Here is a 72,089-nt window from a genome sequence, read left to right as displayed (position 1 = left end):
ACCTGGCCTCAGGCCCTTGGTGCTCTCATGTGGCTAATTGATAACAAGGTGAAAAGCAAATCTTTAAAGAATGTAACAAAAAAAAACGGCACAAAGAAATCCATTACCGGTATATAGTTTTTTTTTGTTGTTGTTAAAAGCAGCTTTGTGCTTATTCTTTGTGTCAGATGAACTGGAGTTCGGTTAATCAGGAGCGGCTGGGCACTGACTTCTGTGATGGTGGTGACTATATCGAGGAAGGGGATGAGTTTAATAAGGTACTTTGACTTCTTTAAACAGCAACCATGAGCCATAAACACTCTACTACTAAACAATGCATTTGTTGATGTGGATGTACTGTACATTTGTTGCTGGAATCAAATTTAAGATATTCTTGTTGCATGGCTACTAACTGTTTTTTCTTTATAGTGATGCTGCATATTATAAAGTCATTCAGGTGATCTCTGTCTGTATTGTTAACCAGAGTCAGTGTCCTCAGCAGAATTGAACATGATTACGGTTCCTCTTATTTTGTAACATGTATGGACTGTTGGTTTATCTTCTTTTCACTAATATACTGTCTTTCACTTCTGTGTTCCTGTGCAGCTCTGCCTAGACTCCACAGGGGAGACATACTTCAAGTTCATGCAGGGTGATGACACATTTGATGATGAGGAGGAAGAATTTGACATTAAACTTAGTAAGCACACCATATTCCTGTCAAATGAGCTTTTTTTTAAATAAATCATTTTCTATGTGTATTCCAGAATAATCTTAATTCACGTGTTTCTCTATCACTCTCTCTTTCTCTCTACATATATATATATATATATATATATATATATATACAGCTCTGGAAAAAATAAGAGACCACTCCAAATGTTAAGTGTCTCTCATTTTACTATTTATAGACATGTTTTTGAGTAAAATGAACATTTTGGTTCTATAATATAAACTACTGACAACATATCTACCAAATTCTAATACATTTTTTGCCATTAAGAGCATTTTCAATAAGTTATGTAGAGGTGAAGATTTAAGAAAAATCCAGACTGGTCTCTTAATTTTTTCGGAAGCTGTATATATTATATATACATTTTGATATTGGAAAATAATTGAAGACGTGCATTTGTCTTCACAGAGACGCTTTACAAGGTTGACGAAGCCCTGCTGGCCTCCACGGAGGAGAAGCATAGAATGCTCAGTGACCAAGTCCAACAACTGGAGAAGGAAAACCAGACGGTCAGAAGACTTTCATACTGACACTTGTACAAATTAGATAAATATATATATATTTTTAAACTTATCCGTTTTGCCATTCTTTTTAAGTAAAGTGAGTTCAAATGTACTGCATGTATTCTAAGTTGAAATGGTGAATACCTGAAAATGATCAAACAAACAATTTGTCTGAAAATGAAACAGAGATATGTTTGACTAAGGCGTGCAAAGGTGTTTTTAAGATTTAGCTGAAATATGTTGAGGCATTGGGCTCCAATATTGCACTCAATTTGAGTTGTGTCCGTATTAGGAAACATCTTAATTGTGTCATTTTCTGTGGATAGGACCGTCTTATGACCAAGAGAATGGAAAAGCTGCGCGTTCAGGCAGATCTGAAGAAACTCCAGACTTTTCGAAGCAGCCAGGACGTCTTTATAGCCAACCAGCAGGGCAAAGCGGCAGAACTGAACGATGAGCTGGAGACCACTGGTAAATATGGGCAATGAAGTGTAACCGCGGCAGTCATCACTGTGCACCATGTGACTGGAATTATTAATTAAGTTCTAAAAACATTTTAAATAAACATTACATTTTTAACATTTTCAGGTAAAAAGTAGCTCACCACGTTTGTTTAAATAAACTGTTATATCTTCAGGAAGATCATTAGGGCTTTTACGTCAGCTTTGAACATTTCTTATGAATCTGGAAAGAGGGTTGGATCTGATTTCACACACATCTTGGATTTTTTTTCTCATGTCTTTCTGCAGCCAGTCACCTGGAGACTCTTAAACATGAGCAAAGTGAACTGCAACTCCGCCTGCAGAACCAGAAGTATACCCCAGCTGACGTAGAGAAGATCAACAGAGAGAAGACGGAACTCCAGCAGACCATCTCCGGTCTAAGCAAGTCTCTGGGAGATGCTGAACAACTCAAGTGGAATGAGGAGATCGCTCTGGCCAAAATTAAAGAGAAGGTATGGTTTCTGCATCTAGTATGTATGAGGGGTGGGTGGTATACCGGTGTCGTCACCGGTGGGACGTCGCACCATGATATGGATTTCTCGATAGCGGCATGACGTCATAAACAGTCACGCATTTTGGTTAAGCGCAGCTCACTCATTTTGCACAGAGTAGGGGTGTGAACTTTTACAACATTTTTCATGTACACATTTAACCGTTTCATATGGGGGGGAGGGTGTCGTCTTTTTTTTTTTTTGCCGATGCTGTCAAAGTGACAGTGTGCAGTTGAGAGAGAAACAGAGAGAGGCAGAGATATCTTTATTTCATAATTTTGCTTTTTGACTTCGAAGTGATCATAACTCCTAGTGATGATCTGTTTGTAGTCCCGCTGACGGTTCAGCCTATCGGCTGTTTGACACGGAGATGAAAACTAAAGTGAAATTAAAAATCATGTAACCAAACACAATTAATGTTGTGTTAGTCATTTTCCAAACATGAGAAAAAAAGGTTTTCGTTTATTGATTTTTCCTAAACAGTTATGATTTACTAACCGTTTACCTGTGTACACGTGCACACCCCTAGCACAGAGTGTACGTCTGACAGTGAAGAGCTACAGAGACGCCTGTGCTGCTTCAGTGCAGCAGCTGAGGTTAATTTCTAACACACTAGCCTAACGCGCCCCACACACATCCTACCTCTACTGCGCGTCTACCTCGCGTCTGCGTCTGACTTTTGGTCACAGACTGTGAAATCAACGTAGAGCGAGCACACATCCAACCTCAGACGCACTGCTGAGGCGCGTCGGAGGCACGTCTGCAGCGACGCTCCCCTTCACCTCAGGAGGCTCGCCTATTTTTTTCTGAGAGCAGCGCGTCTCTGTGCTTTAACTGATAGAGAAATACTCTGCTGACAGTCATACCAGCAGCATTCACTCTAGTTACACGTTTACCCGGTGTGTTTATTTCAAAATAAAACATCCCTCAGTCGTATACGCAAATAATCCCTTTATTTCACGATTTAATTGTGCAATCAAAATCCGAGGGATTTAAAACCTAATTTTCAATTAGTTCTGGCATTTCATTTTTGGATAAATGACACATATAGAGATCCAATATAGTGAAGAAATAAAAAAGATCATGATGAGCGCAACAGTTTTCCGTTGCTCTATCTGTGTCTACGGCCTTCTTCTTCCCCGACCACACCCCCCTCTCTCTCTCCCGTATAAATCAGTAAAGTGATTTTTGAAATACTCTGCTGAGAGTCATATTGACTTCATACTGGCAGCTTTCGCTGTAGTTTCACCATTTCCTGGTGTGTCCCCTTCGAAATAAAACTTCCAACAAGCGAAAATATGGCTAAAAAAAATGGCAATGGGGCGCACGGATTACTGTCCAGACTCAATATAAATCATATGCATCATAGATGACATGAAAGAACTTCATTTTTAATGGGAATTATCTATGAAAACTCTATGTAGAAAGATAGGGCTTTTAGAAGCAGCGCTGCAGCAGCAGCTGCTGAGACGTTGCATGTGTGTCCGAGAAAAGTCAGAGAGAGGCAGCAGTAAGGTAACGCGACGCGCTCCAGAGGTAGACGCAGGATGTGTGTGGGGCGCGTAATGGTGTTAAATCTATTGGTAAGAGACTTGTCGGTGTTCGCTCACACGTAGACGAGTATCCCGGGGATCATTTCTATCTCCGAGCCGCAGCCTGTCCAGCTGTGTTCAGAATGTATGAAACTTCCATTTCTCTTTTGGAAAATTATACTGAGGCAATTTTATTACCAACATATAAAATGTATTTATATAACGAGATAGGCCAGGGAACTTACTCCCAAAATAGGCTAACATGCTACACAAAAAAAGTAATACCTTCACCGTTATATACATAAGAAATACTGTGATTAAAAAATATTTAGGTCATATCGACCAACCCTAGTATGAATGCAAAGAGGAGCAACAATATAACCATTTGGTTTGAACATTGTTTGTGTTTAAAAAGAAAAAAAAATGTTCACTAAGCATTTGCAGTAGGTGTAGATTGCTAATCATCTGTTGGAATACATTTTGACTTGTTTTCTCCTTTCCCCTCCTGTGTCTGTCCTGTTGTTTCCTTCCATCCCAGACGGAGTTGAGGCAAACCGAGTACCACAAGCTGGCACGTAAACTGAAGCTGATCCCACTGTCCGCAGAGAACGCCTGTGGTCACGATTTTGAGATCAGGCCGTTTGAATGTGGAGCTGGCAGCATGGTTCAGCATAAAACGCAGACACAGGTACCAGCTAATAATCCCGTTTACTCACAAACATTTGAATCTGTATAAGAGCGGACATTCATTTATTGAGTGTGGTGATAGATTTTGCTATCCTGTGTTCTTGTTCTGACCTATGCTTTGTGACGTAGATGCTCCTGAGAAAGCTGGTCGGTGATGTGGAGGAGGAGACCAGTCGATTAACCAACATGAAACTCAGTCTGGAGGAATCTTGTGAACAGGTGACACAATTGTTATTAATTTGCACTACTTACCCTTTTGCCTTGTACTGACAGACGCTATTACCAAAGTGCATCTGTGCAAAAAACATTTGTACATTGTTATTGTTCGAGAAGCTGCATGACCAAAATCTGTCACAGCTCAGATCTTGTGAACATCTAATGTTTAGAAGTTTTAGTTTTACATGTGAGTCTGGTTTCTAGTGTGACATTAGTAACGGTTGTGTGTGTTTTTTTTTTTGTCTTCGTCTTAGGTCAATTCTAACATCATGGACAAGTCCAATGACCTGAAGCAGATGAGAGAGCAGATTCGAAAGCTCGATGAACGGTTGGATTCTGACATGCAGGTATAGCCCATGTAGATCAGTTTGCTTGTGTGGGTTTTTACTACATGCACCAGATGGCATCTACCGAATGGCACAAATGGAGCAGACCTAACTGAATGCAGACTATATATATATATATATATGTATATATATATATATATATATTGGTAGTGTCAGTTAATTTCTGACCTATTTGTCTATTGAGCTGAAATCTCGAATAAGATCACATTTTAACCTGTTAGTGACATTGAGAAAATGCTTGATACAAGTACTAAAAATAGTTCCCTATGTGTTTGTGTCTGTACAGGAGCTGGCCCGTGAGGAAAAAGACTGGGAAGATGAGTTTGAGAATGTGGAGAACCATCGTAAGCTTCTCGAGAAGAAGGTTAATTATGGTTACGACGAGGCTGTGCAACAACTGACGGCTGCACAGCAGGAGTGAGGAACCATTATTATTTACTACCGTTTCAACTTAATAGCTCTGCCTTATTTATTCACATTTTTCGAAACAAAGTGCATGAGGTGACCTTTTACGTTCTCTCCAAACAATATAATAATGCTTAAAAAAGCCGTTGTATTTGTCTCTTCTTCAGATACCACCTTGTGCTGCAGGAGACCAATGAGGAGAGACGAACAGTAGCCAACAACCTGGCATCTGTATTTACCACAGCCACTAACCACTTGTCAGACACAGAGGTAACTTACTTTTTTACAAGTCTGAATATGTCCCTCCTAGTTTTAGGAAGAATCTATATTTTGGGCATTCTTCAGAGAAAGAAAAAGGGGAAAATTTACTCAGTCTAGGTATACACAGACTTCTCCTAACACAAAGTATGAATCTGTTGTAGCAATCAGAACAGTATTATGTATCAATGAAGTAGAAAAAGCAATTTTTTTCCCAAGCACAAACATGGCTTAAGCCATCATTGACTCAATTACTTGAGGTTTCCATGCAGAAAATATTTCATTGTTTAAAATACATGAAATAAACATGGCTAGGTTAATCCAAAGATATATAATGTATTTTAGTGCTTTTCTAAGCATGCATGGCCTGGTAGCAACATTATTATTATCACGGTATATCTAGCTGTATTTATATGATTCTAGTACATTGTGGGTAATATAACCTGTTTGCTTCTGTGGTTCTTCTACAACAGAAGTTTCAGGAGGACATGTATAACAGAGTTCACCGTATCCTCTCCAAGTCTGGAGAAGAGGAAGATGCTGCCGTACAGGAGCTGCAGGACATTTTGAAGAGCTTCAAGTCCAAAGCAAACCGCTCATAAAGAGGAACAAAGTATATTCACTCAAATCATTAGTGTTCTTAATCTGACCGTGATAAAATCCTCCTTTCTGTTAATCTAAGGTTATAATTCATACACTTTTTCAAAACTGTTTAATGTGCTTTTGCCCTCACAGATGCATTGTAAATAGCTTGGTGATGTTGGAGTTTTTTTGATGTCTGTCCTTTTGTGGTTTTTCCATATTTCCCTGTGCTTGTGTCTGTTTTGTGTAATTTAAAAAAAAAGAGTAAGTTTTGTTATTAATAAAGTTTTTCACCACTTTCACTTTCAACAATGAAATCCATTTTAGTCAGTCAATTCTTTCAAAATGTGTTTGTTGCACTTTGAGCTACACCAGTCCTTCCTCGCTGCAGTCACATTGTACCTTAATAGACAGCCTTGTTGTCCCAAAGCCACTAGAAGGCAGCATACACCACTGGTTGCTATAACTCTGTTCAGGTTGCTTGTTTGACGCTAGAAGCGTAACAATGACCTTTCTATTTAGGTTTTTGTCAAATTTAGCATTTCTTGTTCCTTAATGTAGGAAGGATTGACTAACAAATAACAGCATTAACAACCTCCATATTTAATTTTTTTGTGATCAACTTTTTATTTTGTACAATCAATGATCATTGTTAACAGTTCCCTGGTTTGTATGAGTATAATGTAACTTTCAAGAGCCTTAGACAAGGTACTTGCATTTGCAGCATTGGTGATAACTATTTCACAGCCAACACACCTAAAAGTAAAAGCCTTCTCTTAGAATTGATAGCATTCATTTAAGAGTCATTTAAAGGTAAAACATTGGGCAAATTAGGAATACTGGTTCCAATACCCTTTGATGGAACGTGAGACATTAGATAAAAAATGATTTGCATATTCTTGTCAGCTTTTGAATACATTTCAAATGAGCAGCCTTTTATTGATCTATTCCCACTATTGTTACTCTAAAATCCCAATAGGCTGTGAGTTACAGTATGTTTATAGCTCTGTTACATTTATGAATTTGACTTCAGTTTGATAATGGTTTCGGCGAACACTTATTTTATCAAAAGAATTGTGCACATAGTTCCCATTTGTGTCAGTCTGATTTATCCTATTTTTTACTGATCACATTAGAGGATTAAAGTTTCACTTATCAGCCAAAACCCATAAAACTCTGGCAGGAGCATTTACTGCAAATCATTTGGCCGAGACAAAGTTGGCAATGAGGACACAAACAGGAAGTCGAGTAAGTCTCTCCACAATGCTTTCTTCATGTCGGGGTCCATAGCGCTCTTCATTGTACCTGTTTCCAATGAACTAAGCATGTTGGCCTGCAGGGTTGGTTTTTCTATTTCATTTATATACAATCCAGAGATTTGATCCAAATAACCTTTGGCAATCTGTGTACAATCCAAACCAGGATTGTGGTTCACTCTAGAATAGCTTGTGAAGAAAAATCTCTTTGTAACCCCACTACATAATCAGCCCTGATCCAGCGTTTGCCAAACTGTCTTGTGAAACATTATGCTGTATTCACAGACCCAAAGGATCTCTCCAAAAAAGAGATGTCTGTTTTCTGAATTCAGATGCTCTCGTTGGACACGGTGGTGTTGATTTATGATGAAAAGTTCATCTTTCTCCGATTCACACATGTTGTTCCACTTTACCGGCGCCCTGCACCCAAACACTGTTTTTATTTATCTCTTGTTTGTGTATTTTTTCTAGTTTTCTCGTAAGTGTACATGACATGATCTATCAAACATAGACAGATCATTTTGTTCCAGCACTATCTTAAAGTCAGACCTTCAGGAAGTGTCCTTAAAGATTTTTGATTCGTCACCTTGCAGCCTTTTTTTCCCTAAGACACTTGGTGTATTCCCTTTGCATCTGGCCAAGGAGTTGTTGCTCATATCCCTTTTGAAAAGCATCATTGAAGTTGCTGTACAATTAGAAAAAAATTCAATTAAGCAATGGTTTGTTTACACAATGCTTAAGCTTAAGGGCTTAATCAACTACCCGTTTAATTGATTAGTCAGACAGAAATTGTCAACTGTAAGGATAATCAATTGATTGTTCAGGCAATTTTTCAAGCAAAATTACCAAACATTCACATGTCTCAGTCTGAGGTTTAACCCTTCGGATTGGACATTGTGTCAATACAGTTAATATGAAGATGTTTTGAGGGGGATGTTTGAAACTGGTCAGTGCAGCAAGCGTGAGAGAAATGTTTTGGCAGATGTTATGAGGTGATGGCAAGGGCCTCCGCATAGAGAGGGAATGAAAATGTGATGGATAACTTCCGTCATTAGAAAAGGCAACCCCTGTGTGTGTGTGTGTGTGTGTGTGTGTGTGTGTGTGTGTGTGTGTGTGTGTGTGTGTGTGTGTGTGTGTGTGTGTGTGTGTGTGTGTGAGTGAGAGTGGTTGTTTGTGTGTGTGTGTGCAGGAAGTTGAAGGAAAGGAGAAGTTGGTACCATGTGTACAGAGACTTACAAGAACGTAACAGGACAGACCTTGGTGTGTTTATCAGATCCCTTACAGACAGACAGGTGGCATCCATACAAGTTATTGTATTAGACTTAAGACTGTGTGTCTTGCATGTGTGGGGAAATTAATATCATGATGTGTGTATCTTTGTCCCCCCTTGAGGCTTTTGCATGGTGGCTTAAATGTGTGTGTGTCCACCTGCAGGACTTAGCGTGCGTTTATTCTTAAAAAACCTTTGTTTGTATCAGTTTTTATTTTCGTGTTTTTTGCCCATTTATATGCTTCCTTACACGTTATGTTGTTATTGTGTAGTGTGTGTGTTCCCCCTGTGTTGCTTGTGGCCCTTGGCCTGTGTGGACCTGTTATTATCACGGATCAGTGCGTTCAAAGACATGCACCATGAATTTTTAATACATTGTACGCTACTGCTCTCACATAGGGGACATCAATGTGACCTGGCTGGGGGGCAGGAGCCTAGGTGGTGTGTGTGTGTGTGTGTGTGTGTGTGTGTGTGTGTGTGTGTGTGTGTGTGTGTGTGTGTGTGTGTGTGTGTGTGTGTGTGTTTCTCTCTCTGTCTCTCTCTCTCTCTCTGTCTATCTCTCTCTCTCATGGGGCTTTTCGTAGAGGGGAGATGTTAGGTGGAAGGTTACGTGACGGTGTGGATGTTTCGTGTGCAAACGAGACAGAGACTCTTGGGTGCCAACAAAAACCTAAAAAGCCAAGATTAGAAAAGGTTATTTTCTTCCCTGCTCCTTGACCTTGAGTTGCAGGCTTTCAGCAGCTAATCTGTCACACCAGAGACATTCGGAGTAGGTGGAGCAGTGAGGTGTTAATGTGGAGTCTTCACCCATCCGCCACTAGAATAATCTGTTCTACAGATGTGGGAAATTGGGGCATAGAGAGAGAAAAGGGGGAAGATGAGGAGAGAAGGCGAGCTCTGTCTTATAATTTCCCCCACTGTTTTTCTTTCTCTCGGCTCCCTGTCAAAACACCATTGTCTAGCTGAAATCTGTCTCCCTTAGACCTACATGAGTACTTCTGGCATTTGGATGTTCTGTTCCACAACTAATTGTCTCCAGATTTTTGAAGACTAAATCCACTTCAGCTCTGTCTGAGCGTGGCGCAAACACACACAGAAATAATGCAACTGTTGTAATAGGATTCAGTTTTTGAAGAACTCTACTGCTACTACTGTGTCTTGTTGCACAGGATTGTTGACATTTCCAATTCAGCGCGGCCATTTATAATCGCTGAGTTTTTGGTTAAGCTCAGTCTATCCTTTGTCTGCTGGAGAATGAGCAACATTTGTGTGTCCGCATAGAGTATGAAATGTATTAGAGATGTGTACTTACAGTCAGACATACTTTCTGTAAGTACTCATCAAAATAGAACATATTGTAGATCAGACAGCGCATGCAACTTTACATTGTCATGGCCATGTCAGCTCAACCCTTGTTATGGCAGAGTGTCTGTAACAAGAGTATATAAGGAAACATCATTTTTTTTTCATACTATTCATCTGTGCAGCAACCAGCACCTGGATGGAAGGACGGACATGTGTCTTTCTATCAGATCTACTTCATATTAATGTTTAGATGTGCATCAATAGCATCATTTGTCTAGTTTTCACAGGTCATTTTGTGTCGGCCATGTGCCTTTGATTCTCAGAACTTGTAAAAAAGTATCATTTGAAAGTTGCATGTGGTTATCTCCTAGATTTGACTCGACATGCAGTTTGACAAACCAATTGTGACCCATTTTCACCTCCATGGACATGCTGTTTTTGTCGGTCCATAGTCATTCCTTCTCAGCTTGTTATAAAAACGTACTTATCTCCGCCACGTCAACTTGCATCTGGATTCCGTACTCTTCCACCGACAGATCTAGAGTAGTGATACAGCATTCACTCAACACAGTCAGCTGCCCAGGGCTCACAATCGCTAATTCATCCATTCAAGGGGCACTCCAATGATTTTACACATAGTGATCAGTTTACTCATTGTGGGGTCTATGACTCAGCCTGTGCATGTCTCATGTTGCTCTTTGTCAAGGCTTTGTCAAATCTGAGAAAATAATGTATCACAGTTATGTCATCAGGGTTAACCTAGGCTCAGGTTGAGAGGCTACAAATGTCATACTTACATAATAATTACAAACTGGGCTGTGGGGTTTGAAAGATGCGGACGCTTATGCAAACATGGATCAATCAGGTTTTTCCTCTGTGTGTGTGTGAGTGTGTGTGTGTGTGTGAGAGAGAGAGAGAGAGAGAGAGAGAGAGAGAGAGAGATTGAGTGAGAGAGACAGCTTCTTCCACTGGCTCTCCCAGTGCTTCTGGGGCCTGTGCTCACACAGTGGTTCCTCCGTGTTATGGTTCCTTTGATGATGGTGCACTGTGTAGACATTATGGCAGCTTCCTGCGTGACTTGAGGCCATGTTGACAGTTCCCTGTGTGTGCTGCAGCCACAGTGTGAAGTGCTGCAATCAGGGTATCTTTTGTTGAACATCAGATCCAATGAGTGAACGGTTTGCACACAGCAGGTTTTTCCATTTCAGCTCGCTCATAATTCAGCTATAAGGCATGAAACAAAACAGTTTCTCTAATGTTATTCTTTTGTGTCAGGACAATTTATCCGCCGGATCCACAGTATGGGAGATCTACCGCGGCCAGAAAAACAACACAGAAAGGAAAGCGTGTCCCACAGTGATGCCACAGTCACGTAGAGCTTCCCACAAGATGAAGGGGAAAAAAACAGCTGGACACCTACTTAAACTTGATGGTTTTCTGGGAAATATTAATTATTATGGGAGCATGTTTTGTGGTCAAAAACTAATTTGTATATTGAAAAAACAAATGACTAATTAAACTATAACTTTATTGTCCCCATATGAAAATGTATGTTGTGCGGCCAAGTTGAACACAGAATGCACACAGGCTCAAACATAGGATACATAAAACATGATAAAATAATATAACATATGGTATGAAACATATGCTCAAATATTCAGCTGTACCACTCATGGTTTAGGTAGCAGCCTTTAAACAGAGGAGAACTCATTATTCCTGCTCTACTCTTACCCTTTGTTGTTGTTGTTGATTTATAATAACACATATATAATATCATGACTTTTAGTCCCTAAGGCTCAAGCTTCTAAAATGCCTTTGTTCACTTCCCATAATACAACTCATGATACATTTTCATTCCTCTCTCCATAATGACATTGTCTGTACAGAAAGACTATTCTGCATGCAGCAAATTAATATGTAATGGATAATTATAGATTGATTGACAGCTTGCGTGGTAGATTTCATTTGGACAGAGAAAGGCTAGCTGGATCCACCTTTTTTGTGTCTTCATGCTGAGCTAAGCATCAGCCCCCTGGCTGCAGCTTTATATTCACAATACAGACATTAAATTAGTATCTATCTTTTCTAACTCTCTGCAAGAAAGGGATAGTGAATTTCCCAAAAATATCAAATGATTGCTTTGTATGCTTAAATCATTTCTCTCTGATTTGGACCTCTTTAACTTTTCAGCTAAATGTATGTTGGAGAATGCAGAATTAAAAAAACTTTAATTTAATTTATAAGCTCTATGTTTGCAGTGTACCCAATGTAGCCTCTAGTAGGGATTTTAGTTTAACCTCTAAGAGTGGAGAGAAGTTTTTAGGCTGTTTCTGTCTAGCTAAAAGGTTAGAGTGTGACAGAGGCATTTCAGAGGTCAGGGTTTTATTTCCTGTTAAGCTAATCTCTGTTCAAAATGTGCCCACTGCTCAGTGTTTTTATGAAGGTCATTTACCACCATATGGCATAAGTTAAGTAAATCATAGGCCAAATAAACATGACATGCTATTATCCGCCCTCTTCGCTCAACTTTTTGTTACATTACAGTACAAAAGTAGCCTTCACACATACGCCAACATAAATCACAGTGTTTGTGTGTGTCTGTGTCAAGTCTGCATGTTTGCAAGCAGGTTACACTTGCATGTGGACTTTCGTAAGCGCTAAACGATGTATGTGATGAATACAGGGCGACTGAGCATGAGATATCAAATTTTCACCAGTCCTGTCACTGCTCACTCAGACGATGACGGGGGTCTTTAAGGCCCTATGAGGGGTCATGAGAGGGTCATCGTAGATTATGAAAGGTTACAGAGGGGTTATATAAGGGTTGTGAGTCAGATGTTTGAACTGTTTGCTCACTGCTTTTGCTCTGTGAGTCATTTTCTGGCTTAGTAAGATCCATTTCAGGGTCCATTCACCTTAGGGGGGAAACAGATGTCCGTTTGAGGATCAGAGGCTTGTAAATACTTATGTAGGTATTTTTGGGTTCTCACACACTCAGATTTGGATTTTATCAGGAGCCAATACAATATTTACCCCCATAAGGTGTTAACACTTTCCTTTCTAGTTTCTGGATCAATGGACTGGTCTGGCTCTGTGTAAACAACAACTGTTGTGAGTCTGAATGTGGCTATTTGTGCCTGTGTCCCTTTGAAGCCCTGTTCCTCCTCTGCGACATCTCTATTGTTTTTTTTCCGTTTGTATACTATTGAGTAAAGCAAAACCAATATGAATTTGGTCATAAACAGTGAAACCATGCTCAAATCGATTTACAAACCCAAAACAATCAATTTCCTTCTGTTTCCACACTGTGAATTCTCCAAACACAAGGAAACACAGCAACTGTCACAGAGCAAGCTTGCTTACATGGTTTGGAAGCCCATATTATTTTAGCTTTCTGATGAGCGGCAGATTTATGTATACCAGTGATTTATGAGAAGCGGGACAAAAGGCCAACTTCCATATGTAACTGCTGTTATCTTTAAAAATAAAACTATTTAAAATTGTAGATGTTATTAGGGATTAAGAATACAATGTATGCACAATTATCCCCTTAAATTAAATTTTATCACTATTATGTCAAATATATGACACTTGTTATCTTCTCACGACATCCAAAGCAGTGTGTCCAGATGCATTAAAACCTATTAAAAGTGTACTTTAATGATTAAAACGTGCTTTTTTCATCAAAAGCAACACTAAATAATTTCTCATATCAGTAAAAACTGTTTTTCTTCAACACATTCATGTTTTATATGGTTTCAAAGTGGTGGGACACTTTTTGTCACCACCGTCAGACAATCCATTAAAATGTAATAAAATCAGCCAAAATAAGGGGCAGCTGGCACTGTGAAGGACCTCTTGTCACATTCTACCTCTGCAGAGTACATATAAGATAAGTGTTGTAGTTTTAGAATATTTTACATTATCTTGAAAGTCCTGCGTCACAACCATGATACGTCAACACCGACTTACAATTTCTGAAGTTATTTGAAATGTTTCGATCATTTTATTTTCCTGAAGTAGTTCATACTAGCACCTATCATCAACAGAAAAACCAAATGGCTACTAGGAAAACTCCATTTGTTCTGTTTAAGAAACGTTAAATATGTCAACACTGTCAGATGTCAAAAATAATTTATATTCATATACATTTTGAAAATATTTTGTGTGGCCTCTGTCAGTCTTGGTGAATATTTGTGATCACTATACATCTCATGGGTCTAGCATAAATTGAGGGAAAATTAATTTGTGTTTTTGGTGTCTGACGGTGTTGACACAAAATAAGGAATGTTAAGCTAAAAAGCCCATTTTGTTAAGGAATGGCAAGGTAAAAATCCCATTTTGATAAAAAGGACAAAAGCTGGGAGGTTGTGTCAAAGCTTAGCTCAGTAGCTTTGTAAATGTTGGATACATACTGTACATGTAATTTAATTTGCCTAAACATAGGGTTTGTATTTTTCAACATCGCACCCTGTTTTGTCCCACTTCTCAAGAATCACTGATACACATATGGTTCGTCGGTGGTATGTCAATTCCTGGCACACTGCAGTGTTGTTCTTTCCATTTGGCCGGAGTTTAGCATATGGATGTGGATTGTGTTAGATGATAAGGATGCAGTGCTTATGAGCCTGTTTGTATCAGTGTGTTTATCTGTGTGTATGTTACATTGTAGTACGTATTCCTCTAATACAAATGTTTATCAGATTTTTTTTTTTTTTTAGGTAAACACAAATGCACAGTAATGCATCTCCCTTTTCAGATATAAGCAGTTTTGGAAAGAAGTTCACAAAACTTTGACTTAGTTGGTGAGGAATAACTATTTAATTAAATACTCGAAACAAAACATAAACAAGGCCAAACATTTATTTTATATAAAGTATTTACAAAAAATAAAATCGAAATGTCCAATAAATACACAATATAAATTGGTTAAAGGGTATGAGAAATAGGAGGAAGGAGCACAGCAATGCACTTGAAAAACAGGTGGTCTACAGTAAACAGTAAATTGAATCTGTTAAATGTTATGTTTTATCTTGGTAAATATGGCACAGTCACTTTCATGTGTTTCAAATATCATATTTTTAATGATCATCCACCTCTTTTTAATAACTTTGAGTAAACCCATATCAGTATGGTCAATGTTTATAGCACTAATGTTAGCCAAGCTTCTCTCCAAATTATTTTCTTTTATCTTTGATTTTCTTTTCTTTCTCTTTTTTTGTTTTAATGCTGGCCTTTAAGCCTTAGCATTCGATAACTTTTTGATGTTTCTCATTAACGAGGCACAACTGCAGTTACAGAAGGTAAAGCAGTCAGAAGACCCTCACCGTAGATCCTTTGCAACCTCCAACTTCCTCCCTTTAACACCAGGGAATATACAGACGCAGATGCACTTGTTGATTTACACGTTACACGGGAGGCTGCAGACAGCCGGCCAAGTCCTGCGTTCATTCACTGGGGGTGAAAGACATGGACATGGAGAGACATGGAGACATTAATGGATGAGACTGAGGGACATCAAAACGCAGGGGGACATGAGGGAAAGTCAAAAAGTGGAAGGATAGCTAGAGATGTAATAATAATTAATAATAATAATTGATAGGTTTTATATAGCGCTTTATTGCCTAGGCACTCAAAGACGCTTTACAGGGTTCCTGCGGTTCAATTCGTTCACACACAGTCATACCGGTGGTGGTAAACTACGAGAGTAGCCACAGCTGCCCTGGGGCAGACTGATGTAGGAGGTAGTGAAAGATACAAGGAAGATGGAGGGATAGTGAGGTGCGAGAAAGGTATAAAGGCAGTTCTGCTCTTTCCTCGTGTAGAGAATGAACTGTGAGTTAGTGGTCTGTTTCTCCTCTTGGGCTCTTTGGGACACACACACACACACAAACCCACACACAAATGCACACACACACACACACACACACACACACACACACACACACACACACACACACACACACACACACACACACACACACACACACACACACACACACACAAACACACACAAACACACACACACACACACACACACACACACACACACACACACACACACACACACACACACACACACACACACACACCCAACCACCACAACTGTGTTTACAAAAGAGATTAGAGCAGTTCCACTCTGTACCGCAGCATAGCGGGGCCATGTGTGCAAACGATGAGAAGAATGTTCACTGATGTATTGACAAAGTATGCTATGCACATTTTGTAATATTTATAACTTTTATAACCCCAGAGGGAACAGCTGTAGTAGGTTGCCATGTAACTCCATAATTAAGGGACACTGGGTCCCCATCTAACATGAGGACCCGACATTTTAAGATGTTTCAAGTCTGTATTATTTGTCTTTACTGCCTCCAGCTTTTTTCTGTTGGCAGAAGTAAGTAGATGGATAATTTTAGCTCAGTGGCTGCAGTTTTGTGGGGTTCATATGAAGAGTTTGGCGGTAAGCCAGTTAAAACTGTTAAAATAAGCAATTAAAAGAAATTGGTTCAGATAAGCTAACAGTTGAAATGAGCTTATATCAGTTTAACAATAAAAACTATTTGGTTCAGCTTAGCTAACAATTTCATTGAGCAACATCACTTTTAATGGTAAAACAGCTTCAGGTGAGCTAACACTCCAGTTGAGCAGCTTTAACATTTTATGTAAGTTAGCTATCAGTTATCATGCAGCATACTGCAACCGTTTGCTTCAAGTTAGTAGGCTGTCTTTTTTCAAGGATAGCCTACATCAATACCTAAAATTAATATCTAACCTGTTCTACCACCTGAGCTAGCTTAAAGCCACTGCCGAATAACACATATGTCACATTGTGAAAGACAATAAAATAGCCTAATTTCAAAATGAGAAAATGATCTAAATAGACGACAGCCTGAAGCTCTTAGAAATTAACAGCTAAAAGATGAACATAGGAAGTGGTACAAATCCAGCTGGTCAAATATAAAGTGTGTGTGCTTGTGTGTCTTTGGTGTCATTCATAACGCACCCCTTAAAAGCAAGCCATCACATCATCTCAGCAGTCCCATCTTTGCTTGATGTTGCCTAGAGTGTCACATTGGAGCTTCCACTCGAGCTGGGCTGTTCCCCAGTCTGTCTGTGAGCTGTTTCGTTTCATTACGCTCTAAAAAAACATGGACGGAAAACCATGTCATCAACCAGCCTGTCTTTAAATCTGTCTACATTGCCAAGGGCTTTTCATTGAGAAAAGAGTTTTCACACATGAACTCCCAGGAGCACGTCACATAAAACAAAAAAGCAAAGGTTTAGGCTGGCAGTCTAGAGGGCACTTACAGTACACATTTAGACAATACAATGTGTATAAGCTAAAGTAAAATGGCCCCACTCATCAGTCACATCGCAATCAGAGATTTAGAATTGCTCGTATGGACCCACACACACACACACACACACACACACACACACACACACACACACACACACACACACACACACACACACACACACACACACACACACACACACACAACAATGTACCACAGGTGTGAGGCTAAGACATAGTGGTGATGCACATTCTCAGGTTGCACCTGAGCCAATGCCTCTCCACCTCCAACACGCAGGTGATAGTGTTACATTGGTAGCTCTTGCCATTTCCTGAGGCAGTATAAACTAAAAGTTAAAATATCATCCACCAAAGACCTATTTGTGCATTAGCTGGGTTAGACAAGTTAACCGTAATCCCGAATGTGTTATGTAGGCTTCATCAAGATGCTCTCTCTCCATTTGTTATTATTTAAGACAACCACTGTTTCCTGCAAGTCAACAGCAGTCTCAACAGTTTAAAAATATTGCAAGATTTAAAACATTTTCCAGAGAAGATGTCATTTTTAAAATAGAGGGATTCGGCAAACATATGCTAAAACTTCAAAGTTGTAGTGTGTTATTATTTCTTCGATTGTTCTCTCTTTCCGTCCTGGTGACCATTGAGTGAGTGAGTCAGCATGTATTTCATCTGCAGTTCACTGTAGCGATGACTGATAACACGTGTCTATGTGTGTTTGTGATAGTGGTGAGCCAGCGGACGGTGGTCCAGACTGGAGGTTTGGCGATAGGCCAGTAGACAATGATCAGTGCAGTGCGGTTTCAGCTCCGTGTTAATCCCCTCTGCCTCTGCTTTGTGTTGCAGCCAGACCAATGACAGCTCAGCAGTGTTTCTACGAACTACAGCTCGGAGGACCCAACAGTTCGCAGACTTATTCTTGTTTAAGGCACAAACATACTAGTGTATTCTTTAGACATCGTACTGTCTATTTTAATATAGCAGAACTTTGGCGCCATAGCCCATTTTTATTCAGGCTTTTTTAAGTTTGGGAGAATTCCTAAAATAAAAGACCCATGAACGGCTTTTATCAATTGTGACTATAAGAAGATAACAGATCTAGGAGCTTCTTCTTGATATTGAAAACAGAGTGAGACAGCATCTATATTGTGTGTCTAATGGTCTAATTGGTAGCTGTATTGTTTTCATCTGCCATGCCTCTCCTTTCTCCCTCTGTGGTTGTCTATACAATTCACTACAGTAGTCATATTGCCTGAGTCATACTGACAGATTCCAGAGCAGTGGCACAAAAAGCTCCTTGAGGTTTGACAGATCTCTCATGAAGCTCCAAAACATTTCTGACACAGCCATGATAACATTTCAGTTATCGTTTGGATCTTTCTTCATGCCAGCTGGCACAATAGTGGCGGACAAGGCTCTGCCCACAATTGCTTCCTCCTGTAAACAAGTCAGTCACTGATTTGAATCGAACTATGAGAATTTGATCTACCACGAAGAACCTTTTTATAATGTAAATCTTTCATGTAAAGCTTGCATCTGGTTACTTGTTACTTTCTGTAATTCACATTGTAATGGCATTTGTTAAATGCTTTAGTTTTTGTTTGTTTGTTAAAGTCACAGCAAAAAAAATAAAAAAAATAACGGTCATCAACATTCTCAATATAATTTTTTCCTTCAGACCCAGCTACAACTGTGAAATTTCAGAGACACCAGGATATTTCTTCTGGAAATTGGTTTGGCTGTTGAATACATTGTGTACTTTTAATAAATGATTCTATTCACCCTAATTTAATTGATATCTGATCTGAAAACCTTAGCCAGACACCATCAAAAAGTGAGGGAGAAAAGGTTCTATATCGCACTGTAAGTGAACCAACCCTTTGATGTTCTATGTAACATCCCATGTCAACAGGTATACAGTACTGCTGCTATTTAGCACCTGTTTGGAACACAACCCCCTTAACCGCTAACACTTGTGTTGTATTACACTTCGGTGCAACATTATCCTTCATTACAAGCTCCTCTCACACCATGAACAAAAGAGCAGAAGACTCTTCAAACTAATGACAGTATCCCCTGACTGTCCGTTGGCTCTAATGGTTTCCTCACTTGTCCTGAGGAACTTGTTATGTACATTGTCCATGGTGGTGCCAGTGACAATGTGGCACTGTCATGGTTAACACATTTAATTGTTCGTTGTAAAAGTAACCGTTAGACTCAATTCACGTGTGGTCACTGCACTCTGGATGTTGTGTTTAAAAAAATATTTATGCAGATTTTTTTTTAACTTATCTGGATCATGGATCTGGCTTGGAAATGAAAAAAATAGTCTAGAAATTGAAGTTAAGTTAGGGCTGTGGACTTGTTGACTCACTCTTTATGCACAGTGGAAAAAAGCCCCAAATTAAATTATACTCTGTGCTGATTTTAATTTCCTTTTCATTTTAGGAAAATATTGATATTGAGAGTAACCGGTTTTGTTTCAGTACTGGCTGCAGATTTCCACCGCCATAATGTTATCACAGTGATATGTTCATCCATCCATTAGGTCATGATTTCAAGAACGGGGACATAAACATCTTTAGGATTTGATTTCAAGTTTCTTCCTAATGCCCACAGAGCAGAACTGTACAGCCCAACACTTCTAACAAAGAACCACTGGCTGTCCAACTCTATTCATCCCCAGCTCTGAGCGTAACTGGTCTGATCAGCTCTGGTTGAAAACTATTTAACGGAACACGCGTTGAGATGGTCGAGTTGCAGAAGAAAACAAGAGATGCTGCTTTGCCACGTAGTTTTTTGAACTGAGTCACAGCTCAGATAGACACATAGAGGCTGTGAAATGCGAGAGGGCAGGCGACGGATCAGATATCAACCACAAGGATTAATTTAGTACACAACAAGACAAATATTCTCTTCTTATGTTGTCCAACTCCTACATCATTGTCTATTCTGGATATATGCCACATTTTATTCATACTTTCTTTTTGTGGACAGCTGTCTCTCTAACATATACTTTAGCTCTTAACTCCATTGCTCCTTCTTCCATGTTGTTCATCTCAATGTTGTGAGATATTTCCTCAACATTCAATCTACACCCCTCCTCCTCGTCCATTTACTTTTATTCTTATACTATAGGTACTGTACTGTTGTTAGGGTATGGATGCTCCATGTGTTTAATACCAGACCCTGTCATTTGATATAGGGACAATAGATAAGTCCATCCATATTGCTCTTTTGTTCCGTTCCCTCTTTTACACAGAAAATTACATGAATACAATGATTGATTTCAGTTACCATTCATGTTTTGAAACCCAAGTTTTTTTCATGAGCGTAGGCTAAGGTAGACAATGAATGACAGCACGGCTTGTTGGTTGCTTAAATCGTCCACAAAGGACTGATACACTATATGCTGTGTTTTAGTAATTTGATACAGAATACTGTACACTGTGTAGAATACATTTATTAACAATTAAATGAGACGGGTTAAAAGTGACTATAGTAAAAACATAAAGATGGACTTATGTTTCTAAATTGAGGAAATCTTGTTTCTCTATCACAGCAAATTCATCTGAGGGTAAGACACGATAGGCTAATAGCAGTGAATAATCTTCTAGTTATGAAAATAAAATGTTTTGATATAGCTTTTCTCATCTTATTCAAAAGAAAGACAGACAGAAAGCAATGCACTGCAGTGACACCTTAAGATACTGAGGACAGTTTTCTTTTTCGCGAAAACTTTAAAGGTGCCACGTGGAGTTTTTGACCACTAGTAGCGCTACAGAGCAATGGGTCCCATTTTGTTTGTAGGCAGCAGGAACATAGAACACGATACACCCTCATGCTGCCAGTGTATTATTCAAATATTCCGTTGATACATCAGGTCGGCAATACGTCATCTGGACGGAACTCTCGTGACCACGCCCCCTTTGGGGGGAAAACAATACACAGCGCTCCATTCACTTTGTATTGAATGACACCCGTATTCGGCAAACAAACTTAATAAAAACGTAATACGACATGCCTTTCACAAATACACGTTACTTTCTTTAAAGCCACGGCTCTTGTCTGTCTATACGGGCTGTTTTGGTGAAAAAGTATTGAGTAATTTTCAATATCGAGACAAAACTCTTAACTAATGTATGCTGAATGCTAGGCTAATGTTAGCCTTCTGCTGTAGGCTAACCATAGGCTAACCCTCACGGACGGGAAAAAACACCTCAATATTGAAAATTACTCAATAATTTTTCACAAAAACAGCTCGTATGGACAGACAAGAGTCGTGGCTTTAAAGAAAGTAACGTTTTCTTGTTAAATGGATGTTCGATTACGTTTTAATTAAGTTTGTTTGCAGAAGACAGGTCTCCTTCAATACAAAGTGGATGGAGCGCTGTTCAATGTTTTCCCCCCAAAGGGGGCGTGGCCTGATTGCCGACCTGATATATGGACAATTGGTGGCAGTAATGAACAAAGAAGTATCGCAATAAAGGCAGAGAAAAAGAAGACTACTAAAGAATATACTTTTTAATTTGGCAATGCAAATGGTTTATGAAGAATGAAATGTAGTGAGCTTTAATAAAACACATTGTGCTTTATTTAAAAAAACAAAAAAACAAAAAAAAACATAACATTAACAAGACAACTCCATGGGGTACCTTTAACATAAGATCCTGAAGTGTAAATAATAGTTTTTGCAGTGTAAACCCAGCCCTTTTGTTTGCTGCTATATGGAAGAATATCCAGAACTTGTTTGATTTAAACCTTTGGCACAATCTGAGATATCACATTACGTTAATAAATAACATGTATTCCCTTTTATAAAAACAAATAAATATCAATAAGTTAATAAATTCAAGCTTTCATAAATACAATTTATATTTTGCGTATAACTTTTACTTTAACATGTGTGACATACAGTAGACAAGAGTGAGTCATCCATTGTGTCTGATTTGTCCTTAAGGTTGAGTATCCATGGAAACATTTAAACCCACACTGAACACATTAGCACTGTGAGTTTGTAAAGGAAAATCGCGGATAGTTTTGATTGAGCCAAGGAGGGGAGGAAGAATAGGAATCATTGCTTTGGAGGGTGATACCACCTCCTCTCCTTAATCACTTGTTTACTGATGGACTCAAGACCTGCTCACAATGCCAGAGAGTTTCTCCACAGTGAGAATGTAAAAAAGCGCCCCACTTCATACTTCTTTTAGTGGGGGTGAATGTACTCTATACAGGGCCTTACACCAGCTCCCACTCCCTACTATTATACACAACCACATTTCCTGGCAGAGTGCTTCCTCACGGTGTGGTAGACCAGGTTGTCGTCCAGGAAGGAGAGGTCATCGTCGAAGGCCGTGGGCCGGCAGCAGGCCTGAGGCGGTGTGTCTCTGGGAGGAAGCCGTCTGTTGTGAAGCAGGTTGTAAAGGATTTTGTCATAGTTGGTCTCTGACTTTCTACAGGGTCCGGAGCAGTACCTGAATATCATTTCCTCGCTGGAGCGGTAGCCCAGGCTCAGGTCCGTCACGTTGAGCTGGATCTGTTTGAGCACACAGCCCTGTCCCCGTCCATTACGTCGTCCGTTACCTCCTCCCCTGACCTTCCTTCCCGATGTCTCACGCCCTCTAGCTCCTCCACCTCCTCTTTCTCCTCCTCCTCCTCCTTTTTCTCTTCCTCTAGCGCCTGGCTGGCTCACTCCTTTCTTTCTCTCCCTCCTGTGTCGAGTCCTGCTTTCTCTGGTCGGTGTAGTGGAGGAGGTAGACGAGGGAACTGTAGATGAGGAAGAGCGGCGTATCCTACTGATGGTCACTTTGATGAAGTCCACCATGTCTTCAAACTGCTTTGGAGAGGCCTCCTCCATGGTGTCTGAAACATTAAAAAAAAAATGCCACCCTTTACATGGATGTCTCATATTTGGACAGGACATATTGTTTCACTCAAAACATGCTACAGTATTAGATAGATGGATGGAGTATTGTGTGTTGAAATGGTACTTCTTTTTTTTCCTGCAGAGGAATTCCATTTGAGCTGATTCGTACAAGTTATTTATGAACCAGATATGTTCAAGAGGACTACAGTATAGTGGCATTAAAAGTAAAACCACAATTATTCAATTGTTGTTGAATTGATGAAGTACATTTTTGTAGCAATATTTTTTATATATTTCCTTTGAATATGATCAAGTTTAAGAATGTTGGTCGCGAAACATATTTTAATTAAAACCTTGCGGTTTTTAGGGAATTGTGGAAGTGGTTAAACATTTACATAACACGATTCAAAAAACCAAACAATTATTTGATTAATTGAGAAAATAATCATTAATTAAATCACCTTAACAAGAATATTGTTAGTAACTGTCAAAGATCAATAAGCATGTTTTTATGGGGGTTGAACAATGTTAGAAAGGTATAAAGAGGCCCAATTGTTAGAGGCCAGAATGAGTCATCATTGCCAATGTATAACTGGACCTTGCACTCTGAGGCTATGTGTCAATTAATATTAGTTGTTCAGTAGTTGATCAGAATCAGTCAAAACATTATATTTTTTCTGAGATAAAAATATGGCAGTTCCACTTGTTTTAAGTTTTGCAGTTTAATCGATTTAAATATTTTTCTAGTGGACTGAGATAACAAGCACGATTTAATAATACAAATTCAAGACTGAAGACTTTGTGCAAAATGGCTTGCGAGGATGTTTATTTTTTATTTTGGCACTTTGATCACTCCATACAAAACCACGGTCACTTACATTCTTCTCCTCTAGCCAGCGTGTCGTCTTCCCAGTGCGCCTTGTCCCCCTCTGCGCCGCCCGGGGAACTGACAGACAGGCGGATCTGAACCGGCGGGAGCTCCAGGGGAGTCTCGGCGGCGCGCCCTCTCCTCTTGGCGGACGTGGAACGAGGCAGCGAGCCGGCGTACACGGCGCCCAGCAGCAGGATCAAACAAGTGGTCAGGCTATCCCATAACTTCATTGTCCACTTTAGTCCGACAGAATGACATGGCGCGATGCCAAATCAACAGGTAATCATCTGGCAAACGCAATGAACAGCATAGCCTACTGAAGATGTTTTAGCCTATTAAGAGGAAAAGGTGGGGCCTCACTCATCAGCTTCCCACCACTGAAAATGATGAAGATCGATGTATTGCCTGCACTTGCCAGCTGGCAAAAGCTTTGCAGCGTGGCGCAACATCCAAGGCAAGCACGAAACCAAAGGCAGACGCGCAAAACACAGAGCCAAGACTTTCCTCCTTAAAAGTTGTTTGCAAACCGACGGAGCCAACCACGCTTGAAGGGCAAAATTACTCCTAGTGTTTCAGTCCGTCATCCCCCGAGTTTTCATTCTGTGCGCACACAACGCAGTGACTCTTGTCAAATCTACACTCACTATCAATATAGACAGAGCCGTGAGGAGAGACGGAGAGGACTAACAGGAGAGATGGGGAGTGGTGGTGACGTCTGACGGTCCATCCTCAGCTCCTTCCTGTCTCCACCCATGCGGACTGCACAGAGGGATTCCTGAAGTCCACAACTTCAGGTTCCAGAGCTGATGATGGTGAGGAGGAGCTTTGTTATGAAAGAGGCTTGTCTGTGTGTGTGTATTCTGATGGTAGAGAGAGAGAGAGAGAGAGAGAGAGAGAGAGAGAGAGAGAGAGAGAGAGAGAGAGAGAGAGAGAGAGAGAGAGAGAGAAAGAGAGAGAAAGAGAGAGAGAGAGAGAGTTTATGAACAGTATTTGCAGGGGAACTCTACCAAATCACACTAACAATCTTTCAGATTTCCCCATCCTGGTTTTCAAGTTTGGTTGGAATTGGATGGGAGCTGTGTCTCCAATCAAAAAGTGAAAACAGACTCTGCGGATTGTGTCACTACTTATAACCACGGTTTGCATGAAATGGAGCTGCTTTGCACTTGATGAGCACATGATGTTTTAACATCAAACAGGGGGTTTGGGCTGATATCCATTACAGGAACTGAATGTTTAACTGGAGGAATTCAGCCAATTAAAAAAATTATTTGGACCCACAAAGTTTTACATAATTCAAGGCGTGAATGTAATTATTATTATTTTTTTTAAAGATCACTTTTGGCACAACTTTTAGGCAACATGTCAAGAACCACTTGCTCAAAAGGTGCTAAGGAGCCTTTTAAAGGCATGTTAAATTGGGTTGAAATCAGTGGAATTTCCTCATGCATTATGTACACATTTTCTACTAATTTCATGTTTTTGAGATTTGGTTAATGACATATGACATGTTGCTAGGAAACACAACACACTGTACATGGATCAGCTTACTGCACATGTGTTTTGTGAGTGATCCTGTTAAACTAATTAAACAACGGCCTCTGTCAACCAGTAATACTGAATGTCAAAAAGAAGCGTTGGAGATGAAATCATTCTGTTATCACACTGTGGCGGCCGGCTTGCCTCCTCCACACTTCAGTGAAAATATGTCAGTGAGACTGAAAAGTAAAATCCATCTCATTTGTTAATACGTTGCTGTGCATCTCCAACTCTCTTACATTTTCTTTTATTAGCGAACATCACAAGGCAGAGATGTGGGCCAAACTGTGTTCCATGGTCGAAACCAGAGCAAAGAGGAGAGCAAAGTGATGTGAGGAGTTTATGTGTCGAGTGCTCTCCTTCCAAAGGCAGTTAAAAGTTGTTTATTTCACTTCATTCCTTACCACAGTGAAACTAACTGCACTCACACAGCTGTAAAGTTTTAAGGCTTTTTGATGAGGCAAAGCAGAACAAACAGAATATATCTAGGATACCACATGGGCCTATTTGATTCAGTCAATATTCGTAGTTGATTGAGTCCCGGTGGAACAAGGTCCTGTTCAATTATATGGAGATGACCAAAGCAGAGACAATCAACAATGCAATCATTCATGCATTAGAGTGTTCCAGCGAGCAGATTTATTTAAACCAGATTTGACATCTGACATTGACACTAATATTTTAGAGACATTTGACATGTGACGTCAGGATGAAGTGTTTTTTGATTTTGTCCACCATGACTTTGGTTGCCAAGTTCTAAGAGACAATGATTCCCTGTATATGTGCACACTGTTCTCTACTTTGTGTTGTTCGACAATAAGTCACATTTGTTCTTCAGAAGCAGCAATATATCCTTAATATTTCTGCTATATTGCTATGTTTATTGTGGATTAAATGTAACCGCATTCTGGTTAACACACATTTTTTTCCCTAGCAAGCTCTGTCAAAGATAAAGTGAAATGTAGCTGTTTGTGCTCTTGGACATAGCTGTTTCCTCCAAGGTAATAATTATATCCCCACTTGTACAAGGTGGACGTGAAATGCACGCTGTGTATCCTTGTGCGGTATATGCAAATGTTTAACCATACGTGAAGTGTAATGATTCATGGGGATTCATTTTTTATGTCAGTGCATGCACACATGTTAGCCTCATTGTATTGTAATCTAGACTACACAAAACATGCAAAAAACATTTGAACATCCTTATACGTTCCAAGTATACATCATACAGAATAACAGTTGACTTCCGCTTGTTCTTTTAGAAGTTATGCTAGTAATCGCTCAGAGGAAGCTTCCCTTTCCACTACCTCGCTCACTTAAGTGTATGGAAATACATCATCCTCAAGCAATTACACCCTCGCAAGCAGCAAATACACCAAACAGATGTCCGTCTCCCCTTCTTGCAAGGCACGAGGGCTAATCGGGGGCTGGTCTGCAATTGAATGTGTCAGACATCTTTGGGGCTCAGTTTGAGTCACATGTAATGGGCCAATTGTGTGGGTCACTTCACCCGTTATTATCGGCCAACATGAAACTGCAGCCCCAGAATGACTTATTTAGAGGGAGGAGTTGAGGCTTGGAATGGACTTGTGATGTGGGTCAACTCTGCCGGTGTAGTAATTAGCAGAAAAAAAGAATATCCTGACTCTCCACACAGACGGGGAGAGCGGGAGAGATCTGAAATAATGTGTCCTGCAGTCCTGTTTTCTACATTTACACTTGTTTTGATCGTGAGGAGACGATGTACTATTTTTGGAGCTGAGCTTGAGGGAAGGTTCTACGGATGCCAATGTCGGTCAGTCGGTCCGCAAATATCGCAACAACTACCTGGATGGTGTTCAATGAAATTTGGTGCAGACATTCATGTTCCCCTTTAGGGTGCATTCTGATAACTTGATAGTTGATGGTTCTTGATGTTGACCTGCATTACATTAACAGTTAAAACAGAAAGCTACAAAGAAAAAACAAGAAGACGATAAAACTTTTGATCTCTAGCCTTTTCCCCCCTCCTATACGGTTCTCCTCGTAGTAGGACATGCACTTTGCAGGATGTAAAGAGCAACATACATTAATGCTTAAGTTTGTTCCACCGAAATAGTCAAGAATTGTTTCTTTGTGAACAAAAGAAAGAACTTCCCTTTTGTTATGATTTTATCTGTGCAATCATGTATTTGGGTGCTGGATAGATTATTGTGTACATGGTTTAAAAATGACCTCCTTGGGGAGCCACAGTGGTCCTTTAGAAAGTAATCCACACCATATGTACGCTGGTGCTGCTGGAGCCTCGGGGTGAAAGTTTCCGGGAGCTCTGAGAAAAGGATGTTGTCTGTCTGCTCAGCTGAACTGCTGGTTCTTGGCTCAGAAATGTTACACCGTGGTCAATAACTGTTTATGATGTTTGAGCAAATAACCTGTTTACTCCGTGTTTGTCTCCAGTTTTTGTAAAGTGTGTGACATTATGGCCCCGCCAGATGGCTGTTTGAAACCTAAATGTCTGCTTTAATTTGTGGAATCACTCTCAGTAATTTATAAAGCAGATTATAAACCGAGTTTAAAACGCAGAACCTCCAGATGTGCTGACCGCTCACACTCACACACATGTGCATGTAGGACTTGAATGCTGCCACTAGTGGACACTGTTTAACACTGTTATCATCAATGTGTTACACATTTTCAGAATGAAACAGCCTGTCAGTGTCATATACCTGAGTAATCTCTTTATTTATCTATCGTCTAAATAGAGCGATCTACAGACTAAGAATGAATGCAGTACGGTAAAAATGCAATTGATTTTAATGACATATGTACATTATGCAATGTGGTACTAACATGACATCAACTTGACATCATAATGGGAATGTGCCCAAAAGGACAAATACAAAGACTGAAATAAATTTGTTGTAATTTTTTAATTATCTTTGTAGTGTGGTGAGAAGGAAAAAAATGTATTTCAACAACACCATTCAACAAATGATTTCACATTTTTGATGACAGGCTCTTTTCTTCATTGAACGACACAATTTTCAGATTTTTCTTTTAACTACTTAAATGGTAACAATGTTGTTTTTTAATCTGGATGAAGCAATGAAATCTACCCAGTATAAGTCTTACTCTAAAGCTTTAAAAACGGTATTACTCTATTAAGTTATTATTTGAAAGATGAGATAGATAGGCTGGTTTAATGTGCATTTATGTGTATTTTCTCTGTTATGGCTGCACCTGCAAGTTCTTTGGTTTCTCTCCTTTTGCAGTTTTCCTTCAGTCTCTTCATCATCTCCTGTGTGTTTGTTTCTGTCCAGGAGATGGAACCAGTGAGTTCCCCTTTCATGCAAAATGCAGTTGCCGTAATCCCAGACATGGCTAGTTATCTCACCTTGTGTGTGCTTGGTGTTTAGTCATTATCATCATTAGTTACATTAAATAATTTTTAAATAAAAAAAACATCCAAAGAGGAAGCTCTGTTATCATCCTTGTATCTGCTTTAATAGGCCAATAACTTGTTTTGGTTTTATTAAACTTGAGCTGAAATTGGAACAGATTCCTATTGTCAGTCGATGAAATGTGTAACCTACCGTGGAAATATTTAAATTTGAGTGCCTCTGTGATTACACAACACAGTACACAGCATCAGTGTGAGTTGTACAGAGTAGAGCCTGGATTTAGATATAATGTGAAGAACCCAAACAATAATTTTGTCAAAGTAATTGTTGACAGAAACGATCAAAGCCATTATTGTTGAAATTACCTGGTTGAATTGTAAAATAAGCGTGCTGATATAACTTTATCTTCCAACTACATATGTTGCATCCACAAATTGAAGCATGCAAGAGTGTAAAACAGAAATAAAAAGTACAACAGTATCCAAATGACACGGCCAAGTAAATCTAACAAGCAGTGAAACATACCAGTACTCTTTATTGGCTTCTCCTATTTTTGAATTCCCAATAGAAAAACAGCTTCGGTATGAATGGCATGGTGTGTGTGTGTGTGTGTGTGTGTGTGTGCATGTGCGTGCGTGCTTGTGTGTGTGTGTGTGAGTGCGTGTGCGTGTGTGTGTAAGAGAGAGAGGGGCAATTGTTAAGCACAATATAAATGCATCCATTTCCCATTTAAAGAAAGTGTCAGTGGTAAAATGAGAGCTGTCCTGTCCTGACCTCCCTCATCCAGATGAAATGATTTCCTGCGTGCTTCACGACAGCTAAATCTGAAATACATATTCACTTCCATCAGCCCAGGCCCCAGTTGAATATTACCATACCCTTTAAAGACGTAGCTGTCAGAGGGGCAATGATGAGTGGTTGGAATGATCTGTGCTACTGTACAGACGGAGTGATATTAAAAATTATGACAATGAACCTCTGAGGCTACTCGAGAGGTTAGAATTGTGTGCCGCAGACACTAAAGATTTATATTACATGTACTTTCTGTAGCTGACGGTGTTGGATCGGAACTACAGTGGATAAAAGGATTTTCAAATGATTCTGTACATATTGATAGCTTGAGTAATTGCTCTATTTTACATACTCATTTCGCATGAAGGTGGAATATGTATGGGCTCGGAAAAAAAGGAAGTAGATCAGCGGGAGGAGTAAAAATGTAAATTGTTTAACAAATCAGCCTGGTTTCTGTCTGCTGGTTATATTTTTCTGCCACATTCCATTTAATAAAATATAAGGATGTAATACAATCCAGAAAAAATTCTCTCATGTGACCGCCCAAAGAAAAGTTTGGGGCCATTTACTGGCTACAGCCACTTTTTTTTGTACAGCTCATTTGTGCAGGACATGGAATTGATTAAACTACATTATCATCAAATCCATAATACGCTTTGATATAGAAAATGTGCTCTAGTGTTAATGGTGCCTGGAGCATACATTGTTGCTCCCAGTCCTTTTTGATAAAAATAAATGTCTCTGAAGTGATTTGCTTGAGTTCCCCTGCAAATACTGTTCATATACTCTCTGGCTCTCTCTCTCTCTCTCTCTCTCTCTCTCTCTCTCTCTCTCTCTCTCACTCTATCTATCTTTCCTGTTCCGTTCCCTACACAAGCTTGTGAACATTTTCACACATACTTCCAGACCATTCCAGTTTGTTTTTCTCAGGTTGTGACCGAACTAGAGAATTCATGATCAGTTGGGAAGTTATAGTTGCATAAAAGGGGGTAGGCTACAGCAGTTGGGAGGCAATAATTAATGGATTAAATGTTTTGTTTTTTTACACATTTGGTCATTGTCACACACACACACACACACACACACACACACACACACACACACACACACACACACACACACACACACACACACACACACACACACACACACACACACACACACACACACACACACTCGCACAGAGTATACTTTTATTGAGTGTCTGTTGCTGGAGCGGCTCCCCTGCTTCTGCGTCAAGACACGCTCTCCATCTGTGTCCAGTGTGCGGATTAGAGGCTTATTATCCTCTTAACTCTAAATGGCCCCACGTTACTGCACTTCGCTGCCCGTCTCATCTGCCGTCTGAGACGCGAGCCGGAGCGTGACACGAAAGCGAGATTCTTGCGTAGAAGAAGGATCGTGCCCACCCATTCAGTTATTGTAGTCGTTGTGCGCATTACGCGTGAATTGCCGGAACCCTCTCCTTCGTCTGCCCGCGCGCTCGTTTACGCATAGCGACTGTCCGTAGGCTACCGTCCGTTCATGTGTCCAACCCACTGATCTTTTGCAAACTGTAATCTTATCAGTGTCAACCCGTAGCTGCCATATTCTCTCGAGGCTGTTCCTGACTGTCTTTGGATGGCGTTTTGCGCCAGATTTGGATAAACAAAAAAACAAAAAACGATTTTTATCAGAGTGGGCTTTTATCAGCGAAGAGATTAGTTACATTTACAGTTACAGGCGCGTTTGAATGTGTGAAAGATGAACATCTGACCGTTCTAAACTTTCGACCAGAAGGAGACATGGAATCTACATGTAAAGAAAGGAGTCTTCTATACTTACTTCTCTTTGCAGTGTGCACAGCCAGCGTTTGCTTGTGTGCAAGAAGATCAAATGTTCGGAGACCTGGTAAGTTCTTTCTGATATATTTGACAAAGAGTAATAATAAAACTAATAATACTAATACTAATACTACTACTAATAATAATTCTTGATATTGAAACATTGCGAACAAGGGAATTGGCATGTGCTCATGTTTCCATTTGTTTGATTACATTACAGTATCATTAAGCCTGCTTTAAAACTTTGTCACGTGACATTTGAGTTACTACGCTAAACATAACATTTTAGCATTGATTTGTTCAAAACAGATCACAATAATCCAAGTGACGATATTATAAAAGTCCTTAAGCTCCAGTTTACGCCCATAAAGGCTTGGCCATATAGTTTTGGATGCTCATCACTAGGAAAGCACACCATTATCATCATGCAACCTCCATACCATCCCTGGTCATACAGCATTAAAGTGACTATTCTACAAATTTTTATTAGGAAAGATTAATGTAATTTTAACACTCATAAATCCTGGTAAGTTTGAGGAAGGAGGCTTTCGTGGCTTCTAAGGAAAGCTATTTTTTTTTCATTTTGTGAAAACTGGTATTTTCTTTTCCAAAACTTTGTGTTATCCATTCTTTTATAAAGTTGAGATCATGCATACATATTCGTCAAAGAAAGAACGGGAAAAAAGAAAGACGGAACCGACAAATCGCACAATCCACAAAGTTACCAATGTTTCCTTTGGGCAGAAGATCCCTACATGCTGAGTTTGTCACCTCCACTCTCTCTCTCTCTCTCTCTCTCTCTCACTCTCTCTCTCTCCCTATCTCTCCCTATCTCTCTCCCACCCCCTCCTCTATCTGTCTTTGATGTCCTGTCACTCTCAAGTCGTTTTTCACCCCAGTTTCTTTCCCCCTTTCGCCGGTCGGTCTACTATGTGGCCTGTGTGTCCGCGCGAGTGAGGGAGACAGTCAGAGGGACTGGCAGTGAGAGACAAAGGAAGTGATAGAAAGAGTACATCTGTCTTCACAGTAAACTGGCCACAGTGGGGACTGCCTAACAGGGCCGGCTGTGGTTCTGTTCTTCATGACTGCCAGTGACATGTGTACTACTAGCTGTCCGGTTTTGAGGTGTTTCAGGCATCACTCTGACAGAGGAGAGAATGTCAACAAGGCTAGATGTCTAGATGAATCACATCAGCATTTACACAACAAAGCAGGTGGTACTAGGAAAGAGTTAAGATTGAATGACATCCCCCCAAGGTGGTTTTACATTCTCTCTCGCAGCTTTAAGCCCAGTTAGAATAAGCTATTGAATAATATATAGTACCACAGTAGCTTTATTACTTTTCTTTGTACATCTTTCTTTCACTGTATATCTAAACAGATTCACTTTTTATGAACACAATACGTTTTAAATAAACTCTTTCATATCATGTCACACAATCTAGACTAAATTGTTTTGTGAAAGACAAACCATACATCCAATATGAGATGACATTTGACAGTGTGTACCTTTAGATTTGATGGTAAGCCCATATATTATTCCCTGGGCCATGTTAAAGAGCAGCACAGCAGCATGCGTTTTAGTTGTCATTCTCCTCTGGATGAGTCAGACCTGGAAAGAGCAGCACTTTCTACACTACAGACTCTGAAAGCGGAGATATCACATCAGATTGATAGGACAGGTGGTTATAAAAGGAGAAATCTGAATTTAAGATTGTTGATCACGTAAGAGCAAGAGCACCTTTCTTGATTTTTGGTGGTTCAGGGGATTGCAATCTCGACATAAATGAAAAGCGTAAACCTACTTGAAAGCCGTCAACAGATGAAGAAGTGCATTTCAAATGGAACATCACACAGCTATGGATTTTACAGATAAGTGGGTGATCATGGCAATTTGGCTTATCTGGTGTACTCTTTGGTGAATGTGTGTTCCCTGATGCATGAGATGCTGCAACTACTGCTTTATTTCTTCAATAAGAACTAGTGAAAGTGTGTAGGTTTCGTGACAGCACAGCCCCTTTTCCGATTTGGTCTCCGGTGTGAGTGGAAGTCGGCCTAACCTGGTGAAATGTGGCATTCTTGTACCGGGTTGGTGAAGCTCCTAATGAAAATGAACAACAACCCCATTTGAGTAGAGTCTCAGGCTTTTACGCCACAAGTGGAAGCCACGGTGACAGAGGCAGCTGTGTTAGGGACTGTTCTGGAGTATATTTGTAATAGAGATGCCGATCTCGTGCTCTTGGGAATGCAGCATACTGGTCACAGGGCATCGTACCAATTGGTGTGTGGATGATTGCATTTTCAGAATATAAACACTTATGTTACTGCGAAGGGTGCGTTTTAAAAAAAAGCTTCTGTAGTAACAGCAACACTACCTGAGGGGACACCTATATGAGCAGTAGACATGGGATCACTGGGATTACTTTCCAAAAGTGATCCACCAGTTTCAGGTTATTATTAATGTCAATATTGTAATGTTGATGGACATACAGAGGATGATTCCAGTCAGAAGTCCCCCTGCTCGAATTCTGTGAGTTCAGCTCACCCCCACCTTCTCCAGGGCCACTACCCTAGGGAGACATGGATGATCAGGGAATACTCAGCTGACATATTGAATTAGCCGCTCGGATGGAGTTAGTGTGTGTGTGTGTGTGTGTGTGTGTGTGTGTGTGTGTGTGTGTGTGTGTGTGTGTGGGGGGGGGGGGTAGGGTTAGGCCAGGAGGACAGGAGAAAGGTCGGCATAGGAAGTAGAAGACGGGAATTACAAGAAATAAAGAGAGAGAAATGGGGACATGGAAAAGAGCAGTGCTGTAGCTGCATGAGATTTCTATTAACAACATTCTGCTTAACTATATTAGCTTTTTTGATGATCCACCTGTCAGTCTCTACAGGGACTTCTTTGACATGGAAAGATCTGTTCCAGCTCATGTTTGGATTTTTGACCTTGCAGATCTTGCAGATCTTGAAAAAATGTAATTGCTTACAATCATTAACCTTAACCGGTATAGTTAACAGTGGACTGTACACAGAGTAAGAGATAACTCATCCTTTTTTCAGGACATATATGAATGTAAGTCTAGCCTTTTCAGTGGGCTTTTTGGTGGTCTTGTTGTAACAGTCATATTCTTTGTGTAAATGTTTTGACATCAAGCATGCTTTGAAGCAATAAGGGTCCTTGTCCGCTCATGTTTCTCCATTACAGCAGGTTAATACATATACATAGGTCATCAGGGGTCTTAATGATCTATACCTCTACAGCTCCATCTCTTTCTTTTCTTTGATAACAGGCTTCTGAAGTGTTTTCAGGCCACGGTTGGACACGCAATCACAATCTCTTGAAGTGTCACTGAAGCACCCAGGGTTGAATAACTCCGTGGAAATAATGACATTTGATATCAGAGTCAGTTGATATTATAAGGTGGCTTATCTAGCTACAGGCTATGCCCTTTCAAATGATCCCCTTCAACTAGGCTGAATACAGTGAAGGCTATGTTCAGACATAGCAAGTTTTGTTTCAAGCATATTGAAACAAACTGGCTTTTGATAAAAACCAGAACTATTGTCAAAGCATATCATAGGCGGAAAACTATTTTTCAAGAATGCACCTCTTCTTTTTCTATTTCAAAAACAAGCTGTAAATGCTTCATTGATCTAATATTCTGGTCTAATATTCACTCACATTTCTGCTCTGTTTTGGAACCACCAACTTGGGTGTAGGAAAGATCTTGCTTTATTTATGCTTACCAGCTAGTAGCCTTTAATCAGTATGCTGTTTGGTTCTAATAGTAGTTTTTTCAGAGCATTTTTGCTGCTTGCTTCTGCCAAGAAGCTATGCTAATGAGAGCAATGGAGGTGAACAAAGCAGTAAAGCTACGGGACGGAAAACCGAAACAATTAGCATAAAGATGGTAAAATACCAAAACATTTAAAATGGCCGCCCAGTCGCTCATGCACTTTTCCCCTTGTGCACCTTCTGTTTCCCTCAATGATTATGTCTTTCTTTGTTTTCTTTGTGTAAACCAGATCGTCTGAGTCCTCCATTGGACATCCAGCTGGAAACAATCAATTGCACCGCCTTTAGAGTAAGATGGAAGATGCCCCGGCGACATGTTAGCACCATCACTGGATACAAGGTACCCAAACGCTGTGTTTTGAGATCAAATAATAACACCAATGAAACAATAGAGTATTTAATTTTAATTGTAATATGACTGCTATTTGTTTGTTACTAATACTAAAAACAAATAGTCAGTTGACATGTACTCAACAACTGAACAAGGCAGTAAGCTGTTTCACAATAATACAAATACAGCTAAAGAGTCATATATCTAAATTTCCCATTGTCAACAATACCATGAATCATGTCAGGAAATGTCATCACAAATCTCTTAGAAATCGTTTCAGTTATTTAAAAACACAGCTAGCTAGATCATAGTTAGTTAGGTTAGTCGATTCTGCACAAGGCACATTGAAATATGTCTTTTCGCATATCCCTTCTTTTTTCCATTTCGGAGGGGGTCAGAGCGCAAGGATCAGGCATAGAACAGCGCCCCTGGGGCAATCGGGGTTAAGTGCCTTGCTCAAGGATACAATGGGCACTGTAGATGAAATACCAGCCACCACCAGTGTTACAATTAACACCCTTCTGTCTGGTGCCGGGGATCGAAGCAGCGACCTCATGGTTACTGGTCCGACCATTAAGCCATACAACAGCCTTACAACAGTCAACATCAACATCAAGATCATGTAGCATATATATATATATATATATATATATATATATATATATATATATATATATATATATATATATATATATATATATATATATATATATATATACACTTGTTGATATTAGTGGAGACATAAGATCATATAATGTTTATATCGTTGATGAGGGAAATCCAGTTATCCTTGTAAGTTTTGTCACAAGCCATTTCTGTGCGATGGCTTCCTTACCAGATGAAACATAAGGACCAATACAAGTAAAAGAAAACATTTAGCCTTACCGACAGCGAGCTACAAAAACACCCGTACATATTACTTTTAAACACTTTCAAAATGCATTGGTTTTCAACCTGGCAGATATAGAAAGAAACAACTTCTTAGATGGTTCGTAAATCAATGAATGGATGGCCATTTCTCTCTGCAAGCCGCTGACGTCTGTGGCCCACACACATTTTTTTCTCCTCTCCTGCTTTTAGAGTGCCTGTCAATTTCGCTGTCTAGCAGGAGGGCCTTGAGGGCTAGATTGATACTTTGATATTTCTGGGGGTTTGATGGAACCCCTTTACTGCCAACTGTGTGCTGTGCTTTTTTAGGGGCAATATAGCTCTCAAAGATGTGGTGACAACATTTATTTTTACTGTATTGTCAAAAGACTTTCAGCTCCACTCTAGGCAAGCCGTGCATCGAGTACTAATGTGTAATTTGCTGGTAGAACATATTTGCAGGCATGTTCTCTAGGTATTGTGTATTGATGGTAAGTAAGGTTGAATGCTATCCTTCCTTCCTTCCTTCCTAGTCGACCATTAACAAAGCATGGATCAGAATGAATGAGTGTGCTCTGCTTTGGACCATATGTCTGCACTAAGAGGATTAACCAGCTCGCTAGCTTCCCCACAACTCATAGATAAACATGTGCATTCATTTAGCCAATCACTAGAAAAGTTCCTAAATAATACTTTTTCATTATAGTATTTCCTCAAGCCCAGGGCTGTCAAAATAAGTTTGATTTGATTGAAATAATAAGACTGTGACACTTTTCTACATATAAATATATTCATGTATGTTTCTCTTTGACTATGTGTGCATTGTTTTTCAGGTTTTCTTTACAGAAGTGAGGAATGGCCGTTCAGACGGTGCAGCGTCTTTGAAGGAGGTGCCTCTCAGCTTAGATATGCTGACCACTGTGAGTATACTTATTTCCAGCTGTTCTGCTTTATGTCTGTCACTTAGCAAAAGCGCTTTAAAACTTTTAATTTGTGGCACTCCAGTAGCTCAACTGATATAGTATGAGAGTTTGACCATGTGCAACATTTCAACTTTGGTAGCTAACAGCATTGTTGCAGTGCTGCTTTTATCAGGCAAAAAGAGAGAAAATAAACATGCTTCAGCTGCACCACTACTCTGAAAAAACAAATAACAAAGGAGGATAAGGCTAGCAATTTTCTACATTGGTATTTTTGGCCACAAATCCCATAACAACAAATAGTGAATTAATCCTAACAAGGATTGTCTGTGTGGCTAAAGCCTGATACATTTTATTCCCTCCATTTTTAAAAAGGGATTAAAACCACATTCATCAGTCACACAGTGAGTGATGTCCGGCTTCAATATGGTAAACATTGGCACTGTACTTTATTTAAAGTTGATCCCACATGCACCGTCCTGTTAAAGCATGGTATGTTTATTAATCCACGGCTGAAAATAGTCCTGAGTAAATGCAGTAAGATTTACTTCAGATTTAGTAATGTACCGTAAGTAAAGAGTGTTTTAGCAAAATATTTATTATTTTCTTATTATTTTTATTTTTTATTAAACTATGTAGCTACTTGTACAGTATTCTAATGTGCCCACAGGGGGGGGGGGGGGGGGGGGGTCTAAGCTGCTTTCAATATTTTTATGTTATGTTTGGACAAAAACAACAAATAGGCTAAGTGGTGACAATGACCATGTCATCTACCATCATCAAATCTTGCAAAGTAAAAACAAAAAACTCTTGCACACTTTCTATAAAAATGTAAAACTACATTATTGACAATATTTTGACTGTTACTAGTGAGTTATGAATATTGACTCGGCTGTGATTCACTGAAACATTAATAGATACCTCTGTGATTCTTTTCTCAAAGGGGCAATTTGATGGACAAGCAAGCTTTGTGAGTATCATCTAGCCTTTTTTTCCCTCACTGAATTAGCCCCTGTCACTGCTTTGGTAGCTGAATGTGACTTACTTTCCACTTAAACTCTGAAATAACTCCTGTTCAGTTATTAAGTTGTCTCTCTCCCTTCTTACACCGCTTTTTCTTATTATTTTCCTGCCTTCGCTCCCTGTCACCATCATTGCTGACGTTGTTTTTCCATATCTATCTGTATCTCTACCCCTTCTAGGATGTCGACATTGGTAACCTAAAAATCAACTCCAAGTACAGGATCACTGTTGGAGCGTATGGTTGGGCAGGGGAGGGTAGACCTAGCATGCCCAGAGACATCAGCACCGCTTCACATGGTAAGCATATGTGAGTAGTAGGTATCCATGTATTCGGCAAAAGCCACTAGTTCTACCTTAGTATTGCTAATATCTTTTTGACGCAATACAGTTTCTCTCTGTGCCATTAGAGATGTGCATGCCCCCGTCGCCTCCCACTCAGCCTGTTGTCATGGCCGTATCTGACACGGAGCTGGCTATGTCCTGGAAGCAAGGAGAGAGCGAGGGGAGCTCACCTGTCCTACACTTCCTGGTGGCGTACATCCGGTCAGTAATCATTGATTGATCAGCTGTAGGTTTATTAAACTAGGCCTTTTGAGACCACACTGGCACAGTGCTGCTGCCTACAAACACGCACACACGCACGCACGCACACACACACATCTACAAACAAGACACGTTACGGGTTACATTCCTAGTATTCTTAAGAGGGGATGGACACAAAATCAGAGTGTCACCAGCATGTCATCACAGTTCAGATAAAGTCTTTATAGTCCAAATTAAGTGAGTCCAGCATAGGAAACCAAAGTGGCTGGGTCTTAATGGCTTTTATCCAAGACGCATGCCTCAAAGTCCAGTGTAAGTTCAATCAGACCAAACACAGATGAAGAAATACGAGGGGAGGGAAAAAATTTAAATCCTTGTTAAGCCACTTTTTGGTGATTGCTTTTTTACCGGCTACAAGTAATATTTTGAGAAGATATTTATCTTGGTTGTTAAGTTCAGTTGGTATATTACCCAAATATACGGTGCCGAAATTAAAATTGATTTCAAAGCCCAAAATAGATTTTATTTCTGACATTATGTCTAACCAGAAGGGCTGGATTGACGCGCAATTCCAAAAGATATGATAGTGTTCAGCCATTGTATTGTTACATTGTCTCCAGCAGTGTCCGGATTCTGCTATGCCAGTCTGTAAGTACTTTCTTCTTGGAGTAATAAAAAACCATACACCGTTTTTCCATGAGAATTCTCTCCATTGGCCTGAGCTGGTGGTGGAAGAATGTATTTGACGTATATTTAACCATTCATCTTCTGTTAAGGTTATGTTCGCTTCCTTCTCCCAATTAGTTTTAATATAAAGTGTAGAGTGTTTTTTGGAGTTTTGTAAACAGGAATATAATTTCGACACCAATTTCTTACGAATTTTGCCTCTATAAGCATCAATAAAAACATTGATGAGATCCAAATCAGCTCCATCATCAATTTTAATGTTTCTGTCAAAATGATGCCTAATCTGTAAATATCTGTAGAAATCCTGTCTGTCTAATTTGTGCGATTCTTGAAGATGTAGGAAGCTTTCTAAGCCTGTATTGGTTGAAATTACACAGTATGATGTGATGCCCTTCCTGGTCAGTTGTTTAAACCTCAAGTCCAGCTGTGCTGGTTTAAAATCATCATCTTGTTCAACCCATCTCAGCACTCGTGCTTTTCTCTCCAATTTTAGATTCTTACATTCTTTAAACCAGATAATGAGAGGAACCAATAATGAACTTATTTTCTAAATAAATGGTCTTAGACTTTGTATCACCTAGCAAGGATTGAAGTGGGACATCAAGTTGGTTTATTTCTAGTTCTTTCCATTTCGCTTCACAATCATTGATACACCAGTAAACTAAATATTGTAATTGTGCTGCCTTATAATAGTCTTCTAAACATGGTAGAGACATGCCTCCCTTTTCTTTGGATAAATGTAGCGTTTTAAAACGTACTCTCGGTTTCTTACTCTGCCATACGAACCTAGAAATCATCCGATTCCATTCAGTAAATTGTTTAGGCGGTATCTTTACTGGTAGGGATTGGAAGAGAAACAACAGTCGTGGCAAAATTATCATCTTTATAGTCTCTATTTGATTATGCATACTGAGTGTTAGAGGAGCCCATCTATCCAAATCAATTTTTATTTCTTTCGTGATAGGGTGATAATTTGCATTATATATATCAATTAAGTTGCTCGGTATATTTACACCAAGATATTTCATAACATTAGTTTTCCATTTAAAATTATACATTTTACGTACATTTTCTTGTGGGAACCAGTTATAAGAAAGGGTTTGGGTCTTATGCACGTTTAATTTATAGCCTGAATAAAAACCATATTGTTCAAGGCTGGACATGAGTTTGGGCAGGCTTAAATCAGGGTCGGATAGGGTCAACAAGACATTGTCCGCGTAAAGGCATATTTTGTGTTCACTTCCTTTAATTGAAATTCCAGTTATCTCAGCATCTTCCCTTATTATTTGGGCAAGTGGCTCTATAAATAATGCGAATAGGGTGGGGCTTAAGGGACAGCCTTGCCGGCATCCTCTTTCCAGAGTGACTACACCTGAGAGGTTACCGTTTATCTTAATCCTCGCTGTCGGTAGGTGGTATATAGATTTGAGACATCCCACTACTTTATCATTAAAACCAAAACGTTCCAACACCAAATACAAGAACTCCCAACGCACAGAATCAAATGCTTTTTCCGCATCAAGGCTAATCGCTAGGAACTTTGATTTGCTTTTACAAATGTTCTCAATCAGGTGCAATGCACGCCTTACATTATCCTGTGTATGCCTATTTTTTAATAAATCCAGTTTGATCCAATTCAATCAAATCAGGAATAATGTTTTCTAGTCTAAACACAATTGCAGGTTTATACATTTGCACACACACTCGGTTACAAACAAGTCACACATCATTGTCATGAACCAGCACATACAGTATAAAAACGTATCAGGTGGAGCATAGCCTGAAGGGGCCATGTCATAGATGGGGAAGAAAAACATGCCTGAGTGCAAAGCCTGGTTCCATTACTTACAGTTTGAGGAAAAGGGAAAAGCCTGACTGACTTCATCCTCTCTGTCTGAGAAAATCTGCTTTTAACAGTTCTTTTCAAACTTTTATCTATGGCAATTGAGGGGTGTGTGTAGCTGCACAGTTAGCCTCTCCAATCAGACCCTGTGCATCCATTACCACAACACACAATACACAGCTCTCTTGAACAGCCACTTGCGTGAGGCCTATGCTGATCTGCTTCATGTAACCATCTCATCTGTGTCAGTGGTGGCATGAGAGAGAATGGGTTTCATTCTCTGTCTAGTCGTCTCAAGCCTCTCTCTCTCACACACACACACACACACACACACACACACACACACACACACACACACACACACACACAAACACACACACACGCCTCTAGATGAGTCCCCATGCGATGTTAAGGAAGCTGAGGTCAGAAATAATTTGCCTGCAGTTCTCTATGATGATCTGCCAGACACACTTAAAAAAGGCAGATACATTTTAATAAGTCCCTTATAATAACAATAAATAGGAAAAAGTTGGAAAGACATAAAAGGAAACAATGCGCTCACTGTAAGGGACACAGTTGTGTTACCCCTCATGGTGCAGAGTTAACATCCTGAGACGGAGCCAAGAGTGATGTTCAAACAGAGAGAGGCGGAGGCAGCAAATTCTCCCTTACTGTGACAGAGTGGATCAGTGCCTGTTTTTGCATACGAGGACATTTTCCAGACAAAAGGTCCTTCTCAGAGGCAAATCTTTCTCCCCTTATGTTGAAGAGGCCTTACTGAAGAGAGACATTGAGGGGTGGTGAAGATGACCCTATTCAACAGATAGTTTTGGCTCCAGGCGCAACCAGAATCAGCACACAACATGGCAGCTTGATATGTGAGGCAGGAGATGATAGGAATTCTTCATTATGTTTTTTTCCTTCAAATGTTTTTTTTCAAAAACCTTACCTCTGGTTGAAGTCGAAAAGGAATGTCCCAAAAGGAAAATGCCCTAAAAATAGTGGCACAATAACAAATAAAAAGAGAACCTCAATCAATGGTTGTTTTATATTATTCAGACAGATTCTGCAGCATTCTTTTGTGGCTGAATCATTCAGTTCTACGTCCCCTGGTGATTGTACTGTTTTCAATCACATATAGACATTTCCAGGCAGGTACAACAGCAGAAAGAACACAAGTGAAAAACAACTTCAGACTTTTGAAATCTTCCTCCCCAAAAACACAACATCATCTTCAGTACAATTATTTTGAAGATGTTTCAAGACTCTGACAGTTTATTTAAATGATTTTGCACACACACCCACACACACACACACACACACACACACACACACACACACACACACACACACACACACACACACACACACACACACACACACACACACACACATAACCTAAAGACTACTCATGTTTTGTAAAAGGTCACAAGTGGAAACATAATGATATAGTCAGAGGACAAAACCTAAAACAGATTCTATGTGTGTCTCGTCTTTCCACAGGCCTGAAATGGATACGGAGTGGACATATATTCGTGAGCCCATTGAGACCAATTCCATGGTTTTGAAGGGTTTAGTACCGGAAACAGAGTACCAATTTGTCGTCAGGGCGGTCAACATGCATGGAGCTAGCCCGCCCAGCCAAATCAACAACCCAGTGCGCACTCTCGGTAAGGCCAAACTCTGAGCCAACATTCTGTGACGTGACAGCCAAGAAAGCTTAGTCTCAGCTCCCGAGTTAGTCTTGGTTTCAATCACATCTCAGAGAAGAGTCAGTTTACCATAAGCTCTAAAGATACACCCACAGAAAACTAAACAGACTATGCTTATTTTTGCCAACTTTTCCCACACAATTAAAACATTTAACATTGTTTATCCACACTGTATAAATGTTATATTTTCCGTACTTTTTTTTCGGGGAAGATGATTTATTTAATGAGCTGAATTTAATTTAAGGGCCCTTGCATGTTATTCACAGCATTCTATTCAGAAATATTGCCATTCGAGTGTACTTTTTTCCAAATTTCCTTAGGTTTGTTGGTCTTCTCAAATCCTTGAATAATCATGAAAAAAAAAAAAAAAATAAACGTATTGAAGACTTTGACACAATAACACAGTGTACAGATTGACAGTTTTTGCCTCTCTCTATGTTTATGCTTGAATGTAGGACAGCGCCTGGCAGTGTGTCAGTGTTTTTTTTATGATAGTCATTTACTTTATTGTTTTTGATTTGGTGGTAGGTGGGGGAGGGGGACTGTCAGGACTGATTGATATTAAAACAAAGATACACATTTTCACACAGGTGTGTACAGACATAGATATTACCAGCAATGTCTTAATGGATGGCGGATCATGAAACAATTTACTATTAGCAGATTTACAGATTTGTTGGCATGATGTGTGATGGTGTGTGTGTGTGTGTGTGTGTGCCCGTGTGTGTGCCCACGTGTGTTATGGAGTGGATGCTTGTGCACACCAGGCTTTAGGAGTTTGATTATTATGTATGACTATATAGAATCAATCACATTATCCAGACTTTTTTCCTGTGACCTACAGTCCTCACGGCTGACTGTATGAGCCACATGATGAAGTGGCTTGTGCTTCACACGCGATGTGTGCTGTCAAACTCTTCTAAACTGTTCTGATTGAATTAAGTGCCCCAAGTACTAGGCTGTTCAGAGACAGAGCTCTTACTGTAAGTCAGTCGGGGTGATACATAGTATTAAAAATAGATTTTTATGAATAATGTCAATGAAAGTTATATGAAAGAAGATAAAATAAGCCAGTTGGACAGACATACACACAGAGACAGACGGACAAAAATGCAGGGATAGAGGAGCGTGGTTTCTTAGCAGGGGATAAAAGCGGGTTACGTTTGAGTCTCATCAGACAGGATTAAGGACGGGATGCCAGACCCCATCTCTGCCCATCCACACCCCTGACCGATGCACACACACACACACACACACACACACACACACACACACACACACACACACACACACACACACACACACACACACACACGCACGCACGCACGCACGCACGCACGCACGCACGCACGCACGCACGCACGCACGCACGCACGCACGCACGCACGCACACACACACACACACACACACACAGCGGGGGTGGGCTTGACTGACTGCCATACTTTATCGCTCTCTCTATTACAACCCTTCTTCTGTGTTTGTGTGTGTGTGTGTGTATGTGTGTGTGTGTGTCTCTATAGCGGCAGAAAACAGGGGGATTGTTATACAACAGAAGATTAGCTTACTGACCCCCCCGGCACTCAGCATTCAGGATTTAATGTCATTAGGCTCTGCTAACTAATTGGCATTTAGAACCTTAACATCCATTCAGGCTTGATAGTACAACTTTCCAATATGTTATCATTAGTTTAACAGTTTCTTTTTTGTACAAGTTGTCTACTATCAATCTACAACTATAGAATACATTTGGATTGGCAGATGGGGAGGTGTAAGAGCAAGTAGACAAGAGGGAGAGGTGTTGTTATGTAATTTACCATGAAGCTTTCACAAGGTAATTGGCAGGGGAGGTCTCACATTAAATCTCAAGACTCTTTTTTTCATTACAACAAAATGATTCACAAAGTTTGACATATTCTATTGTACAAAATATATGCAACATGTGAGCAATGTTAGGTTTGCAGACGATAGAGAGCATACGCTCTAAGTGGCCTTCTCAAATAATTGGTTAGATGATTTAGATGTCTTTTTATTCAAACAGTCAACACGTAATCTCCTGGCTTTATATATTGGGAAAAACTCCTAATATGACATAATGCTTTTGCAGCAGCTGAATGCAGCTAACTAGAAGATGGCTTTCATGCTCTGCTCACTGTTTTCACTCTCCGGCTTCTTCTTTGTACTTTAATGAGCTGCCTTTCTGTATCGAGGAGACACCTTTCAGTACCTGGTGCAGCTGCCCGGGTACAGGCTAACAGGTAGACCCACTGGGCCGCCCGCTGTTACTACTATTTAGTGTCTGTGTCCTGTCATCATCATCAATGCATCTACAGTGACATTTGATCACGTTTCCTGCTAAACATAACCACACAAGAGCCAGTCTTCAGCGTCTCCATCTATGCATTCATTGGACACCATTGTTGTTTGTTGTGGGAACCATTTTCATTGTCGTCCTCATTTTGCTGTAAAATATCATGTGTTGACAGTTCATCTGCAGCTATTCAACAAGTAGACATAAGGAATCTCTAGTACACATTTTGGTCTGGAGAACCCAGCGTACTTGCAGTGCCACTCCCATCTCCTCTTGTGCCACATTGTACTAAATTATTTCACTGACTTTGTTTGACCATTGCATTCAACCAGATCACTGCAAGCATCATGTAGCCTATGTTTTAACAATTGTAAAAAAAAATAGCATGTAATAAACATCATGCATCTTCTTCTGAAACAGGTGCGTCAGACGTCGCCAGTGGTGATTACGGACGTTACAACACAGATTCAAAGAGCAAAGATGAAGACGGCTTCGAAGTTGATGACTCGGATTATGATATCTTTATTGAAGAGGTTGGTTTGTCCATGACAACAATATGGGAATTTAGACATCTGAATGTTTTAATATTGCATAATCACATTTTTAATAGTTGAACACGCTAGTGGAAAAAAACACAACACAAATGTGAGGTAGAATGCTATAGGTTATGTTTATTTCTAGATGTATAATGCCTTTCCACTGACTGTCCTGCCCTAGTTGAAGCCATTCCCAGGTATCAATAAGGACAACAGGAAGTCACAGCTGCGTTCACACCCTGGTCAAGCGTCTGGTCGGAACGTGGTTTTCCGTATGAACACCGTGGCTCCTCCCAACGTCACCGAGACTCCGACCTCCTCCACCGACTCGCCGCTCTTCCCAGATTTCACTGATCTGGTTTTTGCAACCACCTCAGAGCCCAGTACCCCCACTGACATCACCACCACGGCCCCAATTGCCACTACCAGGTGAACCTTTATTTACTACGGTATTTCTTATATTGGAGAACTATGTTGTTTTTCATCAGCAGCTGGAGGAAGTAATGGCCTCTCTTTAATTGGCAAGGTTGGAGAATCAAGAATTCTTTTTGCAACCAAATCCCCATTCTTATTGCCCCCATTCTCTTGCTCTTTGATTGCTCCCGGCTCCTTGCTTTACTCCTAAAAGCCACCTACAATCTACTTTCTTATGATCTTCCACTTGATTATGTGATAAACATGGGCGACTGCAGGGAAATGTCACATCACTTTAAGCTGACACTTTGGTTGTGAGTTACAGCATGTTATTAACTGCAGCAAATAGCAGGGCCTTAAAGCTGTTTTCAAATGGGTGTTGGGTGAACATTTTGATATTTATGTATTTATTTATTTGTTTCAGGACAATGCACATTAATGAACATGTACAGCAGTACACGTAAAAATGCCAGATTGTAGCCCGGGGGCTAATTTCCATCTGTAGTCCATTAGGTTGATGTTACAATAAAAATGATATAGGCCTACAATAGAAACATTTCCTACATACAAATACGAAGAAACAGAAAGAAAGAAAAGTAAGGCAGGATAATTCATTATTAGGATTAGTAGGTTAAACAAATACACAATTAATACACTAATAAGGTACAGCATAAATTTAGAGGTGGTTGCACCTTTGGTTAGTTCTTAGCCATTTACTTGGCTCTTAAAGGTGGCCAGAGTGGGACGTTCCCTTATAGTTGGGGGTAGTGTGTTCCATAATGCACTACCTTTAATAGATAGTGCATTATGGCTTAAGGCAGTTTTTCTAAAAGGAACCTCATTCCCTGTTTACAACAGCTCTGGTGATCCGAGTCTGTCTGTACTTAATAAACTCTAGCAGTGGGGGTGGTGCCAAGCCATGTAGTATTTTATAAATTAAGCATACAGAGGAAAATGTACAATATTTATCAAAACAAAAAGTATATTTCTCTAAGATGTTACAATGATGATAAGAGTAAGGTTTTTTATCCAGAGTTTTGAGTGCCCATTTGTACAGAAGCTCAACTGGTGTTAGGATAGTAGAACCAGCCATAGACCAGCTGGTGATGCAGTAGCTCAGATGTGAAAGTATCATTGAGTTCAGAAACATCAGAGCAGCTGCATCTGACAGAGATCCTCTGATTTGCTTAAAATTAGAAAGATTGAATTGAATTATTTTGGATATAATTTTAACATGGCTTTTAAAAGAGAGTCAGGAGTCTAGTATAACCATACCTAAGTATTTAAACTCACTAACAACTTCCAACTCTTCTGTGCCCAAGAACACCCCGGATTAAGAGAGCATAGTGGTAGAATGTTGCTTCGACAAGTATAAACAGAACGTTTTTTTTTGCATTTAAGACACGATTGCATTTAAGACACAATCTAGTGAGCCATGTTTGTATGTGTGTAAGAGCTGTTGAGAGCACACAAGGAAGGGGGTGAAATTTAAAAAATCAAATGTCACCTTTAGATCAGTGATTCTTTAGAACCGGGACAAAAGGCCGTCTTCCATACTGCTGTTATGTTTAAAACTAAAAATATTTAAAATTGTACATGTTATTAGGGATTAAGAATAGAATGTCTGGAGCACAATTATTCCCTTAAATTTAATTGTATCATTATTATGTCAAATATATGACACTTGTGTCCAAACCATTGTGTCCTCAGAGAAGGTTTCAATCTTTCATATGCAATAAAACCTATTAATGTACTTTAATGATTAAAAATAGCTTTTTTCATCAAAAGCAACACTAAATATCTCTCGTATCAATAACAACAGTTTTTCTACAACACATTCATGTTTTATAAGGATTCTAAGTGGTGGGACCATTTTACTGTAAGTCAACACCGTCAGACATTTCATTACATAACATGTAATAAAATCAGGCGAAATAAGGGGCAGCTGTCACTTTGAAGGACCTCTTGTCACATTCTACCTCTGCAGAGTGCAGTCAGACAGGCTCTAATAAGTGTTGTAGTTTTAGAATATTTTACATTCCGAATCTTGAAAGTCCTGTGTCACAACCATGATATGTCAACACCGACTTACAATTCCTGAAGAAATTATTTGAAATTTTTTGATAATCTTATTTTCCTGAAGTAGTTCATACTAGCACCTAACATCAACATAAAAACCAAATGGCTACTAGATAAATTCCATTTGTTATTATGTTTAAGAAACGTTAAATATGTCAAGACCGCCAGACAGAAAATCTGACATCTGAGTTGACATCTGACGGTGGTGATAGGCCAATGACGGTAAAAAAAACAAAAGCTGGGAGGTTGTGTCAAGGCTTAGCTCAGTAGCTTTGTATATGTTGAATACATACATGTAATTTAATTTGCCGAAACATAGGGTTTGTATTTTTTCAACATTGCACCCTGTTTTGTCCCCCTTCTCAAGAATCACTGAGATATAAACCCAAGAAGTCAGAAATACAGATAGTGCATCATCCCTGACCATGCACCATAAGGTACAGCCAACATTAAACTCCTTCATCTTCCTTTCTCTTCTTATCAACTTTAGCGTCACGTTGCCCACCACCACGACCACGCCAACCATGTCCCCCTGGAGAGGAGAGGTGCCTCGCGTGTACGACCTGACCTGTGACGATACCGTGTGCCCCCCCGACAGCTTCTGTCTCAGCGATTATGAAAGCGGAGGCTCACGCTGCCACTGCAACCTCGGACGAAGGGGGGACACTTGCTCTGAGGGTGAGGGCAGTGCTGTGATGAGACAGCTCTCCGTTGTGTGGTTGCTTACATGTGTCGGATCTAAAAAAGAACAAAAAAGAATGTACAATAAAAAATAAAATAAACATCATTTATCATGATTTTGTTTTATTTGTTCTTCTCCAGTTGTACCGGTGAACTTTCCCAGGTTCTCTGGCTACTCTCACATGGCCTTTGAACCCTTGAAGAACTCTTACCAAACCTTTCAGGTCACTTTGGAATTCAAGGTAAGGCGTCATGTGTTTTTTTTTTCTTCCTCCATTGATTATCTTTGGGTGAGAAGAGCTTTGATACTGTTAATCTGTGGTACAGGCAGACTCAGAGGACGGCTTGTTGCTCTACTGTGGTGAGAATGAACAAGGACGTGGAGACTTTACCTCTTTGGCTCTGGTTCGAGGCAAGCTGCACTACAGGTAACGATAACAGTATTGAGATTCAGATTCAACTTTATTTATCCGCAAAGGGGCACTCCATGTGTTGCCTCTGCAGCCATACATCCATCATAAAACAGTAAACCAATAAGTGTGTTCAGAAGGTTAATAGCTGAAGGAATAAAGGTCTTTGAGTAATGATTTATAACGTCCGCCTGAAGGCATTAGAGATAACTTTGTGGAGAGAATGTGATCTGGATGGCTGATATTTTGTTTTGCCTTCTCAGCTGCCTGTTTCTCCCCATTTGTGCCCAGGTCCTTCTTATATAATAATCTTAAACTATGCCATTAGTGACTCACCTGTCGGTTAGGACTCTTGAGAGGTTTGGCTGTTTGACAAAACCAGCATACAAAATAAATTCCACTTTAAATAATGTTAGTTGTCACATTCTGGAAAGGTACCTGTAAAATACGCGTTGTTCAAAGTTTCATGAGAGCAAAGAGTAGAGAGAGAGGAAAAACTGAAGCACTGCTTGTGGTATCCAGATTGTAGACGAGTGGATATTTGATCTGTCGTCCCCGCAGGTTTAACTGTGGAACAGGAGCAGCCCAGATAGTGAGTGAGAGTCGTGTTGTTCTTGGTCAGTGGCACACAGTCACCGTCTTCAGAGATGGCATGAGCGGTTGGCTGCGTATGGACAACGACAATCCCATATCTGGTCGCTCACAGGTAAAGGCTCAAGATTCAAGATTAAAGAGATTCAAGATTCAGGTGTTAAGCCAATATTTTTGGTAGCATCCAGACACATAGATGAGTTTGTTGGTGCATAAATGTATATTTTTCCAAAGTACAGTTCAAATACACAATGTTTTATACGTGGAAAATCTTTTGGCAGGATTAACCATGAATATTTAGATTTCAATACATTTTTAAACACCATGCTGATACACAATTTTGATTGATGTATGATGAAATGACATTGTTTGGTGCGTTCAGTTTTTTATTTTTATTGTAAGTAGTCAAGGATGAAGAACATTTCATTCTCTTCCCTCTTTCAGGGCCAGTACACTAAGATCACTTTCCGCTCCCCGCTGTACGTGGGCGGATCCCCGAGTGCTTATTGGCTGGTCAGGGCGACGGGGACAAACCGTGGCTTTGTCGGCTGCTTACAGAGTCTGATAGTCAACAACAAGGCAACAGACATCAGGCCCTGGCCTCTGGGCAGAGCTCTGAGTGGAGCTGATATAGGTGAGGAGCTTGTGTACTGACTGTTACTGTATATTTCTTTGGCTGACGCTGGCGATATCTGATTATTCCCAATGTTACCTATAAAGTACCCGTTCTTCTCTCTGGGTTTTGTGCTCACATAGGTAGTTTAAAGTTGTGCGTCCTGATGAGGAAACTGCTTATTTTATACTTATCACATAAGTAATACAGTTTTGTAATTGCATGACATTTAGTACTAATTGCATTGTCATTTCACTTTATATAAAAAAAAATACTCGTTATATTCTCCTTTACGAGGATGAGTCTGTTAACCTGTGTTGTGACATCATGACAGCATTCATCCTTTGGTTAAATGAATGCAAGCCTTTTAGCAACAGTGTTTTAGATATATCCATGTTTTTGCAGTTCTCTATACAGTATATACACATTATGCAGATGCTCCCCTGCTCACCCTCTATCCCCTTGCCCCCTGTGTGCCAGGTGAGTGCAGCGACAGTGTGTGTGACCTGGTCAGCTGTGCCAATGGCGGAGTCTGCTTTGCAAACCGCGCCGATGGCTACATCTGCCTTTGCCCGCTCGGCTTCAGGGGAGCACTTTGTGAAGAGAGTGAGTTAACGATTCTTAACCACATTTCATCCAAATCGAACACACACGTCTTGTCCAGTGGAAGAGATTTGTACCACAGTGAAAAGTAGAATGTCAAATCACTTTGTACTTGATGACTGCCATTAACTGTCCCAGACGCCTTTTAAGGTAATTACTGAACAGTCTAGTGCAATATGAAGAAAAAATTGTTTTGAAAGGGATTATTATTATTTCTTATATAGCGGAAGTGGGACTGATTGCATGCCAGAGCCAGCTTTCAGGGTTCTTTTCCACCTCCTCCCTGTGACCTCCCCATTTCCCTCTGTTCTCATCGACTAATTTTCTTAATCATCTTAAATGTGTGCTTCTCCATTCAGAGGTTTCATCATGTTTTCTCTCCATTTCTTTTAGCTTTCTTGCTGTCGTCGCCTCTCTTCAACGAGACAGTGTTTTCATACGCTGTCACCCCGTGGCCTCAGTCCTCCCAGAGTTACCTGTCCTTTATGGAGTTTGAGCTGACGTTCAGGCCGTCGCTGCCCGGCGGGACGCTGCTGTACAGTGATGACGCGGGCAGCGGAGACTTCCTGGCTATCAACCTGGTGGACGGATATGTGGAGTTCAGATTTGACTGTGGCTCTGGAGGAGCTACAATAAGGTACTGTGTGGTAGATGCACTCTCTTGCTATTCTCTGTTTCATTCACTTTCTCATGGCTATAAGGGTTTTCTAAATAGCCTGCCTCTGTTGTTTGTGATGCTTCTTTAATACAGGAGTGAGGAGCAGGTGGGTTTGGACACGTGGCACGAGTTGCGGGTGTCTCGCACCGCCAAGAGTGGTATTCTACAGGTGGACAGCCAGAGGCCCGTGGAAGGAATCGCTGAGGTATTTGGCTCCCTGTGTGGTTAAAGCAGCATTATGTGAGTTTTTGACCAGAAGGGTAGAGAGAAAAAGTTAAGTTAAGTTATCTTTATTAGTCAATTTACACAAGGCACATTGAAATCAGTTTTTTTGCAAATCCCCTCTAAAGTTACCACACTTTGGAGTGCAGTGTCAGCCATAGTAGAGCGCCCCTTGAGCAGTTTGGGCTAAAGTGTCTTGCTGAAGGACACAATGGTAGAGATGGTGGGCAGCGTAGATGTTATACCAGCCAACACTATAGTACTAGTAGTAACACAATACCAGTATCAAACCAGCCACCACATGGTTACTAGTCGGCCACTCTTCCTCTAGGCCATCCTACCACCCTACATGTTGAAGTAACAATTGCACATTCAGCAAAAGGCAAAGCAACATGTCAGCCCAACATTTGCATCACCTTGTTGCCCACGTACACGATGTATTGTTCCTCCTGAGAAAAATGTATAGGTCACTTCTCATCTCTACATTAAGATGTCACTTTGAACTGATGCCTTGCAGATGTATCTTAAGTCAAAGAACAATAAATGTAGTGGGAGGCAAAAGCAAAATCTAAACTTTTACTATTCCTTCAATTTACTATGTTTGATTCTTAAACAGTACAAGATATTGCTACCATATTACAGTCCTCTCTACCCTCTCAAGACAAGCAAACTTCATACAAGCAAATCATTTATATGGCACAATACATTAATAAATATATTCCTGACTGTTTTAACTAATATCTTTCTGTTATATTTACTTCTCAGGGAGCATTCACCCAGATCAACTGCAGTTCACCTCTTTATATTGGTGGAGTACCAGAATATGATAAAACCAAGAGGACAGCAGGTGTAATAAACCCCTTCACTGGAATTATTCAGAAGGTATTTACCTATGCACACACAGTACACACACTCATGTTTGACGATACAATTCGTTTGACTATGTTTGATAAGTATAATGGCTCATGAACTCATTTCAAATGCTTTTTTTAGAATAAAAAAATCTAAAAAAGCAGCAAAACATTTAGTTTCCTCTTCCTCCTTGTCTCCCCAGCTGATATTGAATGACCGAACCATCCCAATAACAACTGGCGCAGCTGGTGGAGTTAATGTAGCAAATTCTGAACATCCATGTGTGCAACGTCCCTGTGCCAATGGAGGGACCTGCAGGCCAAAGTGGGACAGTTATGAGTGTGACTGCCCTCTAGGGTATGACGGGAGGCATTGCCAGAAAGGTCAGTTGCATACTATCCACATTCATATCTTACAGAACTGGCTAATGCTATAGCATAGTAACACACATGTTTTGTTATTAAGTCAGTAAACATTCATCCTGTGACCAGTGCAGTTAATGAAAGGGTTTTTGATGAATGCAAATGTGACCGTTGCAGAGCATATGAGCATGACTAAGAGTAGGAGAATAACTGGTATTTCACAGTTTGCATTGTGCTAAGACGGCATCAGATATTTTTGTGTGGTTTACACACTGCTTATCAAAAGAGATGTTGTGTGGCTGTTGTCTGTTTTCGAGGACTAACAATAAATAGTTTGGCATGTCTGCCTGTTGTAGAACAATACAAAACACAACAGATAATTATCAACAGTTATATATCGTTGGTTGCAATTAACCTTTCATTTTTAAAATAAATCATAAAAAATTGAACGACAGAAGTGTTTTTTTGTTTGTGTGTAATATATGGCTTTAACCATGTGATGTGACCTTCCCTCTTCTCTAGGATTAAATGTGTGTTTTTCTGTCATAATATAATGTCATATAAAAGGATGTATTGGACAAGTTAATCCCTTAAGCCTCTGTATGCCTTCTCTGTTTTTAACGCTTTCACTGGGCAGAGTGTGGGAATTACTGCTTGAACAGTAAGTCTTATTCTATGGATTCAAAAAAGCAGTTGAGGATAAACAACCATTGATAATATAATACTTCTCTTCTTTACTTACAGAATCAGGTTCAGTATTATAGTTTATAAGCCTGAGACAAAGATATAGACTGTAGTAAGATACATGCAGATGCTGCCCCCTTGTGGTGGTATGAAATAAACACAATGTTTTCTCTGCCCAGCTGTGACCGAAGCCATCGAGATCCCACAGTTCATTGGCCGAAGTTACCTGACCTATGACAACAGAGATATCCTGAAAAGGTTGGTAGTCAAATGTTTTTCGGTGGGTTTTTCTTTCAGTTAACAATCCTCCTTTTTTCACTTTTATAATGTTTTCATGGTGTTTGTTACTTATCACAGAAAAAGGTCCTAGTTTCCATCTTGCTTGCATTACACACTGAGCAAGCACTTTTGTTGAATTTGTTTTGACTCGACGTCATTGAAAATGAGGGTCACCCCTCAATTGGTCTCTCGAGGATAAATAAAAGTTAAATAAAATGAAATTAAATGTTGTTGTTTTTTAGGGTTTCTGGGTCCAGGAACAATCTCTTCATGCGTTTCAAGAGCACAGCCAAGGATGGCCTGTTGCTATGGCGAGGAGAGAGTCCAATGAAACCCAACAGTGACTTCCTGTCTATGGGGCTTCAGGATGGTGCACTGATCTTCAGGTATTTGTTGTATGTGTTTGTGCAAAACAGTAGCGTCAGTATAAAAGCTGTTTAAAGCTGTTTATTTTGAACTGAAATATCTGGACAGAAACATTTCTGGTCAAAGCATATAAGTCTCGCAAGTCCTGCTTGCCACATAGTTGCTCTTCTCTATTTTTTGACAATACAAAAACATGGGACTAAAAGGGCAGATTTCCACAAAAGAAGAAATTTAAGTGCAAGAAAGTGAATGGAGAGGAACGCTAATAGGGCACCAAAGGGCAGGGAAAGCAAAGCAGAGAGAGGACTAAAAAAATGACTGAAGTATTAGGCGCGACAATGACCTGGAAAATAAGCAGGATTTATCCAGGCAGTACCATGCAAATGTAGATTAACTGCACACTTTGTGACTAACTATCTGTGTGTTTCCATATTGTTCTAGCTATAACCTGGGCAGTGGTGCAGCCAACATTGCGGTCAATGGGACCTTTCATGATGGAAAGTGGCACAGAGTCAAAGCTGTGAGGTAAGCTCTAACAAAATGAATACAACATTGACATATAAACATCTCGTAGAGTTTACATGGTGGAAGTGTTGGCAAACAGTTGCCTGTTTACATGTTAAGCAGATTTGGAGCAACATGAAGTTGTGAGATCGGTGAAACTGAATCAAAGCAGAACAATTGCGAGCCAAAACTTAAAGACACTTAAATGCTCCATACGCTATAGCTGAGGAAAACTGCAGACTCGGGCGATAATTCCTTGTGCTTTCATCTCAATCAACCTCTTACACACAAAACCATATTCATTTGATCCATTGCTTATATAGAAATATTAATTACTGCAGCTTAAGGAGTGGTCATTTGGTATGCTTCTATTGTTTCCTGGGCATATCATTAGAAATATGTTAACTTTAAATTAATTTGGAAAATGGAAAACCCCTGGAACGCCTTTTCTTTAATTACTTAGAAGGTGCAAACAAGAATCACGTAAAATAACATCTAACATGTTGTACTGTTTCTCAAATACTAGAAAGTTTACTATTATGATTTGTGTCTTCAGGGATGGCCTGTCAGGAAAGCTGACAGTGGATGACTATGGAGCAAAAACAGGAAGGTCACCTGGAAAGATGCGACAACTCAATATCAACGGACCCTTATACATTGGTAGGTGGACCTCACAACTCACAGTGACGTAATGTTCCTTAAATGCACCGTAGATATATAAAAAAAATTGATTTCAATGTCTGCAATTCTATATTCTCCCTCTTGAAGGTGGCATGAAAGAGATAGCGCTTCACACAAACAGACAGTACATTGGAGGATTGGTGGGCTGCGTGTCCCACTTCACGCTCTCCACTGATTATCACTTAGCCCTGGTGGAGGATGCTGCTGACGGCAAGAACATCAACACCTGCTCCAAATAGAAAAAGAAGGGCTTCAATACATGAAGGTTCAGTTTCCACTGGACTGAACACCTCCACCAGCCGATTGATCATCTTGAAACGGACTCGACAGCACCAAATGAGTGGAACCAAAAGCACATTGTTTTCTTCGAGTCACCAAGAACGTTTGAGGGGCTCTTGCTCGCAAAAGTTTATCAAACCAACTCCAAGCTGCCAAGTTGGACGTTTGATTCTCACATTGAAAACTTAATGATTTGCTCTGAAAAACCGTTTCGACCAGTGGCAACAGCAAAAAAAAAAAAACGACCAAAGGATATAACAAAGAGCCAGTACTCTGTGAAAGGAGAGATACAAGCTTAGCATTATGGGTAATGAGGGTCTCTCAAAAACCTTTTGAAGGACATTCTTTTCATGGGATGATTCCAATCGCATTTTTATTTTTTCTACTGTAAATCTTTATTTGATTGCTGGATGAACCGAGGGATCAAGAGTCATCACAAGTTCTTCATGAACGTGACCTTTAGCAGCTAGCCGAGATAAACTTCTTTGTAGAGGATTTTGGTTTTGGCCCTAGAGGCCTTCTGTTGTTGTTTTTGTTGTTGTGACATTTGTTTTCTTGTTCGTGATGTATTTACAGTCGGTAGATCTGACGGATGTCTGTTTTTTTCAGCTGCTAACAAGATTTTTTTTCTTTCTACCTTCTTCTATTAGTGCACATACTCTTTTATTTGGAACTCTCGGCTTGGATACTAGTCACATGAACGTCTAATGTCGACAGGAGAAGTTGTGCGTGACAGTCTGTTACAATCATTTGACACAAACCACAGAGTTGTGGACTTTAAGTTGAGCTGCTTTGTAGCTGTTGGTTCCAAACCAGAGAAAGTAGGTCATTACTCGTGTTGAAGCTTTTTGTCAATTTTGTGCTTTCCTTTGCCTGAGCTTTACTTTTTAAAAGGGACATTCTGCGAATGTTCCATCTATTCTGCAGATCTTTAAATTATTTACGTTTAATTTCAATGTTCTTGCCCAACCCCCCACTTCCACAAAAAATAGAGACCAGTGTCCATTTTGTCTATTGACCTCAAAAACAAAATCAAATAAATTCAGTTTATAAATTAGGAAATGGAAGTTTACTGATCTCATTTATTTAAATAGCATAAAGGGAAGGCATTGTAGAATTTCAACAATCCAAGTGTGTCAGCATTTTACAATGAGGGACTTCCAATGAAATAGACCGTGTGACTGAGGGATATAAATGAACACGAATGATGCAAACCACCGCTGCGCGATTAAATAGGTTGACCGTCCACTGTACAAATGGTACCGACTGAACGCATCAGATGAAACATGTTTGTTCAATAGCCGTGAACCATAGACTGTAGGAAAATGTTGATGCAGCATCTGTGATGTCAGAATATGTATCTGAAGGTCCATTAAAAGCTTTAGTTTTACGCTTGCTGACAGATGATGCAAATCTCTGCAAATGACTGACATGGTTTGGAGCTGAGACGGGATCAGCAAGCGAGAGTCACCATGGCTGAGTGTGAATATCCCAAAACCTACTTCCACTCAAACCTTACAGTAATATCCCCCTCACTATATTAGTAATCCTCTGGGAATTAGTGGACGGTCCTGTATGTGTCACCATTTTTCTTATGATGAAAGATTGATTGTAGAATAGTTTGTCGGTTTTCCAGGCTTGCAGTCACATACAAAATTACATTCAGTTAGCTTAAATATAAAATAAGATCTGATTTGCAAAAACCTGATTTTTTTTTCTTAATTGACATGCAAGGAGCATTCACTGTATTTGTGATGGTGCACTGTGACAGCTGCCTGTCTTAAACTACAATCTGCAATACGTGTTGACCAAATAGCCTGCTTATTAAATAACTTCTTAACCAAAACATTTGTCATGATTTGTCATAAACTTTAGTGTTCATTTAGTTTCTTGGGAAAAATCACTGTGCTATTATTGTTATTTGCTCATACTAGAAGACATGAATGAAAAACTGGTATACATTGTTTAGGCTCCTGTAAAAAAGAAGACCACGAATTGCATCAATTTGACCATCCCAGATTTTTTTTAGATGGCTGGTTGTGGAGGCAACCTACATATTTTGCCATTACGTTGCTAGGAACTGTTGGAAACACACGACGACGGCAGGAAAAAAAATGCCGCAATTGTCAAAACACTTTTTTCATTACACGCAGCCGCAGGAACACAATGATAAATGATACATTGAATTCATGTTGTCTTTACTGCCAATTTATTTCTAAACCCTGCCATTACAGCCCATATTTTCCAAAGGTCATTTCAATCACAAGTTACGCGAGTTGACATTACATTTCAGAACATCCTGTTTTTCGTGTCAGACCTTGTGGCTATGACATTTTTCTGTTGTGCTTTGAAAATAGGACGGTTTGATGCATTTCCTCAACACACCCAGTCATATAACAGTTACAAAGTATTCAACGACTTCTTTCATTTATCCTATTTGTTTTGCTTTTTGAACCTGTTTTGGTTCAAAGTTTAGAACACACCACGGGCAGTATTAAATGCAGCATGACATCTGTATTGTATCTGTACGTCATTTCTTCTTTTATTCTGATCACTAGCTTCCTTACACAACATCTCTTTTTCTAAATGACATCTACACGTTCTTGCTGCATAGTGGTTACTGTAAACCAGATCTATAGGGCAATCTAACTGGACTCGGTTGAGTCCATATCTTGGGATATTTAACTCCTCATTATTCTCTTGCTTAAATTCATTGCACAGCTCCATCATTTTGATGTAGCCGTGGCCCTGAATTTAATTCTCCTTGTGATGTGAGCTACTAATGGCTCACAGATTACCAACATCATCTTTCTCCTGTAAGCGCATGCATTGCCATGTCTTGGCAGCTCTTACCACCTAGTTTCCACAATGAGATCAGATGGCACATATAATGGAGGACGGATTGTCGGTGAGGGGAATTTCATATTGAATTTCATTGGATTGTTCTGCAACTGTTGTTCTGTCCCGTCACGCAATAACTTTACACATGCACGAACACTTGTACACACACACACACACACGCACACGCACACGCACACACACACACACACACACACACACACACACACACACACACACACACACACACACACACACACACACACACACACACACACACACACACACACACAAGCAGAGACACAGTTGTGCTCCTATTTGTCTCCCGCTGTGAGCCCGGCATCACCAGAATGACATTACAGGATATCATTTAGGCCTACTCTCTGCCTGAAACGATCACACTGAAATGAACTGAGCTCAGTGGTAACTAATCAACTAAAGTATCCAGCAGTTGTAGATGAAACCATTTACTTATATAGTAGTCATCGATAATGAATCTCAGTTTAACCTCATCTATAGTCATACTGCCCATTCCCTTTTTTATTAATACGGTTATCAGAAAAGTTACATAACCATGGGATATAGGCTTAATCCATGTTTTCACTCAGAATATTATTTTTGATTGGAATACCACAACAAATTATATTAAATACGCAAGCAACACTGAAGCCTCAAGCTGCTCTAGGAACCGTGCTGGTTGCACATTCAAAACCCTGGTTAAAATAAAACATGTTTTATTACGTCACTCACATTCAGAGTTTACCTACAACACCTCAGCAATAAAAAAACATGCAGGGAACTATCAAATATTTTACCATTTAAAGGACACTTAAATGCCAGCTCATTGTGTAGGATGTAAAGGGAAGCTTATTGTATATTGCACTGCATCATATTCTTTCAATTTGAAGGGCATCCATTAGTGCACTGCATTAATTGTTTTTTACCTTAAAGCCACTACGAGTAACTTTGTCCGTTGGCGGCCCCTTTGGACAAAAGCGGTAGTATTTTTACGACGCCCGCTGTCGTAAATTGTCACACACACCTGATTGCAATGAGTTGATGCAGCAGTGTCACCTAACTACTCTCAGCTGAAAGACTTTGTGTCCTCACAGAAAGCGAATGAACGAGAGACGGCAGTTAGTATGGATCACAATGAGGTAATGTGTTTATGTTGTTGTAAATAATGACTATTTCAGATGAATAATGGTCATCTGATGATGGTGAAGCAAAGTAAACTTTGTGTTAGTACCACTCATTCATTTAGGAGTAAACACTGCAGTCTAGTTCGCTCCCGTGAAATTGTGTATACGTTGCTTGGCAACGTCCTCCTCCCGCCCGTAGCCTACATCACTCTCCCTTTTAGCTTTTCTTCATTGCATTTTCTTTTTTTTTTTGTTTCTTTTTCCCGTTATCAGTCATTATGACGACAACTAACTGTCTCAAACAAGGCTCCCGCTCCCCTTCCCTCACCTGGAGGGATAGGCTTCTCAAATCGCATTGCTGCGCCTGCACGCGCAAACCGAAAATCGGACTGGGTGTGCGACCAGACCAAAAGCAGTAATAAAAACTATATAAAAACTTCTTTCTTTGCACTGATGGTCTCTGGTTTGCTGTTAAAGGTAATTTATGATTATCAGAGGAAACATGCGGCTGTTTTAAAGATATTTAAATGTTACTGGTAGCTGCTTTAAGGGCACCATGGGGAGCACTTTCTCACATTTTCTTGTACATTGGACCACTGTGGATGGCCTTTTGTCATGTTTCATCTTCCATATGTGCATCCAACAGGTCACCTTTGCTCCTTTTTAAAAAAATATAGTAGGTCCACTGGTAGATCCAGAGTATCTAGCCACTAAGATGGTTTATGCGCTATTATGCTTTGTGACAAGGTTTTCAGCTATTAGTCTTATTGAATTTAGCCCAGCATCAACCCTTTAAATGAATCCACTGACTCCTTTCAGAGCAAATCAATAATACATATATAAATGCACTGGCAATGTGATCTTTTCATTATTGCAAATATCCTGATTAAAATTTTTTTTTTTTTATGTGAGCTAAAATTAAAACAAGTGGTCAGGTGCAAAATGCACAATGTAAGAATTAACATTAGAGTTGTGAAGTATGGGATAGGTTTTAGTATGAATACTGGACTGAAACAGAAAATGGAAGCACACTGCATTCATTAGCCACATTAAATTAGTATAGAAATGGACTTGCACTTTCTACTGTCTTTTCTTTTTCCTTATTTCTTATTTGAGTTATTCAGCCTGGCAGTCTGGGACAGCTCAAATTCAAGCATTAAATCGAGGGGAAGGATAGAAATAACAGGAAAAGTAATTTGACCTTTTTTCTTTGTGCACAATTTTTTTTCAATCATTGCTCACATAAGCTTTTAGGAGTAGGACCTGTGTTACCAAACAAGGTAATGTTCTGTTGGATTTGGGTTCACCACCCTAAGAGAACATAGTGTATCTAGGGGAAGAGTGGAGGACATTATTAAGCCCTGTCAAATAGTGATTAGATATAGATGTTTGCCCACGTAATTAGCAGTATCTAGAAAGTATGAATGGAGGAGGTGAAGGATGTATTGATATGCACTGTGTTAGTTGCCCGTTTAGTTTCCTGCTGGATTCTCAATTTCCAGAAACCTTCCCAAATTGCACCAACAAAACAAGGCAACCATTATTATTATCACTTTTTGGAACTATTGCGTAAAAAGTATTTTACCACAATATATAGAGTTATATGGAAAGCAGAGCACTGAAAAAAACTCCCCAGTTAACTATGCATGATGGAAAATTATTATTAGTTGAGTCCAATCAATGGTTCTAGAATCAGGAGTCATACAACAAAATCACTGCAGTGGCAAAAGACGGCAGTTCCATCAACGTTTGAGTGTATGAACCATAATTCTTATGAAAAGTTATTCTCTAAAGTCCTATCCACCTTGATAAATGATGAAACAGTAGTCCATGTTCCCAGAGAAATTTGAACTTAAGCAGGTGAAGAGCCAGAATGAACACGTCGTTTCATATTGCCTGGATCTCATTAGAGTAAAAGCAAATTCGGCCTGTTAGTTCTCTCTCTCCTTTTAGTGTCAAGTTCACACCAGTTGTTCTTTTGCTTGTTACATGAATAATATATATATATATATATATATATATATATATAGTGCAGGGATAAGACAAAGACCTTCTGGGATATGCTGATGTTCTGCACTACACTTCACTATTTCTCTACATTTAAATGTTCCCAAAGAGAGATTCAAGACTTTTTTGTTTTTAATTCTCTTGTTTTAACTCGTCTTCTTTTTTTCTACGAAAGATTGAAAAGTTTTAAGGCCAGACGGAGACCAAATCAACTCATGTTATGGCCCATTTAGAGATACTATTGCAAATGAAAGAGTAATCCTTTAAGCAGAAAGATTACACATGTGCATGCGCTTTGAAAAAGGGATTTTAGCCCCTGAAAAGCCTTTCTGAAAAGCACTAAATCAGATACTCTCAGGAGATGTTCAAGATGGACCGAACTATGACTTTGAGTACTATTATCTTTGCTCAGAACATGAATGGACAGTGCTTGGCCTGAAATCAAGTCACAGATCAACTAGTATGTATGTGTCAAATATGGTTAGTTATGCCACAGTGTATGTGTGCCCACTCTACACACAGACTACTTTGAAAACACAGAAGAAAATAAAGAACACATCTGCATATGTCACTTCTCGCTGAAGTCTATTTTTTACCCTGACTAATTTCAGTGTGTTAGTTTAATGAGCACTCCACAACGTCCTGCCCGTGTAGGGTGTTGGTTCAAGGAGTTTAGCAGAAGCCTCTCTTATTAAAACAAACACTTCTGTTCTTTGTTGCCATTGTTAGCACGATCACTGAGTGAAAACAGATTTTTTTTGTGTGTGTGTGTGTGTTTGTGTGTGTGTGTGCACGCGGAATACAGCCTGATTGCAAACCTGGTCCAATCCACAACATTGTGTCAAGTCAAAGTGGTTGGGAGCGAGTTGACGGGGAGTTGAGGAAAGGGCCCAATGAGAGGGAAAGGGAAAGTGCTACTCTGACTAATTGCCATCCAATTTTTACCAGAATACGCTTAAGAGGCCACACGTGTAAGAGGAAATTACAGTTACATAGAATGTAAAATAAAGAATTTACAATTAAAAACCTTTGCAAGGTTAAACGTTCTTGATCAACTCTAAGCCTGCTGTCACCCAGGATCACAGGTGTGCAGGGAAGGTGTGGCCTAGAGAACAATAGAAAAATAAATGTTAGTGGGAAAAAAAGTTTTCTTTGATTTGGTGTCAGAGAGGCGAGCTGAGGAAGGTCCTGTCTGGGGGAAGAGGGAGAAGAAGAAGAAGAAATCAAGCTCCTTGTTTATGGCATTTCCTCCTCCATGGATTGGTGTAAAGAAATCCAGTGAGTAGACCATAACCAGTTAACTGAGACCTGGATAATAGGCTCTTGGTTGGCTTTATACCCCTAGTTCTTTGGCCAGTGAGTTTGGTTCTAAATGTATTTGTGACCCAAGAAATTGGTTCATGGGGTAAGGATATGGATTAATACATTATAAGGACATTTATAAAGAGAATTAAAAAGGCTGAGAATTGTGATAACCCTGTAATTGGCGCACATATTTTTCTTTATTCATAATGGTGAAATGAATGAATGTAAAATTAGGTCAAGCTTTACAATTGAAATCTGAAAACCTCTTGGGGGCATGATTTCTGATGTTACAGCTACTTGGGTACACATCATGCGGAAAGAAACTGTTTCCTGCAGTCTGTTGGGCTCTGACTGTGCATTAGAAATCCTTATAAATATAGAATGTTTCAGAGCTGTGTTTTTTTTTTCTTCTAAACTTAGAGCCTAAAAAGGTTTGTTCACATTTATTTTATATGCTCTGCTCCCATGTTATGATGATACTCATAGTGACAAGATAAAATTAGCTGTCTCCCCTTAACTTTTTAACTTATACGCATTCACCCGACAAATATGAACATGCCTTGGTTGATTTTCTGTCTTTTATGGTGTGTGTTCTGTCATATTTATTAAAAAACACGTGGATATCTGCAAAGAGAGGAAGTATTTCAGCGCCTTTAGCAAAAAAAAAAATATATATATATATATATATAAAAGTAGAGAACGACAGAGTTAGTCATCCTTGTGAGCCCTTCTGGCTTTTACGGCGTTCAGTACTTTAATACGATATAATGATGTTATGTAGAAATAGTCAGGATTCCCTTATTGTACATCATTTACACTCACTCCTTGCATGATAGACAGCATGCTGGCTCTTAATTTTTTTGTTATCAAGCTTGTCCTGCCATTAACTTTAATCCTCCTCGCATATTGTCTATGTCTACAGAATATTCTATACTGTATCTGATGATCAAGTAAACCTTTCACTTTTCATAATGAAAAAACCCATCAAATCAATTGTGCTCCTGCGAGTAAAGGACAGAGAGGGAGAGGGAAAGAGGCAGAGACCTGCCATGGTGGTTGGCTATTGACTGAAATTCATTCCACTTATCGACGGGCACGTTATGACCTGTTTTTTCCACATGGTTTGATCTATAACCGAGATTCACAGTTTGCTGGTTCACAGAAACCCAGACGGATACTAAAGAGGATTAAGATATGCATTGTATGGGAGATTTAAAAGCTCTGTGCCATATCCATAATTTCCTCTTTGAACCCCATTCACTTTGCTCCACCTGCTGCTGTACATCCTGACATCTGGGCCTGAAACCAAAGGACCATGTGCAAAGAAGTCTATTTACATTTAAAGCAGGGCTGGCCGTGTGTTTTTATGTACAACCAGCTTAAGGTGACATATACAGCACAGCATTGTAGAAAGGCTTGGCACGAAAATAAGTTTGCCTTGTCGATGTCTCAAACTTGTCGATGTCTTTTCAACAACTCCAATGCAACATCTGAATATACCGACGAAGGCTCTTCAGCATAATCACTTTCTCTATTTAATTTGTTGATTTAACAAATGCACAAGTGAAAAATAAAATGATAAATAACAACTTCAAGAGAGCGAAGGGAATCTGTTTGATTTATATCAATGAAATGCAGACTCAGTGTATCCACTCTGCAACAGGTAGTTTATCCCGGGTATAATTTTTATGTTGCGTTCACAATAAGGTATATGTAATCATCAGAGTACAGTATATTCATGCATATTGAATACAGCTCTGAATAAGTCTGTCTATCTATTTGCTGGCCTGGGTACCTTAAAAACAGATATAATTCAAATGAGGAAATTAGGAATCGATCCATCGATGTAGATCGATACATCGATTGATCAACGAACGATCCAACTGCATCGATGCATATCGCTGTCATATGCGCTTTTATTTTGACAATCTCCTTGCACTGGGGTTTGTGACACTATTTCCGCCCAAGCGTACCATGCGCAAGCTAATGAGCTAAGCTAGCGAGGAATCCACCAATTCAATCAATTATGTGCCCTGAAAACCCACACGTCCCAAAACTATACAGATGTCACTCCAAGCATTGTTTACTGCCGCTACACCTTAAGATATCGATGGTGAGAGTTGGAAAGATACCATCTGATCGAGGTAACAGCTGAAGTTTGTTGTTTAGCCTGTTAATTTCAAGACCTTTAGTGTTAGGAATGCTTGAAAATAATCAAACCATTTACGGAGTCTATTTTGTTATCAACTTATATTTATACAACGATCGGCCAGGTTGTGTTGGGCATATGATATTGTCTCATATCGATCCCACACCCCTGAATCGAATCGAATCGAATCGAAATAGTATGATCGCAGCAGACTTTAGATAGGTTTAGATTCCTACTGGCAAATGTCGTATTGTTTTAATATCGTGTTGCATTGCTGCATGAGATCACATCAAGAAAAGAAAGGATTTCATCAACATTGTGAGATTGTATTAAAACAATTGTGCTGTTCTCCCATGAATCACTGCAGTAAAAACTGACCCATACCCCCCCATGGTCTTCTATTTCACAGCTGACATATGGTTATTCCTGATGCTGATGGTGCTCTGTACTGAATCCATATGTATCAATGACTTATGTCCCCTGTGTAGTGAAGTATTGATGTTTAACTGACTTGACGTGCCCGAGGACACATACCCGGCCAGCACTATTCAATAATTATTGATCCTCTTTCCACTGTGTTTCCACCAAACTAACTATTTCTTAAAACTCACGGGGTCAAGCCCTTGACTCCCAGCTGGTTCGATAGTAATTCACCTCATTGACATGTATGTTTTTTTTCCCATCAGGGCAGAAGTTAATGTATCCGGATGGTGTGAAGTGGTGACACGTTGCGAAGTATCCGGTGTCCTTGGTCTTTTAGAACAGGTGTGTTTTGTCTTTTTAACCAGTGATATATATAAATTAAGGTCTTATAAAAAAAAATTATTTGGAACTTGATTCATTTTGATTTCATTTTCTCATTTTAAAGCATTTTTCTACTGGTACCTGCTCCCGTGTAGGAGAGCTAACATCTTGTACAGTGCAGAGGGTATGAGGAAGATGATTTGCCTCTTTCATCTTTCTCTAATCTATCTCAAATTTAAGACTTTAAAAGTGACCCTGTAATAACAGTTAGTATGAGGAAAATCAACTTTGGCTTTGACCAATCTGTATATGTGCGTTTGACGGTTCACAGTATACAGTATATGTCTGTTTTCCCACTTCATTAGTTTACAAATAAGGCATATCTGCTGTCTGTTTGTTTAACAGACATGCTTGTTTGCAGATGGCTGAGGTCAGCAATGGGGAATGTTATACATTGTAAATGTAGCAACAGATGCTGTGTTGTAATTTTCCTTGCTGACATAACAGTGATAAGGTCATCAAGGGTTGCAGAACCCTACAACAATAATCCCTCTAAACATCTGACCATGTTTACTGTGTGATATAGTCTGCATAGACATATACACAGGCATGCATGTATTTATAGTCATGCACACACACACACACACACACACACACACACACACACACACACACACACACACACACACACACACACATACATACATACATACGTACATACATTCATTCATTCATTCATACATACATACATACATTAGCATATACAATCGGATGGCAGGCAGATCAAACACTGATCCACATGCATGCACACTGTGCAGATTAAGGCTATCCCTTGCTGTGGGGGCTTAGTTGGCATCTCTGACTAAGCTCAGCATACTTCAGTTCCCTCTATTCCCTTCATCTTCTTTTACTGACACGTCCAGCACCATAAAAAGCAAAGACCAGCAAGTGTGTGACATGCTTCTGACCTATGTTCTGCCGGCAGTCATAAGAATATCAGAGAGCATCAGAACAAGGCTTTATCTTGTCCGCATTTCTGGAATGGATCGTGATGAAATTAAGCACCACTTAAATTCTCCCTGTTATATACAATATGCCCGCCGACTTAATACACTGTGCATCATTTAACCAAGTAATGTCTATGTGCCTTAATTTGTTTACACTGATCTTATTTGTGACATTATCAATTCTGTTGCTTTGAAATTGTTTGCCACACTCTATGTCTGCATATGTGTTTACATTTTGTATATCATTTCCAATACCAGTATCATCATGACATTACATAATTACTACAAAGCAATACAACACATAGAGTTAACAAGCAAGATTATTATTTTTTTGTTTCAGAATAATACTCCCATTTTATGGAAAGACTTTGGAATGTACTGAGTACACAATTATATAAACTCCACTACAGCACTGCATGGGGTTACCTTGTTTTTTAGTGCTCCTGTACCAAAGGGAACAGAGATTTACTTAAAGCTGGCCCTACTGCACATGATAAACCTGTATGTACAGCTTCAGGAAGCTGTGAGATGTTGGAGTGTGTGCGTATGTGCGCTTGTGCGTGTGTGTGTGTGCATGTGTCCTGCATGATGATGTGTGCCTTGGGAGTCAGAGCTCTGGTGTATAAGTTAGGGTTGGGAAGACCAATTAGTTTCCTGTCCCCAATTTATCTCAAATGGGCTGGTGCGTGTGATGCCTTTGTACCACATGGATGAGCGCTCGCGCGTTCATGCAAGCAGGAGGTTTCACAGATTAGTCAGTGGGTTAATGACAGTTTGTGGATTGCCAGGAATCAATCAACATGAAAGACGGCGTACATGCATCGATGTGTGCATGGTATAAAGTTGTAGTAATGCTGTTAATGTTAGCGAACATCATGTCTGTTACGTAAGAACCTGGTAGTTGAAGGGTTTGAGCTTAGGGCTGGGCCGTATTAAATGAAGGGTAGGGGAGAGAGGGAGAAATAAGCGAAAAAGGCAGTGTTAAGGATAGGAGAGAGAGAGCAGCACAGAGGAACATGGGGCAGTGAGGGAGAGACACATTGAGAGAGAGGGAGAGGGAGAAAGAGAGAGAGAGAGAAAAAAAGAGAGAGTGCGAGAGAGAGAGAGGGAGAGGTTAGCAGTCTCTAGTTGGCAAGATAAGCAGACAGGCCACTGATTCAGAGCTTGGTGCACAGATGATGTGATGGGTTAGAGGCTGAAGGGCTAACAGTGAGTGGAAAAGACAGTGACAATGTGCAACGAGCGAGGGATTTTGATACACTGGAGGACACCATCAGCTCCATAACCCAAGCATCAACCAGGAAACGTTTTGAAGGGGACAGTTGGAGCACAGGTCTCTGGACCTCAGACCAGAGGGGATTAACAGAATGGATGGTGATTCTAAAGTGCTGTTGAAGGCAACTAATGCGTAACAGGCTGCGGTCGACATTTAGCAGCTTTCACTACTGGACGGAGAAATAAAAGAGGAACTGTCATTTTTTCCGGTTTTTACATGTTTTGCAACGAACAATGTAGCATTTACAACTTTAATGTATCATTTTTTTTTCGGATCCTTCTTTTTCATTCTTCCAGCATGGGACTGGATTGGATTTGACATTTGACTTCCTCACAAAGTGGAGAGATCCCTCGGTCCCTTCCTATTTAGAACAAAATCCTGAATGCAGGTTTTATTGAAGGGAAAGGACTAAGTTCTGTCTGCTCTTCACTACAATCAGTGAAGGTGAATCTTGATCAATCTGTTTAATGTATCAAGATCTAAAGAAGACACCGTCCATCTCCCCTTGCACCTCTGGCGCAAATTATACAACTATGGAGGTCAGACACGGGCAACACCAAGTGGATTACACACTGGTTATCCTTGTGCATCCTGCCCGCTTGGCAGTCCTGATGAGGTTTTTGAACCATGTGGTCCACTGAGAGCATGGAGCCAGAGAAAGCGCACACCCCGAGCAGCTTCATCTTCAAGGTGGATGTGCCTGACCATGCTCACCACATTGTTGCCGTATTCGTCTTGGTCATCGGGGTGCTGGGCATTACTGGCAATGCGCTGGTTATGTTCGCCGTCTATAGGTGGGTGTGTTTTTAGAGAATGCTTCATTCTTGTCAGATTTTTTCCACTTTGAGACATTGTGTGTGTCTGTTTCTTTCAAAAGTCTCTCCTTTAAATCAGAGCTCTGAGGAGATGTTATAATCGCACAGAGATGTCATGATCTCCCCAGAGAGCCAGACAGATGACGGGCCTGTGTGTATGTGGAGCAGTGGGCATGATATAATATCTGTGCCACGATGTCCATGCAGGTCTGTGCTTCTGTTTTTGCGGGCTCTGGTTGTTTGAGTTGTTGAGCATTTATATTTCTGATTAAGGTGAAATTTGAGAGATTCTGCTGTCTTTAACACATTTTCTTTTGTCCAAATGGGTAATTTTTCAATCTTACATTAATCTGACGCTCCACAAAAGCTAATAATGCAACAAAAACAATGTTGTTGTTAATCATTGATATATCTAAGACTGTGATAAAAGAAAATCCTCCAGCCAGCAGAAATGTATTATATGGAAAATAACTCATTTAGGGGTAGGGTAGTAAATTCGAATGACACCAGAGGGTTCATTTTCTGCAGAGTCAGGCTCCATAAGTGTCAGGCAGCCGTTTACTCTCCAGAGGATCAGAGGGGCTTCCAAAAAGCTGGTGATTACCAGTAAAATAATCTTTGCATCTTGGCATCCTGGCAAAAAAAGATCATCAAAGAGTTGCGTGTCAATGAAGCAAAATGTGCCGTTCATCACTGGAGCAAACCTGTTTAGAAATGATGTGACTGTGCACTGTACTGAAAACAATATAATTTCTATTGTTTATATTCCGAATATTTATTTATTATTTTCCTAGAAAAAATGTGACACACAAGCAACTCTAAGCACTAACATGTATACTCTATTTGTGTGTGCAGTTTTCTGTGTGTGCAATTTGCCTTTGCTTTGGCAGAACTCGTTTCTTTTTGAATTTGGGGAACCGTGTCTATTTTTATATGTTCAGAAAAATACACTACGATTACACATACTTCTTGTTAGGAGTCACACATTTCCTCAGAAGCATCTATACGATGAAAAATAAATAGTCTATACTGTACACAGAAGCAAGTGAAACACTGTTGTGACTAGCTGCAGAAATGTATCATTTTACAATAAATCAAATGTATAATGACATTCACTCAGTCCATCCAGAGTCACATGCAACAGGTACATTTTTTTTTATTGTACATCCTGCAAGATGAATGACTCTTAAATAAATTGAAAATAGGTTTTTCTTTTATCTTATTACGCTGCTGACCTTACTGATCTTTCACAATAAGTGGGTCAGAACCATAAAGTGTGTGTGTGTGTGTGTGTGTGTGTGTGTGTGTGTGTGTGTGTGTGTGTGTGTGTGTGTGTGTGTGTGTGTGTGTGTGTGTGTTGTAGGGATTGTCAGGAGCTTTTACAGTCCATCTGTCTGCCTATCACAATAGACAGATTAAATGGGTTCTCCATTGTGTTCACTGACTCAAAAATGCACATTTTGTTAATGGTTCCAAGAAATTTAATTGACTCGCAAAACACACACACACACACACACACACACACACACACACACACACACACACATATACAAACACACAGAGTGATAGAGAGCATGCGAGCAAGATTACCCGATGTGATGATTTTCTAGGAATTAAGTAATGCACACACATGCAGGGACACTAGGTCACGCACACACACACACACACACACACACACACACACACACACACACACACACACACACACACACACACACACACACACACACACACACACACACACACACACACACACACACACACACAACGAACAGTGTGTTTGGTGTTCAATAGTGATGCAGCCACTTTTAATTCAGGAGACATATAAACAAAGTTGAATCAATAAAGAGTTGTGGAGGCAGACGGCGGGTCAATATGCTGCTTAATCAAGCAGCAATGACGGCAGGTTCACACAGAGTTCAACAGCAACTTCAAATGAAACAGTGCTTTTTACTGTATATCGAGATATGCATTTACTCTTAACAAGATACAAGTAACTGAGAGGTGCAAGTGTCACACACATTCTGTAACTGAGATCATGATCATATCAGCTATTTGTTGAATTATAAAACTCATAATAAAATAACAGGTACACGTTTAACATAGGCATCTTACACAACACACAGCCAAGGAAAAAGCCAACTGATGTCTGAGTAGTTCCTCTTTAACATCACAATACAATTGTCTATAACAAAGAGAACATGCTTGTTAAAATGAACACAGTTCATTAAAACTATTAATAGGAAGTAATGGACTAAAATAGGTACACTTTTCCATGTTACATTCCATCCTCTCCTTATGTGTGTGT

General features: G+C 39.8%; 4 protein-coding genes across 5 annotated transcripts in view; 3 read left to right on the top strand and 1 right to left on the bottom strand.

Annotated features, from left to right (window-relative positions):
* Positions 1-6,538, top strand: part of ndc80 (NDC80 kinetochore complex component) — a 9,244-nt gene extending 2,706 nt beyond the window's left edge. The window contains exons 6-17 of the mRNA XM_080046404.1: positions 1-48; positions 168-257; positions 586-679; positions 1,121-1,221; positions 1,542-1,686; positions 1,965-2,170; positions 4,280-4,429; positions 4,558-4,647; positions 4,899-4,991; positions 5,278-5,408; positions 5,564-5,666; positions 6,128-6,538. The exon at positions 1-48 is cut by the window's left edge and continues 52 nt beyond it. Of these exons, the coding sequence (XP_079902530.1) occupies positions 1-48; positions 168-257; positions 586-679; positions 1,121-1,221; positions 1,542-1,686; positions 1,965-2,170; positions 4,280-4,429; positions 4,558-4,647; positions 4,899-4,991; positions 5,278-5,408; positions 5,564-5,666; positions 6,128-6,256 (1,380 nt within the window). The 3' untranslated portion in view covers positions 6,257-6,538. The remainder of the gene's footprint in view (positions 49-167; positions 258-585; positions 680-1,120; positions 1,222-1,541; positions 1,687-1,964; positions 2,171-4,279; positions 4,430-4,557; positions 4,648-4,898; positions 4,992-5,277; positions 5,409-5,563; positions 5,667-6,127) is intronic.
* Positions 6,539-21,981: 15,443 nt separating this feature from the next.
* gdnfb (glial cell derived neurotrophic factor b) lies at positions 21,982-24,799 on the bottom strand. Its single transcript, XM_080037368.1, has 2 exons — positions 24,130-24,799; positions 21,982-23,247 (listed from the first exon to the last, which is right to left on the bottom strand). Exons 1-2 carry the CDS (start codon positions 24,350-24,352, stop codon positions 22,649-22,651), a joined length of 822 nt encoding a protein of 273 aa, XP_079893494.1. The 5' UTR covers positions 24,353-24,799; the 3' UTR covers positions 21,982-22,648.
* A 6,818-nt stretch (positions 24,800-31,617) lies between these two features.
* egflam (EGF-like, fibronectin type III and laminin G domains) lies at positions 31,618-56,646 on the top strand (the record flags this gene model as incomplete). Of its 2 annotated transcripts, XM_080039608.1 has the most annotated exons (26): positions 31,618-31,723; positions 35,680-35,789; positions 37,481-37,567; positions 38,511-38,537; positions 38,770-38,887; positions 38,998-39,133; positions 43,167-43,333; positions 45,566-45,631; positions 46,105-46,217; positions 46,402-46,649; positions 49,204-49,391; positions 49,536-49,636; positions 49,722-49,822; positions 50,366-50,510; positions 50,840-51,029; positions 51,489-51,614; positions 52,005-52,248; positions 52,363-52,474; positions 53,257-53,373; positions 53,546-53,726; positions 54,343-54,366; positions 54,569-54,647; positions 54,911-55,054; positions 55,476-55,559; positions 56,095-56,198; positions 56,307-56,646. In XM_080039608.1, 26 exons carry the CDS (start codon positions 31,618-31,620, stop codon positions 56,456-56,458), a joined length of 3,270 nt encoding a protein of 1,089 aa, XP_079895734.1. In that variant the 3' UTR covers positions 56,459-56,646. The 2 variants fall into 2 exon arrangements, with proteins under 2 accessions (XP_079895734.1, XP_079895735.1); XM_080039609.1 differs by lacking the exon at positions 45,566-45,631.
* Positions 56,647-69,593: 12,947 nt separating this feature from the next.
* The window catches only part of LOC307259918 (melanopsin-A-like), a gene marked incomplete at both ends in the record, with an annotated part of 6,596 nt that continues 4,100 nt past the window's right edge, over positions 69,594-72,089 (top strand). Inside the window, one exon of the mRNA XM_080039999.1 lies at positions 69,594-69,760. Within this exon, the coding sequence (XP_079896125.1) occupies positions 69,594-69,760 (167 nt within the window). The remainder of the gene's footprint in view (positions 69,761-72,089) is intronic.

The sequence above is a fragment of the Ammodytes marinus genome, assembly GCF_949987685.1.
Source record: "Ammodytes marinus genome assembly, chromosome: 2".
Classification (NCBI taxonomy): domain Eukaryota; kingdom Metazoa; phylum Chordata; class Actinopteri; order Uranoscopiformes; family Ammodytidae; genus Ammodytes; species Ammodytes marinus.
The sequence above is the reverse complement of the archived record's forward strand: the minus strand, read 5'-3'. Positions and strand labels throughout refer to the sequence as shown.

Coding starts and splice junctions, on each gene's coding strand:
- gdnfb (XM_080037368.1), bottom strand. CDS start 24,352: ATGAAGTTATGGGATAGCCTGACCACTTGTTTGATCCTGCTGCTGGGC. Junction 23,248..24,129: donor GCTGGCTAGAGGAGAAGAAT/GTAAGTGACCGT, acceptor TTAATGTTTCAG/ACACCATGGAGGAGGCCTCT.